Here is a 72,089-nt window from a genome sequence, read left to right on the forward strand (position 1 = left end):
TAAAAACACATGTAGTTTCATGTAGGCCTATATTGTATGAAAATAAAATAATTGGCTGTTTTTTTTTTTTATTTAAAATATGTAATTTATATGTAAAGTTCTACAGATAGCTAGGGTGAGTGAGGAAAATCCAAGGACACAAACTCTGCAGAGCCCCGTGCGGTGAAAGCAGGAACTGCAGCTCTGAGAGGGGGCGGTCGTCTTATTTGGCGCTAGATATAATATCCTCCGGGTCCTTCATGAAGATCATCCACAACGTACATTATTTAGCATACTTCTCTTTTAATATTTGGCTGAGAACTGCAATGAATAAAAGGCATAAACATAGGCGGGTGGTGTGTTTATCCTCTGTGCACTTGAAACAATAATGATGAGGTAAGTACTTCCGGTCGCCATCTTGTCTTTTAGCCGTATGTATGTGTGTGTGTGTGTGTGACAGAGAGCAGCGGCTGCGTTGGAATAACCGACAAACTCTTTCCTCTTTTACCTTATTAATCTTTATATTACAAGATGTCAAAACGGCATCGGTTGGATTTAGGCGATGATTATTCGTCGAGCAAGAAGAGATCTTCTGACGGGTATGTTGAGCTTGAGGAGGGTTTTATCTGTCCGCTGAGGAGGGAAAGAGCTGCTAGGTTGCACTAGCATGCTCACACTTGTGCTGGTGTGGCTTTATAATAGCAAGTTCTCTGACATCGCTGCTAATAAATAATATACATAAAATGCACAGCTGATATCCACAGAGGTTATTGTAACACTCAGGAATGCGGGTTGTTTGCGCAGTTGCGCGCGAGTCTTTGTGACTAGTGCCGATAGCACGTGTGCTCACTACTGCATGGGTCTGCCCGCGCGTGCACAACAAGCAGGTTGACGTACAACACACACTATTTACGTTTCACCGGCTTTCTTGATTTGTTACTTTCTAGTTCTGGCTCGGTGTGTAAAGAAGCAGACATGAAACCTGTGTGGAGATATACACAAAGATGTGTTTTGAAGAAGGCCGCTTAACGAACACTAGACTAGTGTAATATGTTGTGTAATCCTGACTTTGCCGGTGTCGGAATGTAGCTCACTTAGCTCTGAAAGTATCCGCAAAGAAACTAAAACTGACCACAAAAAGTAAATTGGAAATAAATAGTGGGGGTGTGAGAGTGTACATTCTAGGGTTTATGTTAGTAAGCCTGATTTGTAGTTGCCCACGGTTAAAAGCGCGGCCTTCTATTTCACTTTGGATCATTTGTAGTTGTAGTGGCATTTTTGTGTTTTTAATGATATTCTTATTAAATATAAATATTTAATATTTAATATTAAGTGATTGCTCGTAGTAATACGTGAGTAGCGTTGTCCGAATCTTAAACGAATCGTTCTTATGTGTCGGAATAGTAAATCTGTTAGGTCGTCAACTTGTTGAACCGATGAGTGAAGTGAACAGAGTGAATCGATGATTTTATTCTTGATTGTAAAATACATTTCTTAATTTCTAATTTGATTGTCATTCGCAATGTTTTTTTTGGGGGGGAGATTTTAGTCCTTGTCCTCATTAAATGCACTAATATGGATGTGTATACAATTATCGGTTCTTTTTGTTATTTTAAAAAAGAAATAAAATAGAAACAAATTAAGAGCACAATTAACATTATTTTATATTCTGAAATGTAAAATAAACATGTTTAGCAAAAGAAACATCAGTGTTTAAACACAACTAATATAAAACATATAATCTGTAAATGCACCAGTGTGCAGGCAATTTTTGTGTTTTATGTACATACGATACAATAAGAACAAAGTACCAACTAATGCTCAAATAAATAGGCCTACAATAATAAAACAAATATAAATTAAATAAACAGTTATTTAATTACAGGAAGGTCTGTATAACATTACTGTTCAGATGAGTAATATGACCTACAAAAAAAAAATATTTCTAAAGGAATCAAATGTAAAATAGCACTACATAGTTTTCACTGTATAAATTGATAGATTAATGATTATTAAAGTTATTCATTCAAGAGTAGTGCTGGGCGGTATGACCAAAAAAAATGATATCACGGTATTTTTCCAAATTAAACCGGTTTCACGGTAGCCTATTATGATGGTATTTTTTTTCATGTAGGGCTGGGCGATATGGCCCCAAAAAAAAAAGTATCATAATTTTTATATCAGTTGGTATTGATAAATGTCAAATCTTTATTTCTTTCAAGTTTAAAGGCAGACTTTTGCTCCTAAGTGAAAGTTGTAGAAACCAGAGCATTAATTGTGGTTTTAAACTACTTTTTATTGTCAGAACATATCATGACAAACACTTGCCAAACAGGTGAACATTTCACAAATCTGAGGTAGAACATTTAAACATTTGTCATTTTTCCTTAACAAAATAAATTTTTATTGGAAAATGAATTTCTTAGTTTCTGCATGTGCTTATGGGGGATATTGCTTCAAGTCTTGAAACAGGTTTGTGTTGCCTGACTTTGATGGCACGTACCTTCAGCACAGTTTGCAGTGCAGGCTGCAATATTAAAGCTGCCGTCGGCAAGTCTGGCAGATTGGGTCGATTAGCCAAAATTTTGAATGTTTACAACTCTCATGCCCCTCCCCACTACCAGCGAGCACCCTCCCATCGAGGTCGTGCTCGTCAGTGCGTCACTGTGCGTGTGTGTACCTGATTTTCTGTGAACGCGTCCGTCTCTTCAGCATCTATCAACACCATGGACTCGGAGGTAGGCTGCCCTGGCTAATCTATCCATAAATAGCAATAACCGAGGAATTGGGAGCTTGTTAGTAGATTTTCTCTCCGCCATCACGCTTCATGCAATCTCCAGGAGGGGGATCTGTGGCGTGTGCACGACCTGTGATTGACAGTCAGATCTCACACCCCCCTGCGCTGATTGGACCATATGAAGCGGGAGCGCTGGATTTTTGCAAAACAAATAACACGCTCCAGGTGGAGTTAGAAGCTCGGGTTTTTTTCTAAAACCACCTTATTTATGTTGTTCTGTCGGATTATAGTGTCGATTACACTGAATATGATCAAAAAAATGTTGCAGACGGCAGCTTTAATATTACATGTTTTGTCTCGAAACGCATATTTGACAGTCAGTTGACAGTAGTATTAGCTTGAGTTAGGATGCAGATTTACTATGTTAAATTTATGTTCATTAAAGCTCCAGTCCGTAACTTTTTTGGGTTAAAAATTATCCAAAATAAATTTGAGCAAGTACATAACCAGCCAGAGTTCAAAACTATCTGCTTGCTTTAGCTCGATTCAAAATGGTAAGCTTGTAATAATGTTTTTAATTCCAGTGGTACTGGTGGATTTCTGCGGGAAATTCGAGCATGTCTTTGCGTCGTTACGTCACATCTGTCCACATAAAGGAGTCTCGGCTAGTCGGCTATATTGCGTGTGAGGATGTTGGAGGTGGAGATTTATAGCATTTTCTCACAGCACTTGATATAATTAAACTTATTAATTTGATGGCGGATCCAGAAAGGTTCAAACGACAATCACCAGTGACGAGATTCACCCGTTGTAAAATGCAAAAGACTTCGTTCGGACTTCGGAGAAAAAAAAGAGACTGCAACCGACTTGTTCAGATGACATTTTCCGGTGAAAACTCTTATGTTGGTCATACTTCCAAAAAGTATAATCTGTGATTCTGAATGACAGTATCCACACCGGCGTGGTGATGGACAGCCACACATTCTCCTCAAAACATTGGATTCATCCGCGCTGTGCCGTGTTGAGGCACAACCCACGTAAAATTGATAATTCCGCGAATGACTGCAATTGCAGATTTCAAACAAAGATGGCGACAAAGAGGAAAATCTACGGACTGCAGCTTTAACAAAAACAGTAACATCTGTTAAAAAACGTTTTTATTTGGTAAAATGTAATATTCTGACTGTTTGAGTTTTATTAAAATTAACCATTGGTCATCCAGTATCATGTAGGCCTATTTAGATCATAACCACAGAATAAACCAGGCATAGCCTATAGCACCTCACTCAGGGCTCTAGAGTGCGACCAATTTGGTCGCACATGCGACCAAATTTTGTAAGGGTGCGACAAAAAATTTTCCTAGGTCGCACCGGTGCACCTAACGTCCTCGCATCCGCTGCCTCTCCACGAACTTTGTTTGTTTGTTTGTTCTCCTTTGACGGAACTCACACTCTTCTCTCACGCTTAATGAGTGATGACGGAGGACAGAATTAAACATTCAAACGTAGCCTGGTTACACTTAAGGTCTGTGATATTAGTCTGATTTTATTTTAGATTTCGGCTTCCAAAGATTATAAAAAATAATATATTGAGGTAAAACCATTAAAAACTATAGCCGCATTCTATCTAGCGCAACTTCTTCCCTTCGCAGCATTACACTGTCATTTCTCCCTAAAACTCAAACCTAACGACAGAATCAGCACGATCGGTGATTGTTGTAAAATGCAGTCTAGCTACTGTTGCTAACTTGCGAGACGCGTTAAATAATTAAAAGAGCTATTAAAAGCACAAAATCTGCGCAAGAGATGTTGTTCGCAAGGCGGCACGCGCTCCGAAACCGAAACCAAGACAAGCAAATTATAGCCTACTTTGGGTTTAATGTGCGTGTCTAAACGATCAAATGTACACAAAAGTATGTCAAAATGACCGGCTTGGAGATTCACTAAAAACAGTTTATGTCTTAAATGGACGTAGTTATGGAAATAGTTGGGAGAATATGGTGCATCAGATCAATAGCAGATCTGCACTCGGTCTTAAAGGGGCCGCAGTCTAGTAAACATGCGGACGATTGCGCCATTACTGCGAATCAAACAACAAGAGAAAAATCACTACAAAGCTCTTGAAAGAATAACTTCAGCTTTATTAAGCATTAATCTATTTATGAAAAATTATGCAGTGTTATTTTACATTTGATTACTTTATTAGATTTCTTTTTAGACTAATATATATGTATATATATATATATATATATATATAAAAACAAAAAGAACCGATAAGAATACAGTTAAAGTACCGGATCGATAAGCAGTATCGGTAAGAGTAGGAATACCGTTAAAACCCTTTACTCCCCGGTCAATGCTCCGACAACAGCCCAGACATGAAGCTACTTCAGCCACCATTCTCCCCAGTCCCTGGTAAGATGCCAAGCCCTGGTCCTTCGTCGGAGATGGCATCCGACTCAGAGACGGAGGTAGAGCCTATACCGCGCCTGAGCAAATAGTTAGTTTGGCAGCTCAGTGAAGCACTTTAAAATTATTATTTTTTTATTTTTTTTTATTTACCTACACCTTATTCTTGTTTAAAATCATTTACATAATATGAATGTATATAGAGCGTGATAAAAAGGTGACCTTGAAATTGTGGCGTTAAAGGTGACGCGAGCCGAGAACAATTTTCAGTGCACCCAAATTTTGTGCTGGTGCACCTAAATAAAAAAGTTAGGCGCACCAGTGCAACCAAGGCAAAAAGTTAGTCTGGAGCCCTGTCACTATCATTGCAAAATGTAACTTTATGGTTTCTATGGTATTTGTATGAAAAACAATTAATACTTAAAAAAAAAAACTTTTTTTTAAGTGTCCGGGTTTTACACTGGATAAATTAATAAAGCAGTAGTGATGAGTCACGATTTTCGATTAGTTGATTTAATTACAGAATATCAAAAAGGTTGTGCTGTGTGATTATTGTAAAAAAAAAATCCCCATTTTTTCGGTGCTGATGCGATGGTGACGCGTTAATGTAACCAGAGGGTGACGCTGCCAATAACACACCTAAAAGCTGTCACAAAGAACTGGCAAAAGTAATGATTATGAATGTTTCAAGTATAGCAAGGAGAGGAGACATTTTAATTGTTTATTAATAAACTAGTGTTTTCTGTGTCAGTGTCGGCTGCAATAGTGACCGCAGCAGTGAACGTGCCTATAGAGAGAAATGCACATTTAATACGTATTACATAAGCAAAGAGTAGCCTAGTCGGTTTCTTTTTCGTTTTGAATTGTTTTGTTTAAAATTAGACATTTCAAGCTTTCTATATTTCTCGTGTCTGTGAGGCAGCTTATATGCTGAGTTTCGGTTCATTTATGAAATAAGCTCCAGTTCATGTGCAATGCAATCGCGCTGGCGCCTCAATGTCTTGATTACATTGTCTGCTATATCTGCTTATTTATTGACTGCAGGCAATTTGTTGATGAAACAATGATTAAAATTAAATTATAAAATGAATAAAAATAACTATAAAAATAAGAGGATGTGAATAAGCCCATTAATGGCATGTTTGAGTCATGCTTTTAACGAACTGTTTTATTTCCTTTTTCCATATTGTGAATAATAAATGTACATTTTAGGGATGGGACGATTACCGGTTTCACTATAAACCACGATAAAATGTACTGACGGTTAGTATTATCGTTCAAATTTTTATTATCATTAAAACCGTGTTTGATTATCGCGATTTTAATAACTCACTGTAAATCCTGTCCAGCCAGCAACAGTCTGACGCAGGCGCAGCGCGCAATGTTGTTTTTTCTATTCGAGAAGGAATGGCGAAAGGCAGTGACCGTGCTCAGGAGATTTTTCAGCGTTTTAAGAGGACCAAATCTGAGGTGTGGTCATATTTTGGCTTTTACAAAAGTGTTGAGTGAAACTTAATCGAGGATGGTCACTACAATAGGGGGGAAACACTTCAAATCTGCCGAGTCCTCTTGTGTGACCATCACCCACTGTTTATAGCGAACGCAAGGCAACTTACCAAAAACTACGTCTGGGAAATAATTGGGCACAAATGTTGTTTTGAGTTGAAATATTTTAGCTCACTCACTTGAAATAAACGTGAAGCTTCCGCAAAGAAAAGTTCGCAGCAAGTGGCTTTGAGGCAAAAACGAACAAGTTCAAACAAGACTATCATTGTACACTTATTACACCGATTTTTATTATATATTTTTTTTACCACACAATTACAGGGACATATTGAATTGAGATTAATGTTTTAAATCTTACCTGTTTATAAATCAATTTTGTACAGCGTACAAAACAATCGCCCAAGAATTGAGACGCAAGACGGCAAGTTGTATTTGAATGAAACGAGAGAGCGCGTGCGCGTCCGTTGCGATACATGGATGTGCGCTGTGTTATGATGCGTTGATATTGACGACGGTCATTATAAGGAAGGAAATGCCTTTAAATATGCTTTTAAGCATATCTTGCTTAAAAAAGTGCATAGAGCTGCTTGTTTTATTTGTTGTTTGTTGATTTTCAACTATTAAACTGTTTTTAGTGTGAGCATCAGTTCTTTTTGAACACTTTAATCTCGTTTTAACAAAACCGTGATAATATTGATAATCACGATAATTTTGGTCACTATAATCGTGATATGAAATTTTCATACCGTCCCATCCCTAGTACATTTTAATTTGCTTGTTACACTATGGAGCCTATCTTATTGTAATTATTTGACGTAGTCTACTTTTACACTTAGAATTATTCCTTTGGATCCTCATGTAGGCTACTAAATTGCATTTTATTTTTATTGTTTGCGTGCTGGAGGTAGGCTATTACGTCGAGTGATATTAACATTTAAGCTAGCTGGTGAGAGAAAATGGTAAAGAGTCTGGAGAGTTGTAGGGCAGGCAAAATTGCTCAAAAATGACGTTCGAATATTCCCTCTAAAAAACACACATATATTCGAACTATCCGAACATCTGGTTGCACATTTTGTCAATGACGCGCAATACGTCAATAACAGGACAGATTAATACAAAGAGACATAACTACTTGTATAGGTAGTTATTTAAGTTTAAACATATTTGACAACGTATTACCTACACAAAAACAAGTAAATCAACTAATGGCCAAGACCGCAGCGAAAATAGGGCATACAAAGAAGAATGGAAAGACAACCGTTCATCCTACCTAGTTCTGTAAATGCAAAGCCGGTGTGTCTTATCTGCAATGAAGTTGCCGCCGTTTGCAAAGAATATAAGATTAGAAATTTCATGATGGCTATTTTAGAGGAGTGTCTAGCGATCCACAAACTCTTTTGAATGTCTTTCAGAACTTTTCAAATGAAAAGCTCTCAATTCATCTCAAAATAAAACATTGCTGCAAAAACGTTCTCGTACTTTTATTTTGAAGGCAAAATCACTAAAGACGAACTAAGGAACAGTTAGCCTACTCGCAATCACTTCTTCAGACGAAGTGATTGTGAGTAACTGTTGCTGTCATGACAGATTTATTTCAGAACCAGCCGCTATCAAAATAATCTGGCCGCCTGTTGCCGACCCCTGCTCTACAGAATTTTTTTTTGTTGTACTGGTTGAAAGTCTCCTCACATCCTGATAGCAATCACTGTTAAACGGTCTAAATTTATTTGTGCACCCTGTTCGCACAGACATTACGTCATCAGCGCGTACAGACAGAGGAGCACCGCAAACAGCAGCCACCATTTACAGTTCCTCCAAAACAACAAGCTTATGCGTTCACGCCATAACTATCATAATTAAGAGATGTAAACCTGTGACAGTCTAACCGGAGCTGTTCACGTCCTCAGACTCGGAATTATGCTTTTCACTGTCAACCGTATCAACACCGCAATGAATCGGCAGCATTTAGGTACAGGCTCTCTAAGTTGTTTGTTCATTATTATTGTAATGTTATGTTCTTTTGAGACATGAGGTAGTTTAACGCAGTCTCTTCTGATGCTTTGCAGAGAGCAGGTGTGTGTGTGCCTTCATGTGTTTTTGCAGGAGGCGTGGCTTTGGATGGCGATTTGCTGGGAGGGTGGGAACTTATGCTTTCAATGCTAGCAGGCTAATATTAGCATTTCCCAGATCACCTACTGCACTTAACTTTTGGTTTGCCAGAAAACTAAAACCAGGGCATTAAATCAAAATCTCTGCTTACGTGTTGCTATTGCTTGTCTTCCCATCAGTAAGGACCGGGACAGAGATCGGGACGACCGGTCGAAGGATCGCGATCGTGACCGCGACAGAGACCGAGATCGTGATCGGGACCGAGAGAGGGACAGCAAGGGATCAAGCGTGCCCCTCAGCGTACCTGCCGTTGGGATACTTCCTCTGAAGCAGACAGCCATGAATCAGCAGATCAACCCCTTTACCAACCTGCCTCACACACCGCGTTATTACGAGATCCTCAAGAAAAGGCTGCAGTTGCCTGTTTGGGAGTACAAAGAACGATTTAATGACATCCTCAACCGTCATCAGAGCTTTGTGCTCGTTGGAGAGACAGGCTCTGGAAAGACCACACAGGTCAGACAGCACAACATTTTCCTTATGCCTTACAGCTTTTCACAAGCTTGTCAAATTTCTGTATTTATAAGTATTTCTAGATTTGATATTCTATAATATATTCTTTTATATTCTATAATTGTGTAAATCCAAAAAAAAAAAAAAAAAATTGGTGCGTTTTCAAATTAGGGATGCACCGATCCACATTTTTTCACTTCCGATCCCGATACCTGAATTTGGATATCGGCCGATACCGATACTATTCCGATACCAGAGCTGTGTTTGCTTTAATATTATTATTATCATTATTGTTTATTTTATATGATGCTGAAATAAACTCCTCTCAACAGGCAAGTATGATATGTAGGCCTACATATTTATGCATGTATGGTAAGTATAAGGTCAGAAAAGGAAGTCAGAAAAACAGTAAATCCTGTTAACAGGAAAAATCCCATTCTGAAAACAAATATGCAACTGTAGGTCATGTCAATATTTATTACATTCCCAAAATGTCAAATACTTTGAGTCTTGAAATATAAGAAAAGTGCAAGTGTAAACATCTTACACACACACACACACACTATCTAAAGGGTGATCCTCGCTCCGATGCTGTAACTCTCTCGATGAATGCTCGATCAACATCAGCCATGTGCAAACAGACAAGCGGATTTCGCCTCAGACGCGCGTCAATTTCGCTTCAAACTTTTGCTTTTTACGAGCGTCAATTTCGCTCTGGGCGCGCGAATGGATTCAAAATATTCAAGCGTCCAACTAGACGCGGCAGACGCGAATTTGACGCGCTATTCGCGTTTGGTGTGAACGCACAGTAACGTGGTGCTTTTTTAAATGTTTGATTGCATTCGTTGTGTTGTACGACGCGAGGGAGCTTCAACGAGCTCTGAATTACGGCTTTGCAAACATTGCATTTTGCTGTCTTGCTCTGCGGTGTTTCCAGTGTGAAGAATTTCCACACAGCGGCCGCAAACTGCGGAATGGATTTCCTGAGCGGTGGCGTGTCTCATAACTCTGTGTCTCATTGAGCCGCGCCTCCGTTCAGGAAATCCATTCCGCAGTTTGCAGCCAGCTAGCAGACTAGCCGGCGGGAATCACTTTTGGAGTCATTTCAGCAGACAACGTTAAAGCGCAGACATGACTCAAGGATATCGGATATCTCCGCAGGTTGGATCGGGAAAATCCGATACGTGAATTACGCTGGTATCGGTCCCGATACCGATACTGGATCGGATCGGCCCCATCCCTATTTCAAATGTTTATGAACAAATTTCATGCATGGATTGCATGAGCTAGCATCTCACAGAGTGTCCAAAAGGAACACTTGCCAAGCACCACATATGAGTAAAAATCTGTGTATTTTTACACCGAGTATACTTTATAAAGCAGTGCTACGCACCAACTGGTCAGCAATTTTTCTTATGAATTTTAACAATGCAAGGCGATGAGAATGTAATATGGCTTAGTGCAATTATCAAATCACAAATTCTTTGATTTTAATTATATTGCTCCACTACAAGCGCTCTGGTCAATTATACCTTTCATTTAAAAACTCAACCAACCATCGCTGAGCTTGACACTTACTTTTGTTTTTTAGGAGTGCATTAAAAAACTTTAATTTAAAATTGATCAAATAATGTGTTTTACCTTAATAAAGAGAGAAAAGGGACTTTTACAGGCAAAATTATATATATTAGATATATCACAATAATTGCTAAAGCTTTTATCATAGTATATGGTATTATCACAGTATTGAATTGTTACAAAAAAGTGTTGTCCTAACAGGTTTAATAACTTTTTCGTTTAAAAACAAAACAAAACATGAAGTACTCGCTCATTAGGGCCTATATAAATTTTCCAAATTTAAAAGCAAAAAAGTGAGTGCACAAGTTTGAAAATAAATATCTATTAAGTCTTTAAGTATTAAGTATTTGGATTTATACATGCATCTGAATGGCTGTTTGAAACATTTAAATACTGTTGAGAAACAAAGTAGCGCAGCTGATTTGTTTACAGAGTCACCAGTGTAACGGCTGCATTTCTGCTGTCAGAGAATGAATGTGCATTTTCATTAATCGCATTCTGCCATTCTTCTCATCCATTATTTTTGAAGCTGAAGTTTATATTTTAAGTTTAATAATCGCATTAGGCTCTATCGCTGTTTTCCATTTCACAAATTGAAGACCTCTTAAAGTGACAATTAAGACGTTTGTTATACCATTTAAGATATTGATAAATAAGGGATAAGAAAATGACAAATGGGTCACCCTCCGGTCTCATGGACTTAACGGGCACGCGCACGCGGAAGCCATTATAAGTCCACAAGACCGAAAGTGTAAATGAAATGTGCTTCATTTGGTAAAGGGATTTTAGTCGCACTCTTTCCCCTAAATACATTTTACAGTTTGCACACATTACATCCAAATTTCTTTGCTATCAAACATTAAACCATTGAGTTTGAAAGGGATATTTGAAAGTGAGAAAAGTGAAGGGAAACCTAAAAGCTTATCTTTTGTTGACAACCGATTTATAAATGATTCTCATTACAAATTTGGGAAGATGTAGGGCTCGACAGTGCGAGTGTTTCACTGTGAGTGAGTGTGAAAAGTGAGTGAAACACTCGCACTGTCGAGCCCTGCATCTTCCCAAATTTGTAATGAGAATCATTTATAAATCGGTTGTCAACAAAAGATAAGCTTTTAGGTTTCCCTTCACTTTACTCACTTTCAAATATCACTTTCAAACTCAATGGTTTAATGTTTTATTGCAAAGAAATTTGGATGACCATAAATATTAGCATTGCAATCTTACTGTTGTTCTGTAAAATCTAATATTTATTATAAAACTATATTACAATAATTATTATATTATGTATATTATGATTATGATTATTTTAGTAGTAGTAATTAGGGTTTTTAATTTACCATACGCTAGTACTATATTTCTTTATTGATTTGTTTAAATTTTTATAATTGGTAGTGGTAATTATTTTAGTTATAATTTATATTTTACAGTACAATATTTCATTATTGATTTGTTAGTTTCTGCTATTTAAATAAAATATTTTAAATAATAGTAATTATAATTAGTAATTATTATATTTCTATTTTCTTTCAGATTTTATTTTACAGTGCAATAGTAATATTTCTTTATTGATTTAGGCTACTGTTTTAACTTAATATTTTGAATAACAGTAATAAAAATTATTGTTGTTTTTAGTGTAGTCATATTAGTGATACTACCAAAGCTGCGGTACCCTTTTTCACAACCTTGCCAAGAGGGAATCTGAGACTGGGACCAAATGTACTCTTTCATTTGGTTTAAAGAACTGAGAAACCCAGTAGAGAATACTAATGATTTGGTCACGTCCTCTTTTTCAGATCCCTCAGTGGTGTGTGGACATGGTGAGGTCCCTCCCTGGCCCGAAGCGTGGGGTGGCTTGTACGCAGCCACGTAGGGTGGCAGCCATGAGTGTGGCTCAGAGAGTGGCAGATGAAATGGACGTCATGCTGGGGCAGGAGGTTGGGTACTCAATCAGATTTGAGGACTGTAGCTCGGCAAAGACCATACTGAAGTAAGTTATAGAAAACAAAAATTTAGACATCAAATAATGTGTACATGATTTTTAAAGATAGTGGAAGTTTATAGTAGTTGGGTACATTTTGAAAAAAAGACATTTGGTCTTTTTTGGTGACACCTGAGATAATGAAGAGAGGTTAAAAACATGTCTTCTGTCTACAGATATATGACTGATGGTATGTTACTCCGTGAGGCTATGAACGACCCCTTATTGGAGCGATACGGTGTCATTATTCTCGATGAGGCTCACGAGCGCACATTAGCCACAGATATTCTGATGGGCGTCCTTAAAGAAGTGGTGCGTCAGAGGTCCGACCTTAAGGTATGTGATGCTGCTGATCATGTATTTGCACCACCTTGTGGTTGTTTTTTAATTACATATAAAGTGGGGGACGTGTAGGGAAGAATATCAAAGTTGACATGAAATAGAAATTCATCCCGTCTATTTTCTAAATGCATCTTAATGATCGATTACCCTTTACACTTCAAGGTGCTCTTGTTACACTGTTGTTGTAAATACAAATGAGTATTGAGTAATATTAAAGGGATAGTTCACCCAAAAATTTTAATTACCCCATGATTTACTCGCCCTCAAGCCATCGTATGTGTATATGACTTTCTTCTTTGAGACGAATACAATCTGATATATATATATATATATATATATATATATATATATATATATATATATATATATATATATAAATAAATAGAAATCCTGGCTCTTCCAAGCTTTATAATGGCAGTGAATGGAGGACAAGATTTTAAAGCCCAAAAAAGTGCGTCCATCCATCATAAAAGTGTCATACAAGTAATCTTGCATGATACTATTGTTAAAAAATACAAGACTCCAGTGGGTTAATAAAGGCTGTTTGCCGGAAGCTAGTTATTTTAGTTTTTAAAGTTTTAAATATGGATATTTTTCTTACACAAACATACTTAGATTGGCTTCAGAAGGCCTTTATTAACCCCCTGGAGCCTTATGGATTACTTGTATGATACTTTTATGATGGATGGATGCTTTTTTTCTTGGACTTCAAAATCAGGACCGCCAGTCACCACCATTATAAAGATTGGAAGAGCAATGATATTTTTTTACGTAACTCCGATTGTTCGTCAGAAAGAACATAGTCATATACACCTGGTTTGAGTGTGAGTAAATGATGGGATCATTTTCATTTAATAATCTGTTATAAAAACATGCATTCAGTGTCATGGAGAGAAAAGCTTCATTTTTGAAGCGGAATCAAGCTGAGCCAGGAGAAATCGTCCTCTTAACAAATCAAATCATTCTGTGAACGTCTGTCTCTGTATATTCTTCATCGGACTGTTGCCGATGATGCTGTTCACACACCTGACAGCTGTGTGGCCGTTTGTTTGAAGACAAACGTGGCCATTCCACTCAGAAATGCACAGCCAGTCGCTTTAGTGGAGGTAAAGCGACTGCTGCTGGGTCAGCCCATTTGAAAGCCATCAGCCCAAGGAGAGCAGAAGCGCAGCGAGTTTTATGGCTGAAATGTGCTGGACCGATTCTCATAAAGCAGATGGGTAATGACTACTTGTTGTCAGGAACAAATCAAAGGTTATACATGTGTTCAGAGACTGTTAAATAAGGTCTAGGTGACTCCAAGTGATCCCTTGGCCCAGTGTCCCCATCCAGCTTTAAAGTTTAATATGCTTTAAGAGCAATTATAACGCGTCATGATGTGGAAAGGTGCCGGGTGGACCTCAAAATGGCTCTGTGTTTTTTCCTCCATTAGAATCATAATGTCCCCAGAGAGAACGAAATGTGCTCGCTGTAGACATGGGCGAAGAGGAGCTTATTTTACCAAGTGCTGTGTGAAATGGTGTCCTTTCAAAAGCCAATTGAGTCCATTTTCTCCTCCCCAGGTCATCGTAATGAGCGCCACTCTGGACGCTGGAAAGTTCCAGGTTTATTTTGACAACTGCCCCTTGCTCACCATTCCCGGCCGGACGCATCCCGTGGAGATCTTTTACACACCCGAGCCAGAGAGAGACTACTTGGAAGCGGCCATTCGCACTGTCATCCAGATACACATGTGTGAGGAAGATGAGGGAGATGTACTGCTCTTCCTTACTGGACAGGAGGTAATGTTACTGATGTCCTGGTGCATTTGTTTAAATGGTTCGTGCAGAGTGGAAAACGCTTGATTTTAAGCGTTATGTTGTCAAGGTTTGAAATGTGCCTGAATTTTGAGTGTCATCCATGAAAAGGCTTGATATTTTTTCCTTAGTTTATTATAAATGCCTTCTCTGCACTTGAAAAGCACCGACTGTACTTGGAAAGTGCTGGAAAAGTTCTTCAATTTCACTAATGAACTCTGTCTAAAATCCAGGCATTTTACATATAATATAATATAATATTATATTATAATTTTATCCTAGTATAGTGATGCTTTATTTTTTGAGGGGGGAAATCAACTTAGCTGCCATTGTTAACAGTGTTACAGTTAAGTAAAAATATAAAACATATATTTGATCAATTAATGTAAAGCTGAAATGAAAAAAAAAAAAAAACTAATGAAATTATACAATTAAAATGCATTATTAGAGGAAAATTTTGAAAATTAGAAAGGTTGCCTTGGGAACTAACTGAAATAAGTTTGTGTTCAAGTACTAAAATTACAAAAACTGAAATAGATTTGAATCAAAGCTAAACAGATGAATTAAAATAAACAACAAAAAATACTCTAACACTTTATTTTAAGGTGACGTAGTTACACGTTACTACATGTACTTACTATTGTAATTACAGTAAATTATGCATAATTACAAGTAACTAACACTAACCGTAACTCTATAGTAAGTGCATGTAGTTAATCAATATTACTCAGTACTTATGAGTAAGTACAATGTAACTACATCACCTTAAAGCAACACTGAAGATTCTTTTTTACCTTAAAATAATGTTTCCAAAATCGTTTCAATGGTTCAAGTCGTAACAGGGTGAAAGGCACTTCTGCATTCGCTTTGCGGCCCTATATCTGCTATAACCGCACTATGCAAGTTTGCCAGATCGGGTCGTGTTTCTGTAGTTCAAATGAGACATAAGAAACTACAGATTTGACTTGCTTTACGGCAAGCGTTACAATAGTCATTTATTTATTTTTTCTTCGTTTCTGATGTCACAATACATCATACTTTCATAAAATCATGCAACATACTTTACCTTGTCTGTGGACATCGTTCATTCCAAAGCCGGTGCTGGATAAACAGCGAGTGTGTGTGGGACGGTAGGCTGAATTATTTACGACAGTGGTAATGGACAATTCCGCTTCCAACCTGTAGGGTGACCGAAGAGGAAAAGTTCTCTAGTGTTGCTTTAAAGGACAAGTTCTGTATTTTACACTTAAAGCCCTGTTTACAGATCGTATCTGATGAAATAGAACGGTTAAGATTAAAATTTGGACACATGCTGCTGTCCCGAGAATTTTAGGTTTATTTCGCTTCCCCCCCCACCACCCCCACAATGGTTGTCTATATGCACTGGAAGATTCCGTCCTAAAAACACATTAAACTTTCGTTTACAAAGACGTGAAACTCACCGAGTGGTCAGGGAGTGTTCACTGATATGTTCCATCAAAAATCGCTGAAAAAGATGCATTCCAACAGGTTTTATCGTAGTTTTTGTCCAGCTCCATTGACTTAATAGGACGTGCTGTGAGACCGCAGCACCTTTACGATATTACTCCGCCGCTTCTTCTTCTGCTGCTTCTGTGTATTCAATGAAATGCCCGTGGTTTGCTTGCAATTGGCAAAGGTGCATTATCGCCACCAACTGGGCTGGAGTGTCTATTATTCAAGCTCTCAACGGAAGAATCACGGGTGTGACGCGTTTGGCAAAATAGGTCCACAAAAGCGAAATAAACCTAAAATTCTCGGGACAGGAGCATGTGTCCAAATTTTAATCTTAACCGTTCTATTTCATCAGATACGATCTGTAAACAGGGCTTTAAGTGTAAAATACCGAACTTGTCCTTTAAAATAAAGTGTATCCAAATACTCAAACTAAAATTACAATTCAAGTATATAAAAATTAAGGTTTAATCAAAATATTGAATACTTAGTATACTAGTATACTTAGATATAATACTTAAGTAATTATATCTAAATAATAGCGTACTAAAATAATACTGCTACTAGTAACTGATTTTGAACAACGATGAAGCATACAGCTTTCAGATAGGGATACATAGTGCCAAAATTTTAATTGTTGCTTGCAAATAAAATTATTTAATTATATTTGTTGGTCTGCTGCGATTGATATCACAGCTCTGGATTGTTTGGGTTTGTAGTGCTATCAGCCAATCAGCGTTGTCATAAAGTAACTATCTGCTGCTCCAAAGTGATTTAGTCACATGGAATTTATGCAGCATTAAAATAAAATACAAATATCATAGAAGAAAACAATAAAACCTAACTGCAGGTGCTTCCTGTTGTTTTCGCTGTGTGTGGCTTTGACTTCACATTCAAGATGCTCATTATGAGCCACATTTGTCATTTGTGACATTTTTCAAGCTGCCTCGCACAGAACAGTTAAATAGTGCAGAAGAGATCAATGCTTAGATTGATAATGGCCATGAACACAGCTGGCCTTGGCGCAAAGGCAAAGGCCTGTGAGAGATGGCAGAGAATGACCTAGATTCAGCCCTGAAATTAAGCCATTTATTATTTTACGTCTCCTGCAACCAGTGCTCACCTGAGCGCAGTGGAGGGTCAGGGACCCACCCAAATGATAAATACGGTCACAGATGGAGAATCACCAGCATTCCCTGCATATTTGTTCTCTTTTGCAAGGCTCAAAGACAAATTAACTTAATGTTCTTAGATGCTTTACATAAAGATAATGAGAAGACCAATAAATTATGCAATTAGAGTAGTCCAATAATTCAGTAGATTTAAAACTGCATTTGCAAAACATGCCAGGCAAATGAACACCTTTTATGCCACATTGAGTCTGACTTGTCAAATAACTGCACATTGTACTTCCTTCATTTATGTCCCTCACTTCCCTTTTCAAAGAGAAGTCACTTCTTCGCACCATCCAGCTAATCAGATAATTTGACACCCTATTTATTAACGGCAGACTCCCGTCATTAGTTTCTCCAGTGGGTCTGGTCGTGTACATCCGTTTTCATTTGCAGGTGTGAGATTGATCGCTGGCTCGTTGCAGAATGAATGAAGTAAGTTGCAGTTGGAGTGTCTCCATCACCATTGGATGATAATTGAGTGGAGATTTATTGATGCACAGGATTGTTCTCTTTGCAGTGAACTAATCATTATCAAGTCCAGAATGTCAGCGGACACAAGGAGCTCATCTTTATCATGAACGGATCAATTCTGCGTTTGCATATGTGACGTTTAAGAGTGTGTTTTCTGCATTGTTAGTGGTTTCAATTGTAATAAAAAAAAAAATCCAAACACTTGCCAATCTACGATTGTCCTGTCAAACACAGTCGTGTCCCAAACTCACGCTATTGTTCCAGTTAAAAACATGAACACACTGGAGAACTGTTGTAGAGTAGAAGTTTAAGTTGTAATTCTAATTGAAAGAGACACTGACACTGTTTTTCATGTTTAAGACCGTAAAGCTGCTTGCTTTAAAGCAATCTATTATAAAGTGCTATACAAAGAAACGTGATGTGACTTACTAGACACATTGCTATAATCAGATGCTTTCTTATTCTTAAAGTCGGCATGAAACGGAAGTTGAGATTGTCATTTTTTTCCTTGTTGTGACGTATATCCGAGTGAAACGGCTTCTGAAATTAGAGAAAAATGTTGGGCGGGGCTTGATTTCGTTCTTCGGGAATTGATTGGATCGTTGGAGGTGGGGCGTTGCAAACAAAATGGAGGCAGATTTGAATGCCAGTTTACATTCAGTTGTGGAGGATTTCTCTCCACCGGACTCCCCACCGTTACCCTCCCATGAAGTATTTTTTATTGAGGAGCCCGGCGACGAGAACGAGGACGAGCAGCTAAATTTTCAGGCAGGAATCAACCCATATTTATATGAGCCTCCCGCGAACCAAGATGAATCAAGTCAAGTTATCAGTCAAGTTCACCATCGAGAGCATCTCGACGTGTCCGATAAGTAAATAACTATATTTAGATAAGAAAGATAGCCTACCATTCGGACACTTCGAGATGCTCTCGAGGGTGAACTTGACTGATAACTTGACTTGACTCAAAACGAGACAGACACCGATAGCCGCACCCTCATCGGCTCTGGCCGCACCCTTTCGCCATGGCACGTGACCGAAAGAGAAGAGAGGTCGTTTCGAGGGGGGAGGGAAGGGTAATGTATTTGATGAAAGATTATAAGGGTAAATGAATTAAAAAAAAATAATGAAGTGCACAGATAAATCATTTATAATAAACACTACAATATTACATATAAAAAGAAGATTTGTCAAATTTGATTTCATGCCGACTTTAACTGCTGTTTTCTTATTGCCTTTTTGTTGACTGTTTTTGTTATTGAGAGTAAAGCATGCAGCACATATTAACACCTTCATCTAAATACCTCTCCTAGCATGTGGGTGGTGTCAGGATGTTTGCTAACAACAAAGGTATTTCAAACTTCTTTTTACCCCTAAGCGAAGAACCGAAAAGAATTTCAGATCTAGCGTTGCAGGTATTCGCTTTGGTGGCTTGTTAATGTGTTTTTAATTAGGTTAACGGACTTCAAATGGACTAGGGCAGTTGAAAGGGTGCTGTGCTTAAGCATTTCCCATCTTAAGCATGTGATGAGACTAATGATCACAGTAGTGGAGTTGGCTATTATATTTCACCCATTTAAAAAATGATTGAGTATGCTCAAATTTAGGCCAAGAATGTGTTATTTTAGGCTGGTCACAAAGTAGCTCAGTTTGCTCCTTTAGATCAATTAAAGGGAGAGTTAATCCAAAAATGAAAATTATCCCATGATTTACTCACCCTCAAGCCATCCTAAGTGTATATGACATTCTTCTTTCTGACGAACACAATCGGAGTTACATAAAAAAATATCATTGGTCTTCCAAGCTTTATAATGGTTGTGAATGGCAGTCCAAAAAAAGTGCATCCATCCATCCATCATAAAAGTAATCCATATGAGGGGGTTAATAAAGGCCTTCTGGAGCAAAGCAATGGGTTTGTTTAAGAAAATTATCCATATTTAAAACTATATAAACTAAATTAACTAGCTTCTGGCAGACGGCCTACACAAGTACTCCAAAAGAGTAACCCCTGACGCGATGTATGATGCAGGATGTAGTAGTGTAAGCTTTGACGCCTCTCGCGGTTCAAACAAATAGGGCTGGGCAACAAATTCAATCTCCTCCAACATTTTTCTTTAAAATTTGTCGTTATAGACTTCTAATTCATGACTGGTGTTTTGTTTTGCTCTATCCTCTGCGCTTACACGTTCGTCAATACGTTATGGGTCAAAGGTCACTTTCACCGTAAATCGATGCGTACATCTGTCTGTCGGGAGCTAGTTATTTTTGTTTTATAAAGTTATAAATATGGATATATTTCTTAAACGCATAGATTCGCTTCAGAAGGCCTTTATTAACCCCCTGGAGCCGTATGGATTACTTTTATGATGGATGGATGCACTTTTTTTGGACTTCAAAATCAGGACCTCCATTCACTACCAGAGCAATGATATTTTTTTATGTAACTTTGACTGTGTTCTTCTGAAAGAAGAAAGTCATGTACAATTAGGATGGCTTAAGGATGAGTAAATCATGGGATGAACTATCCCTTTAAGGCGCCTCATTTTAGTTGAGCAATTTGCACTGTTTGTCCACTCCGTTTTAGGGGATGAAAAGGTTCTTTATCTTTCCCGTTAATGCAATGAGACTCTGCAGAAGAAACAAATGACTTAACTCTCTAGGCTTTTCGCAAACTTGCAAATAGCAATTAGTTTTAAACCACACAATTTCTCAAAAAGAGAAAAAAACAGTTGCAGTTATTTGTTCAACTTTGCTCGATCAAATCAGGTCTAAATTACCACTGATTAAGATTAGTTTTCTCCTTTAGATCTGTGCCAGCTAATTTGCATCTGCAGCATGTAGATTAAAGGGTCCATTTAAAATATTTTCCTCCAGTATTGTATCATGCCCGCTGTGAGAAGCGAGGGATCTGGATTTGGCGCCTTGCTCCAGGTGCAGGCTCTTCTGCATTGGCACAGCCGCGTGTCCCTCTCTCCCCGGCGCCTTGGCAGCACGGATAGCAGTCCTCCTGACAGCTGCCGCTTCCCAAGGGCTGATGGACTATTAATACTTTGGCTAATTTGATCAATCCATTCAGATTTGCCTTGTCCTGCACCGTTGTGGCAGAGCTTTGATTAAGATGCACATGGCCACCGGCGCCATTTTCTGCGCATATTGTACCCCAGGGAGCAATGCAGAGCGTGCGTGGACTACCATGCCTGGGATATCAGCGCGCTTACGAGCTTTAATGCTTTTATGGACAAATGATCGGCTATGGCTGCTTAGATACGCAATGAAAGAGTTTCAAGTAAAATGTCTCTGAGATGTTAAGGGCCTTTTGATGTCACAGTGCATGTCTTGATATCGATAAATGCTTTATTATAACAGCCTGAAGTTTTTGTAGAGATCATTGCTTGACTGTTTATCGTTGATCTCGTTCCTGTTTAAGTCGCAATACTCACTTTGACCTGAGGATGGCAGTACTGCATAAGCTGTGACTTTGAAATCAGTAGGTCCGTTCCACTTGTGATGAGCTTAATGTGCTCACTGCTCATGCATGAAGACAAAGCTTTGTAGTAAATGCTGAGCATCCTTCATTTGTGAATATAGTGAATATTTTCTCTGACTCGTGAGAGAAGGCATTTAGTAATAGTGGTCTAGATTAACTTTGACACATTCTTGTAAAATGTGTAGCTTTTTAATGGTTTGTGCGATGTACTTTTTTTTTTTTTTTTTACAGATTTGAGCTGGTTGGATCAGTGCTATCTCTAATTTGCTGTGACGACTGTCATGTATTTCTAGATCGCAAGCCCACAAGTTTTGTGACGTTCAGCATCACTTAACTGATCTGTTGTGATTTGCTCCTGGTTATGCATCATTGCAGCTTTCTAATCTCACATTAGCCCTACTACATTGCCATCTGGAATAATAAAGCTTGCGTGTGAGTGTACACACACCCTTGTGACTGCCGCTGTTGATAGCACAGCCATAGGAATCTTACCCAAGCGCTATGCACTCCAGCTTTCGTTTTCTCACTCGGTCGACAGAACTGGCATGTCAAGTGTACCGCAACTAAACCACCCAAGCCTTAGTGATTCTGGTGTTTTCCAGCTTTGGGGAATTGATTCAGCAGTTAATGATGTTTGTAAAATAAGCTACGGTGGAGATTAGTGGGTAGCTGTGATCCAGAATCAGTTGATATGAGTTGAAGTTGGACATAGAGGGCAGACTACACAAATCATTACTGTTTGTCAAAATACCCTATTCTGCATGTTTTTTAAAGGACAGTTCACTAAAAATGACCATTTTCACCATTTACTCATTCATAGTCATGCCAAACGTGTATGACTGACTTTTTTTGTGTGTAACATAAGCTATTTTCTATACAACGGAAGTCAGTGGAGTCCAAAACAACAATGAACTCCAGTGACATTTGCTGTATGGACAAAAATACTTGAAACATCCTTCAAAATGGTGGTCTAATCCCAGGGAAACTGAACCAGTCACAAAATCCTAAGGGAACATTGTGGTTTTGTTTACAATGTTTTTGTTTTGTGGCTTTTGGGTCCAATTGAAGAAAAAATAAATAAAAACTAGCCATTTTCTGGATGGAAAGATACAAGCCATCCTAGACTAACCTCTCATAATAAAATCACCCAGGCTCATTGGAGAAAAAAAAACGTGCCTGTTAAATAATCTGCAAAATATTACGTTGCTTCTTAATTGCATGTTTCATGCCACTTTCAAAGTGTCCAGTGAGTCAAAATGTATTAGTTTACACGTTAATCACCTTTTGAGGTCATAACGTAGTATTGTGCAAGGAACTATGCTAGAATAAGTCTTTTATTAATTCATATTCTGCACCTATAATCATAATTTGTGTGAAAAGGAATAAATTGTTGGTGTTTTCCTTCCACTGTATTGTTTATTTCAGCTGGAAACTGCAGTATATTGTATGCATTTGGAGTTTTGCACGCAAACAAATAACTTTACTTTTTTTTTTTCTTTCTGCTTCTACAATTTATTTCATCAAATGTTACCTGCATTTTCTTTGCAAGTATTTGTTAGCAATTTACTAACAATTTCCAAGAGAAAAATATCTTTGGAACCCCCCCCCCCCCCCCCCAAAAATTTCCAATGTAGAGGCAAATTTTTTTTCCTAATGTGTAATATTTCTATTTAATTGACTTATCAAAAATGTCTGTCTTTTGGCACTTAGTGTTAATTTTGCACCTGATTGTCAGTCTGTGGCCTTTAACGTCAGTCTGTTTACATTTCTAGGAAATCGATGAAGCCTGCAAACGGATCAAACGAGAGATTGACGATCTCGGGCCTGAGGTTGGTGACATCAAAATCATCCCGCTCTACTCCACGCTGCCACCACAGCAGCAGCAGAGGATCTTTGAGCCACCTCCACCACGCAAACCAAGCGGCGCCATCGGCAGGAAGGTAAACATCACCGCCACGCTTCTCGATACATACATGGAACTAGATTTTGAACTGCTGCAAACACAGTATTTTCATGAAAGGTATTGCATTTAGTCCCTCTGTGGTTTCCTTTGAGATATTGCATCAAAAATCAAAATTTCTCAAAGACAAACGTGAAAGCGATTAGTTTACCTAAAAATGAAAAACGACTTAAAAATGACTCCAGTCTTTCATTCATCCTTGAAACACAATGAAGATATTTTCAAGATTCTCAGAATTTTTTCCCATGCATTGAATGTCTATTTTATTCAAATCTTCCATGCATTAAAAAGTACAAGAAGAAATCATAAAAGTAGTGAACAAAATTCGAATGGATTTGGAACAACGTAAGGAGGGTAATTGATATAAATTTTTGGGTCAACTATCCCTTTAACTTTTGTCAGTGGAATATTGTATCAAACAATAAAAATATTGATATTCGTATTGGCACACTAGCCTTTTTAATACATTTTTAAAAAAAGAAGAGGATGAGAGAATGACTCAAGTTTGTCTGTGGAGGGAAGAATGAAGAGCAAGGAATGGTGGAAATTAGGTTTTTCTTTTTTCTCCCTTTCCATCTTTAGCTTCGGTGAAGCAATGACTCATAACATATGCTGCTTTTTTCAGCATATGACTTTTTTTCCCCTCAAATTTTGGAAAGGAAATTTACTCATCCTTCTATCATTTGAAAATTGTTAGAGCAGTAATCTTATTTTTTTTCTATAGTCTGTTTTGGACCGTTTACTTTCACTCCCTGTTTTGCTTCCCGTCTGTCGCCTGACTTGCCATTTTTCCATTTTTGGCATGTTGTCTTTGAAAGAATGAGATTCACTGTAGATGTTTTATCAGAGCTCATCCACTGTAAAGAGTTTCATCATCCGTCATCCTTTACTCTTAGCAGGAGCTTGTGCAGATGCAATCGTCCTTTTGTTTTCTCTATTCCCATTTCACTTCTCTCAAACAACCCTGACGATTACAGTATGAAAAGCACCTGGACGTCTGCGTGACTGGCCAAATATCTGACAGAATATCATAACTGATCATCAGCTATGAGTTTGCAAACATTTAGCTGAACATCTGATGAGGAGTTGATTAATGAGTCATCGCCCCGGCTTCCCCTACAGAAACCGATCCGCTTGTCATTATTGCTGGCAAAGATTACTGATGTCCTAATGAGCGAACGCAAACGTTCACTGATCCGCAAATTTCCTCATTCTTGTTCCTTCAACTTGATGGCTGTATTTGTAGCCTTAACGAAGTCTTCGCTACATGCCTGGTTTGTGTTTTGATGTACCAAACAGCATCAGTATCCGCCTGCTTCAGATATCAAGTATCTGCCTCGTCCATTCCTCTTCACTAGGGCATTGTGTCATTTCATCTCTCCCCTGACCACTTCCATGTTTAAACAGGCTCTGGGTTTCTCTGAGGTTTGATTACTCGTAAGCCAGGGCATAAGCTGCTTCAGAAGTTCAAAGAACCGCCGCTGTTTGCCTGCACTGTTCAGAAGAAAATGAAAGTGAACATGGATTCACAGGGGCTGATGTGAATATGCAGCAACCCTTGTGATGCAAAATATTGTTGGGGACAGAGAACGGCTTGTTCAGAAACTCTTCTATTTTAAAAAAACAACAACAACAAAAATGTATTCATGACATTTTTATTTGATTTGTTGCTGTTTATCGGAATTATTTAAAAATATATATATACATGTCATATTTTTTGTCAAAAGCTCAGACTAACAAATAAAAGTAACAAAAAAATTTTTCCCCTCCAGCTACTTTCCATGAACTCAAAAGAATAGTTTTATGAACTTTAAACATTGTGGTTTTGTTAGTGTTCTTGTTTGGTGGCTTTTGGGTCAAAAAAAAAAAAAAAAAAAATTTTCTGGATGGAAAAGATATGTAATGTAATATTTTTTGTGAAAATTTCATACTAACGAATAAAAGTTACTAAAAATGTCTCTCCTCAAAACATAGTTTAAATTAAGAACCTTCCCATGCAATTACTTTAGGTCCATACACGTTTATTTCAATGCAATGTTTTTTTAAACAACTAGTGTTTCAGTATTAAAGAGAGAAATATTATAGTTTTTTTTATTAATATTTTGAAATATTTATCTTTTCTGTTTTAGTTATAGTAATTTTGTTTTTCCTTTTAGGGTTGTCTATTTACATAAATTCCCATAATCTGTCATTTTTTTAATTAACGATCAATTAATCCATTCATCCGTTAACCTTAACCACTTTAATCCAAAGCGTGGGGGCTAAGTTATCACGTTACTTAACAACCACTTAGCTATTACTAACCAAAAATAGCTGTTGTTTTACAATAAATATAGGGAATATGTGCTTTTAAATTTGCTGACACTAGATGTGCTCTATTTTCATAGTGTTCAAAAAAAAGTTTTACATGAAAATGCGATCTGTAAAATCATTGTACATAAATTATATATCATTGAAAAGGTCTCAACTTGCAGAATACAAGCACATTTGTTTGTTGTGCCAAGTATTTGTTTGAAAAAGCGCCGCTGACGCACCTGTAAACATTATACACGATACTTTTGCCCCCCATTTTTATTTGTAACTTGTTTGAACATTATTAATATTAGGGCTGGGTATTGACACAAATTTCACAATTCGATTCGATTTCAATTCGCAAGCTTGCAATTCGATTTGATTTCGATTACGATTCGATTCAATATTGATTATTTTGGATATCAGGTACAATACATTTCAAATTTTCTCAAGGAAAACAAATCTCTTAAAGGTCCCATGACATGCTACTTTTTGTAGGCTTTAATATAGGCCTTAGTGGTCCCTAGTACTGTATCTGAAATCTCTTTCCAAAAATTCAGCCTTGGTGCAGAATTATAGCCACTACAAGCCAGTCCCAGAATGAGCTTCCTTCAGACAGGCCGTTTCGGTGTCTGTAGCTTTAAATACTGTGGAGGAGGAGAAAGGCGGCGCAAGGTGGAGGGTGGGTGTGGCCTTGACCATCTTGCGCAACGGTACCGTGGCGTGCATGTTTACGTTGGATATAGCAATGGCACGATGACACGCAGTCGTTCAAGCATTTCAGTTTGACCCAGAATCTGATCCAGATGGAGAAGCAACGGATGAAGAAGTTGCAACTCAGCGGCTCCAGCAGGACGTTTCCGAATGGTTCGTTTAAAATATTATGTCTGGATACGGTACTTTATTCGGATGGTTTACAGTTATTATCTTGTAGCTAACGCTAACCTACTGTTGCCTTTTCATGAGAGATCTGTAACGTCTGTATTTATCTTATTACAATTACATCAAGCTCTGCAATCTTGAAATGCGGATATCGCGCGCGCCATATAACCAACAGGAAAACGGTTATCCAAATAACAAAGTGTACAACACTCGCGTTACAGTGTGTGTATTCACACACATAAACTGCATAGCTGCATAGCTAATGTTACAGCCACATTCTACGTGTAAAATCTAGGTAACCATAAACAGTAAAGCAACACACTTATATATCATTAGTTGACTTACTTGTCCGAGGTGTGTAGCTGAGCCAAAGAGAGTGATCCAGACTTTAGTTTCAGACGTTCAGCAAGCCCGGCTCTGTATTGACCCTTCGGTGTTCATTTGTACATCCAATTATTGAGCAATTGTTATGCTTCGCTCGCTCAAAAGCCATGATATCTCTCGTGGACAAACTAAAATCGCGCGCGCGCGTTCCTACTTCCTAGCGCATTTTCTCATGGGCGGAAAATATTCTCTGGGCGGGCAAAGCAGAGACAGGGGAGGTAACATTTCCTCCTTATGACGTCATAATGAGGAGATTCAAGATCAGCGCGTATGAGCCTCCATTTTCTCAAAGGCAGAGAAAGATAGCAAAAGCTCGATTTACACCGATTGAAATTTTTAGAAACTTGGGGACCATATACAGGCTAGGGGAACTCATATTAATGTTAAAAAACCTCAGAAAGTGAAAATTTCATGTCATGGGACCTTTAACTATTATAGTAAACTATGGGAGTCAGTTGTAGCCTATAGGCTTCATTAGCCAACTATAATACTGAAGGTAAAAATTAACTGATTTGTATACAAACATTTAAAATACACTTATTTATTTTTATAATAAAGTTATATGAAATTATATAAAAGTTTAAATGGTGGCTGTCATAAAAAACTTTACAGATTTATTCAAACATGCATTAAATATTGAAGAACATTAAAAATTATAATGAATATGTAATATGGTGTATATATTTAACAAAATGCTCCTCTCTAGAGTAAATTTTTCTCGCTGACTAACGAGTTTATGGTCACTGGATATGTTTTTTCTGAGGTAAATGTGACGTTACATGACATTGTTTACTAACGTCTTTCCACGGTTGAAACACTGATTGAGCGATTCCATGTGACATGATACGGACTTCGATAAGTTGTACTCTATCTTTTAACACACTTTCAGATGCTCATTCATGTTTATTTCACGCTGTAACTGGTATTAAGGCGAAAGAGAAGGTCATGTGCGCTCATACTGTCTATGTGTGCGCTCCGCGCTGCTGCTTCTCTTGAGCTGAGCTGCGCCAGAGCGATCTCACGCCACAGCGCCAAAACGCCACAGCGCCACAGCGCCAATTGTTTTTGAATTTCGTAAGAAAATGGACGTAATTTGAAATCTGAGACTGTTTCATATCAATAATAACAAAGCACAAAGATTATTGCGATTTATTGGATGGGATGCGCGCAACAATGTTCCATTCATTCATCAACTGAAAACAGGATGACTAATCGATTCTTGGGATTTAAGAATCGATATCGTTTCGTAAAAATGAGAATCGATTAAAATTGAGAAATCGATATTTTTTTACCCAGCCCTAATTAATATGTTAGTAAACCATAGTAGTTGGTCTCGAATGAGCCCAAACACAACATAAGACGATGCGTAGATCACCGAGTGACGTCACATGCTGCTTGGCTAAAGCAATAGGACGATCACGCAGTGTTTTCCAACTTTATTTGAAAGTTCAACCAATGGAAAAAGGATCTCTGGTGTGGCGGGTGGGTATAGTGGGTAGGGTCAATGTGTAGAGACCAATTGAACACCATTTTACCACTGGGGCACTCTTAGATTGGTTCGATCACTCAAGATTGATAGGTCTTGATTTACTACGCGCCATAAAATAGGAGCGCACAGATCTTATTACTTGTTTATGTACTTTTATTGTGGAGTTAACACAAGTAGTTCTGTTCAGTAAAATCACTTGTTTGGAAGGTTTTTTGGACCCTTGGATAATTGTTTCGAAATAAATGGCTAACCTACCTAATCCATTGCATGACTTGAAGACATGGTACATTTAGAATACGCAACTATGGCGAGCTCGATTCACTTTTCCTCATGTCTGCTGCACGTGTTTTGTGCATGAGTCGCACGCACCTCGAAACTATGCACTCTAACGATGAGCTTACTTAATCGACCATCGATGCGTTTAATCTATGAAGTTATCGACAATTAATCGATCGTCAATTAAACATTAGCATCCCTAGTTCCTATTGTCATTTGTTTATTTTAGTACATCGTTAAACTGAATTACAATGAGATGTTGTTTACCTATTACCTGGAACTTAATAAATTTAAGTTCCTGTGTTGGTTAACTTACTTGCTAAAGGTAATCATTTATTATTATTTGTAGATTATTATGGTCTCAATACTTATTGCTCTTTGAGTGAAGCAACATAAAACATCATGGTTGTCATGCAGCCCTTTACAGGTGACATTGTGTGTCAATATACATTGTGATAGAATGTTAAAGGTTTGTTGCATCACGTCATTTTAACAAAGTAATTTGAACAAGCAGCATTTTTTGAGTGTGCAGTATCTGTACAGTGTCTCTATTTATTTTTCTGGCACCTTGTTTTTCTGTCCTTCTGTGGCAGCAGTACATAAGGATAGGCTCAGATTACCTTGTAAAAATGTCAACTCTTCACACCCTCTGGCATATATTAAACACAATGCATATAAGCCACCTTTAGCAGATACGGGGTGCGTGTGTGGATTTTGAGATCTGCACCTGTGCAGTCACATCCTCCTTGAGGACAAATCCAACAGCCCTATTCCACTGCTGATGTGCATGGATTTATTAGATGGGATTTAACTTCATGTGACACTCAGCAGTCACATGTATGGGAATTGAGGACTGTGGCAAATTTCCGAAGCAACATTCTTGTTGATTCTTGATTTAAATGGGATGTGGTAAGATCTCCCTTGTGCTGTCTGCAGGAATGGAGGCTTACGGGAGAATTTAGGAGACTGTAAGTGTGCCGTGTGTGCGTTAACCACCCAAACCAGTCTTTAATGAATATCTGCTTTAGGTGGCAAATTTTGCTTGTTAATAACCGGTTCTGGATAGAAAGTGGTCTTCCTCCAGATGGTGCAGAACGCAAGGTATTTAGACCCTTCTAGCCTGATAGAGACCATGTTCAGGCATACCTTTGCTTGTAGTCAAAACATTTGATATGCCACTCTTCACTCTAAGGATTGTCATATAACATGTTTCTTTTAAAAGTTGTCGATACAGCCCAGTAATGATGATTTTTGGATATTCTTCCCTTCATGCAGCTTAAAAACCCTGAGGCACAATGGAATTGCACTATTGCTGACAAAATGTCTGTTTAGTTCAGTACAGAAACAGACAGACGAGAATAGTCTCGGTCTATTTGCAATTGCCATGGTTTCCATAGTCACTTTTAATTCAGTGTGATTGAAGGCAGGGTTTCCCTTATCTTTTTGAATATAAAATACGAGCGACTCTGTCTGATCAACTGCTGTCTTGGCAGAGTAAGTTAAAAAAAATTCTCAAGGTAAAACTGTCGACATGTTTATAGCTAATTACCTGGATAGCAGTACATCCAATTTAATGGCACAAACATTTGAAGGTAAGGCTCTATCACCCACCAGAGACTTAGTACCACTGCGGTAATGCAAAATGCACTTGCAAAAGCATTTGTCACTGTTTGCAAACTTACACTACCAGTCAAAGGTTTCGGATAGTTGCGATTTCTTTAATGCGTTTGAAATAAGTCTGTTCCACAATATGTTCACCAAGGCTGCATTTATTTAATCAAAAATGCAGTAAAAACAGTAATACTGACAAATATTATTACATTTCAATTAACTGTTTTTATTTTAATAAATGATTATTTAAAGTAATTAATTAATGTGATTTGCATTACTTCGAAGATACAGTCTTCAGTGTCGTGTGATCAAGAATAGGGCTGGGACAACGCGTCGAAGTCATCGATGACGTCGACGCAAAAAATACGTCGACGCAAAATATGCCTGTCGACCTGTTTTCATTTCTCTAAAAAACGTGTGCAAATTACTTCACAGTGTGTACCTTAAGTGTGCTGATACGCGATGGCCATCATTCTATCCATCCAGGGTTTTTCCTGCATTGAATTTTTTGGGGGGCGGCCGCCAAAGCCTTATTTGATCGGTGAGTGATGTAGAATAGAATGACTGACTGCGCTTGACAGGGCGCATATAAGTACGAGAGAGAGAGCCCCGGCCGCGCGCGCGCGCACTCACCGTCTTCAAACAACACGAGCGCTGTCTTCTCTCTCTCTCTCCCTCGTGCATATTAATCAAAATCATTAGACACGATAGAAAAAGGGCGGAAGACCAAAGTTTCACGTGGAGCATTCGGAGATTTTTTTCTCTTGAATTACCGCGGAGTGTGAATTGTGGTAAAAAATAAACTGCCGGGATAATCACACAACGCTTGCCGTAGGCTACACGTCCAATTCGCGAACTAATGACTAATTTGAACCGATTCACTTTAATGAATGGTTAAAACAACTGATCTGTCCAACACTGAACTCACGAGGCGTCTGAATTGGTGTATAACAAATCGGTAACACTTTACAATAATGTTCCATTTATTAAATTCTAGTTAAGCACTTTTTTTTATTAGTATTTTTTATTTTTTTTGTAGAAAAAGGTGAGTGGCAGAGTGTATTACTTTACGTTGTTGTTATTTTTATGTGAATGAAGAATTAAAATATGCACTTTTTTCAGTAAGCTAGGACTATGTGTTTTCAACATAAATGTTCAATTCTGTTGGTTCAGGAAGGATGCCATGACAGGCTGCTGGCTCCCACTGTTAATTTTTATTTATTTTTTGTTGGAAAAGCACTCTCTGTATTAGCTTAAAGCCCCCAAGTTTACATTGGTTACTGTTTTCTTTCAATTGCTCTAAACAAGTATTTTGGGTGACCTTTTTATTTTTTCATTGAATGCTAGACATCAAGTTGTTGTTATTTTCATCTGAAAGAAGAACTTTTTTTTCAGTAAGCTTGGCCCTATGTGTTCAGTAAGCTTGTTTCAGTTATGTGTTTTCAAGGCTTTAAGGTTTTATTGAATGCTACCTCTCACTTGTATAGTCTTTTATTTTGGAATTTTAAGAGCAATAAACATATATTGCAATGTTAAGGAATTCATGTTTTTTTCATTCAGATATGTAAATTAACATGTATAAATTGCTATTAGTCAATTAATGGGGATTGGGGAGATAATCGAATCGAATCGAAATCGAATCGGACTGGAAAAATGAATCGTTAGATTAATCGATGCATCGAAAAAAATAATCGCTAGATTAATCGTTTAAAAAATAATCGTTTATCCCAGCCCTAATCAAGAAACATTTCTTATCAATGATGAAAGCTGCTTAATATTTTTGTGGAAACTGTGATACAGTACCATTTTAAAAGGTTAAGTAAAAAAAAAAAAAAAAAAAAAAAAAACCTTTTATTCAGAAAGGACCAGGAGTGTAACGATACCCACGTCACGATATGATGCATATCACGATACTGAACTCACGATACAATATTATTGTGAATGGATTAAATGAATAGGCTTGGACTTGGTGCTGGACAATGTTGACACCAGACTAAAAACATTCATGATTCTGAAGATGAAAATACAGAATTATTTTAGACAAATATGCTTGCACTCTGTCATTGCCTATATTTAAAGTAATGTATAGGCCACTTTTTCCTGGTAACATGAGACATTTGGCATTATCAGAACCCACAAATATTTACTTTATATTCAACATTATATATAGTATTTTATTGTAGTACTGACACAAACACTGTAATTTAAATTTTTTCGGTGAACTATACACAATACATATTGTCACTATCCACGATACATATATATATTTATTATTATTATTATTATTATTATTATATTTCTTGAGTGGAGTAATGATGCTGAAAATTCAGCTTAGTCACCACAGGATTTACATTTTGAAATATATTAAAATTGAAAATGGTTGTTTTAAATTAATACTTCACAATATTACTATTTTACTGTGATTTTAATCAAATAGTAAGTGAACCATTGGTGTCCATAAGAGACTTAATTATTCCTATCTTATGACCAGTAGGGTATGTCTCGTCTAGGGATGGGTACCGAAACCCGGTATTAAACGGGCCCCGGTGCTGAATTTTGAAAGACCGCTGGATCGTTAAGCTCGGACGTTATCGGTTCTGCTGTCGGTACTGGAGAAATTATGAAAGTAGCCTACACGTGCTATTTATTATTGCTATTAAGAAATTATTATCTTGCGAATATATATTGAACCATTTGTCTGTGATGCATTTTTGCTAAAGAGAGAGAGAGAGAGAGAGTGTGTGTGTGTGTGTGTGTGTGTGTGTGAGAGAGAGAGAGAGCGAGAGCGAGCGATCTTTCACGCAAAGCCACGGCGCGCGCAACACAACAGCCCTGCTTAATGAGTGACGATGAGGACAGAACATTCAAAAGGTTACACTTTAGATCTTTGATATTAAACTAATTTTATTTTAGATTTAGGTTTTGGCTTCCAATGATTATAAAAAAGAAGATATTTGAGGTGTAACCATTAAAAACTAATAACTAAGCCACATTCTCTCCAGCGCAACTTCCTTCCCTTCACAGAGCGATGCGCTGTCATTTCTCCCTAAAACCCAAAAGGACCGTCAGAATCTGCACGATCGGTGATTGTTGTAAAATGTAGTCTATACTTTTGCTAAACTGCGGGACACGTTTGATAATAAAAGGCTATTAAAAGTACCAAAATTGACGCAATAGACGCTGTTCCAAAATGCGGCGCACGCTCCGAAACACACCGCAACGAGACAAGCAACGTATATTTTGGGCTTCGTGTGCGCATCTAAACGATCAAATACACAAATATGTCAAAATGGCCGTCTTGGAGATTCACTTAAACAGTTTATTCACTTAAATACAGTTTATGTCTTAAATCGGCGTAAATAGTTGGGAGAAAATATGAGGCTTAATAATGATTAGATCTGCATTTGGTCTTAAAGAGGCAGCAGTCTAATAATCCTGCTGACGATTGCTCCATTAATGTGAATCAAACAACAAAAGGCAAAGAGAAAATCAGTCACAGCTCTTGAATGATATAAGCTTTAATCTATCTATGATAAACTATGCAGTGTTATTTTACATCTGACTTAGATGTCTTTTTAACCCATATTACTCCTGAACAGTAATGTCAGTAGACATTACTGAAATTAAAGCACTGGGTATATAATTTGTATATTTGTTTTATTGTATACTTTTTTTTTTTTTTTTTACCATGTGTTTGTACTTTGTTTTTGGCGTCCTGTCTGTCTATATAAAACACAAAAGCCTGCACCCTTCTGCATAACATGCATGTTTTATTTGTTTTGTTAAAGCATTGCTTTTTCTTTTGCTATAGATATTTATTTTACATTTCAAAATATAAAGCAATATTAGTTATGTTCTAAATTATTTTTCCCCCTTTTTTTAATATAACAAAAAGAACCGATAAGAATACCGTTAAAGTACCGGATCGATAAGGAGTATCGGTAAGAGTAGTAATACCGTTAAAACCTTAACGATACCCATCCCTAGTCTCGTCCTTTAGGTATTTTACCAAAAATGAACATTGAATGAGAGGCTCATTCGAGAGAATTGAAATTGCACTTATTCATGTGAAATGTTGCTGGTATTAGCCTTGTTCAGTCAGCCCGACAACTTTTTTCCAGACCACTTGCTTATGGATCATTGCTTCCTAAAAGATGCAATTTCTCAACACCTCATGGTTCAATGAGTATGTCTAAGTACTTGTAATGCATTTAGTGTTTTTGCTGTGAAATTCATTCCAATGGTGCTCACCTTTCGATAATTTCCATGGCTACCACTCTGGAATATATTTCATCTCAAAGGTCTTTCCCAGGTGGCCCTATTTTCTGAAAGGATGCAGACTGGTTAGGAACCCTCATTTCTTTTCATCACATGTCTTGAGCGCTCCGGACCCCGCTGTCATTCAGTGGTCTGTTAGGAGCACGCTCTGTGGTCATTGGGTCGTGGCCCCCAGTCTCCAGACTCCAGATGGCCTTTTTTCAGCAAATTCTCCCGGCCTTTCTATGAATATATAGGTAGATGATTCTTTTCAGCAGCTGAATTACATCAGGTCAAAGGCTCCATGAATAGAGTAAAAAATAAATAAATAAACTCTGAAGCCAATCATTTTGTGGCTAGAGTGAAATCCACTTATAAAAGTAAGACTTAAGTGCCTGGAAGGCATTTTGAGGAGGCTGAATTACATGAAATATATAAGCTTTCTCTCTATTATTTGCTTTCTGTTAGTAATAGAGGCCAGAAATTATGAAACTCAATTTGCATTTAGCAAATATACATAGCAAAACATGGCAAAACCTTTTTTTTAGTGGAGCTTGCTAAAGGAAACACTTAATACTTTTGCTCCCACTTAAGGTTAGGATTTTAAATAAATCCCTAACCTAATGAATTAAACTTCAGTGCTTGTTTTTTGCTGTAGGCATTATTTATAACTCAAACTATGTGCGTATTGCTGCAAGGCATCTGAATTCTTTTTGATAAAAAGGTGCAAAAATCCCATTGATTTTAATCGAAAGAGGGAACCTGAGCCATATTTAGGAACCAGAATATCATAGAGACTCAGTTGGCAAGAAATGGAAATTCACCCTATTCATTTATTAATCATATTATGAATGATGCATCCATGCATGTTTCATTTTCTTAAATGTATTTTTTCAAGATTTATTTTTGATCTTTTCAATTTTAATAAAATGGTAAATGGTTATAACCTGATCTTCTGGTGACAAGACAGACACCAGACTTCTCCAGTCATTTAATCCATGACTTGCATGCGAGAAACATTCAAAACTATTGTTCTCTATGAATGTACACCACCTTTTGTCATTGACGACATTAGTGTTGCACGGTGTACCGATACTTCAAAAGTATCGCGATACTCGGAAATTAAAAACGTCACGATACCTACATTTATCAGTATCGATACTTAAAAAAAAAAAAAAAAAAAAATCGCCTCCCTATGGACGTCTGTGTTTTTTTCCTGACGCACGCAGCAAAGAACCTGCCGCTGTCAGTGTCATGTGACAAAACACTACAGCGAGATGGCTGCATGTGCGAGCACAAGTGGTCCACGACTCGTAGAAAAAGATGACGCGAGGAGTGACATATGGAAGTACGTTGCCTACCTTGCTCTGTTGCACGGTGCACCGATACTTCAAAAGTAAATCGGAAATGAAAAACGTCACGATTCCTTAATTTATTAGTATCGATACTTCTAAGAATGACTGCGTTCCAGATTTGTAAGGCCGGCGAGTCGACACACTGGCTGCGTGTCGTGTCCGTTTTTATTTCGGCTCCCATGTTAACTGCCTGCGTGACACACGCGTCTGGGCGCAGCTCGAGACGCGCGGAAAACGCGTGTATGCTACAAATAGAACCGACGCCTATTTTTCACGCGACACGCAAGCGTGTTGGAAGCGTTTCCAGGCAAAATAGAATAGGAAAAGATGTTTCTATGTCATTTTGACACGAATACATATTAATAAATGACATTTTGATGTTTGAAAGTTTTGACATAAATACAATATCAATGTAATTAAAAAAAATATTATCGATTTTCAAATATTGCACCTCTCAATACAGAACGAATTATTCTGTAGCCTATTTTGCCGTCAATACTGCCGACGTTGTCTTTGCTGCTATATATTTATGTTTAACATGAAGTATAGGCCTTCCACAACTCTCTCCCCACATGTCAAATATATCACCAATGAGGCTTATCATATGTTACCAATATTAAACATTGTTTAATATAATCGCTGTTCATATTGTTATTCAAAGTTCAGAATCAAGATAAAGCTCTTATGTTTCTTATGATAAATGAGATAATGCTGCTAAATTTATAAAAAAATTTACCTTGAATGTCAGTGCTCTAATTTACTTTTTATATTTTTATATTTCATATTTCGTTCAAATGTTTAATATATCTGCTGTTCATATGTTCATTTATTAGTGTGTTATATGATTAGTATGTTGTCCCGGTTTTAAAATAAAGCACAGCAATGATATTTGAGAGTGTTTCTCCCTTTTCAGGAAAAGTATCGAAAAAGTATCGAAATCGCAATACTTGACTTGGTATCGGTATCGAAACAATAATTTTGGTATCGTGACAACACTAGACGACATCCTTCCACAGCTCTGGGGGCTCATCTCAGATCATCTCAGCGCATCAAAGACAGTCCACAGTCTCTAGCTCAAAGATGATTCAATATGTCACTATACCACACATGATGAAGGCCACCTGTACTGTAAAGGGACAGAGAGAGCGAAGAAGCGAGACGTGGCATTAATAATACAGTTTCTTAGATGTGTGCTTCTCCAGGGAGGGGAAGATGGCTACGTGCTGTGCAGAGACATGTATCTTGCCGCCAAAAAGAGCAATAGTAATGTGTCTGGACGGGCTGCTCGGCGGAAAGCAGTCCGGCTCAGCCAGCACACTCCCAATTTGACTTGATTGCAGCAACTGTTGCCTTACTTCCCTGTTGGGTTGTATTAGTCTTCCAGCTTGCGACAGCTCACTGAAGTGTCTTTAAGGATTTAATTCCCACTGATTTTTTTTTTGTGTGCCTTTTTTTCACCCTCTTTCCAGTTACAACAGAACTTTATTTCTTTTAATTTTATTTATTTATTTATTGCCGCCCAGATCAGTGCAGAAGAGTCTAATCACCAATGAAATGTACTAAAAAAAGCAACCCTGCTGGTGTAGAGAGTGGTTAGAGATTTTAATAAATACTTAACGCCAAGTATTCAACTTGGCCACATAACTTGTCCCACACACTTGTGCAATTAACATGAATAATTTCTCAAATTTTGTAGCTTAAGTGAAGTGATATTTAGGGCTGTCACTAATGATTATTTTGGTAATCGAGTAAGCGGATGTTTTTTGTTGTAATAAAAATAGACCCAAGCAAACAATAACCTTTAAAAAGACTTAAAATACATAAATAATAACGAGGCAATAATCTTTGATTCAAATAAAATATCAAAAGCAAGCAATCATGGTTTTATAGAACAAGTGTTAAAATGCATCAGATCAAATCCTTGTTTAATATTGGCAAAATGACATTAAAAAATGTCTTTAATATTTGGCCTCTTCTTTACAATAGAAATGCTACAGCCACTGCAATATCTTGAACAAGATTATGTGGACATCAAAACATGTAAACTCAGAGTGAGGGTTTAAACTTTTATTTTGACACATTTTTGTGTGAACGGTGCCGATCTGAGACTCACGTAACATACAGGCGTAAAAATTATTAATATTAAACTAATAATAATTAATATTAATATTAAAATGTTTATATTAAACCTGCAGGGCATATATTTAATTGAATTGCAGCCTTTGTGAATTTACAATAGCACTCTGCTATAGTATTTAAAAAAAAAATTGTTTATACAGCGTGAAGCCTTAAATTATCTAACATTTAATGGATTCTTGTCCGCGGAATGCATCACTTCGGGTATTTTGCTGGGTACTCAACACGGGTAAATTGCTGTAGAGGATTTTAAAAAATCGAGTACTGAATTTGATCGTGGAATTGTGGCAGCCCTTGTGATATTACTCTAAAGACATTTTAAAGTGTGATGGGGAAAAAGGACCATAACAGATTTATTGGACCGATTTAAGGGTTGGCTCTCTTGTTCCTTTTGGTCATTCCTTCATAGCAGCGTTCTAAAAATCAATTGGATATTCTTTGCTTTTTTTATAGCAACATACTTAATATACCAGTCAGTACACCATAGCAACCGCAAAGCAACGTTCTGAAAACATTCAGAACACCAGAGCAACATGGCAACTTTCTAAGTAGCTCTTATAACATTTTTGCTTTATAGCGATGTACTTAAACGCTCAGAACACAATAGCAACCACACAGCATTGTTCGAAAACCCATTTAGAACATATTTGCATTTGTATTGAATAGGGATGCACCGAATATTCGGCCACCGAAACAATACGGCCGAAATGTTGTGATGACGCAAACAGCAGATGATACCGCGACTTGCACGTGCTTGTCTGAAGCAACATATCTGCGGTGTGGACGTATTTCAATATATCTGAGAGTGACCCACGGACAGCGATTTTCAAAACACAGACATCCCAAGTCTTCCGGAAGTTCCGGGAGTCTCCTGCGTATTGATAGCGGCTCCCTGATGCCCGCAAATTAGTTTAAATCTCCCGGAATCGCGAGCGAGCATGAGCGCGCATACGTAGCGTGCGCGCGGCAGAGAGAGGGAGCGAGAGACCTTGCGTGTGTGTGCAGAGCAGCCGTCATTTCTCAGAGGTGTGTGTGTTTACCTTAGCTGTTTATGGTTTTTGCAACTCACGTCCATGAGCATATAGCTGCAGATATTATTATGGGCTATGGCAGTATTGACCTAAATGCACTTTGTTTTTATGAGAGAACACTTCATTTTTAAACCTTTCTGCAGGCCAGTAGGCTTTTACATTATTATTTAATGTACACATGAGTGGGGTCAAGTTAAACATTTAATTTTATACTTTGCAATGTGCTAAATAAATATTTGCATACAATTTTAATTGATTTATTCTATGAAACTTTAATATTAAGTTATGCAATGCCTTGATTATAGTAAAGTTAGTACACAGTCATAGTCATAAATGCAATGGTACTAATAATTGGCATAATTTATTTCGGTGTTTCGGTTTTCGGCCTTAGTTTCCTCTTTTTCGGTTTCGGCCAAGAATTTTCATTTCGGTGCATCCCTAGTATTGAAACATACTTAAACCACTCAGAACACCAACCTATCTGCATAGCAACACCTTGTCAACCACCCAAGTTCCATTGTGGCAGTGAGTTTAGCTCACCTTTCTGCAGAAATGTCAAAATACTTGCTGCTTTTAAATGTTATGCATAGTCATCCAGGTCATTTTAGAGTGTCTTGTACAACTTGTTCAAAAAGTAGATGGACTTCGATTTTTGCTTTTATTTATTTTTTGGTCAATAGCTGTTGGATCAGTCTTGACCGTAATGTTTCGCCTCTCATAGGTTGTGGTTTCTACAAACATCGCTGAGACGTCCCTGACCATCGATGGCGTGGTGTTTGTAATTGATCCTGGCTTTGCCAAGCAAAAGGTTAGTCTTCTCTTCTCTGCCTCACTTGTCTAATCTCACCCCATCATCTGTTTCTCTTGCTTCTGAAATCCCCAGATAAACCCAGTGGCGGGGCTCTGACAGCGACTCGAGATGGAAAAGCTAGTTATTTATTCTGCTGACATTTCCCTAGCCCAGCTGCTGCTGTCATACATGTAGTCCAGTCAGAGATGAAGGATGGCTTCGCTTTGGCATATTGCTGTGGTGCAATGGTGTGCATTTATTATTCACACAGCTCTTTCCTTCTCGTCGCACAGGTGTATAACCCTCGCATTCGAGTCGAGTCGCTGCTCGTAACGGCTATTAGTAAGGCTTCAGCCCAGCAGAGAGCCGGCCGTGCTGGACGTACGCGCCCGGGAAAGTGCTTCCGGCTCTACACCGAGAAGGCCTACAAGACTGAGATGCAGGTTTGTGTAACGGATCATTACTGCTGTAGGCATCTGGGAAGCGATTTGATTATATGCCAGCGATGTTGGTTGGGTCATTTGTTGATCAAACAACAGATGGACTCAGTGGTCAAGCCAGACACCGGTTCCTTCACAAGTCTTTAGTACTTCTGGTCACTTCTAGCCTTTTTTTTTTTTTACATGCATACAAATGGAAAATGTCCATATCAACTAAATGAGTTTGAATATTTCCTCAGGAGCTGCAACTTGAGAGTATTAATAGAAAACATCACCTAATTTGTTGTCCTTTTTCTTTGTTTTTCCTCATTTCTCCTGTCAGGATAACACATACCCTGAGATTCTCAGGTCGAATTTGGGCTCTGTGGTGCTACAGCTCAAGAAGCTTGGTATCGATGACCTAGTGCACTTTGACTTCATGGACCCACCAGGTATAAAATAAAGTTTTGAGTTTGTTCCTCAGTGTCTGATACTATAAAATGGTTCTGTGTTATGGGGCAGCACACTTCCTCACATAAACGGACTGATATTTCTGAGTCTTTGCTTTGATCGTGTAATTGCTTTTATGCTATATGAAGACTGATGTGGAAATTCATTAAAACTGCATGATGACCAGACTTGTAGTCGCTGAATAGTAACGACTGGAACATTTCCTTGTGATTGGCTCATCATCTTTTCTGAACGGTTCGTGACCTTAAAGATCTCTAAAGTCACCCTAAAAATACTGTCTTATTAAAGCTTTCTACTTCTTGAAATACTGATACATTTGACTACTTAAAAACACTTAACTAAATGTATGGTTGGGTAATATAAAAGACAACATTCAGTATCGTTTAGGGCTGCCTACAAATAAGATTTTTCTTGTCGACTAGTAGTAATTCATGAGTATAATTAATAATTCACTAGTAGTAAATCTATATGTATTTGTTTACCTGTATTCAGTAAGCATGGGATTAGATTCACTCAATCTGGCACACAAGAGGCCAAACGAAAACAGCAGGAATTTGTAGCACTGGATGAGGCTGATGGAAGCCTGGTGACATTTGCCAAATACTCGCTTAAACTTTCCTTACTTTAATGTACCTTTTAGCTTTCCTTCTCATTGATTTGCCTTCAGTTAACACATCGGCACGTTCCCCTGTTATAGTTCATTTCTGATGTGGTGTCCGCAGTGTAAATTACTTTTCCAGGCGGGCTCACTGCGTGGCATCTATACTTAATTATTTCCCAAAACGGATTACTTGCGTTACTAGCATTGCACGAGTAAATGCTACATCCTTTAAAAAAAAAATGTATTCCTGATATACGAGATCAATACTTATTTATAATAACAAACTGACCGTTGCACTTTAAATGAAGTTTTCCTGACTCATTGATAAAGACAGCCACAGTCTTTCATCCTATTCAGCAAACTTCTCCAAACCTTAGGCAATGCTAATTTTCAGTTAACATGCAACTGGTCATTAGAGCCAAACTCTCTAGAGCCAAAGGTCAGTAATTGAATTTGTTGGTGTGTGACCAGTGTTGATGCATTAAGTAGAGCTTCCTCCCTATAATTGAATTAGTGGCGCTGCTGTTTGGAACTACTTGCATGTCAGATGAAAAATTAGCCCCCTTTGTCTTGAATTAAAAGTTAGTTGTTGTCCAGGGGACCACAGCCACAATGTTTTTACTGCAAACCGATGGCTTTCATTTGCCTCTTATGTTGCTTTTTTATATACCTCCAATGTAGCTAATGCAAGTATCCCATATTACTTTTGCTCATGCTTTGGTTTAGAATGAGTGTTATGTATCAACTATGATAATATTGTAATTGTTGTTTTAACAACGTGCCTAGTTTTCATAATTTCAAAAATTAAAGATGGTCCTACCTAGGGGTGGGCATTATAGCCTCAATTATATCATGAAATTTCAAGAATATTTGTGATAATGATATTTATGATGATATAGGATTTTTTTAAAACTTTTTTTAATTACATTGATCTCACATAAATGTTTGCTCACTCATTGCGTTTTTACAATGGGGTAAGTTTAAGACTTTACACAACACAAGGAAGCTTGATTTCAATCTTTGAATTAAATTGAAAAAAGTAGCAAAAATGCATACAAATAATAGATACAAATAAAGAGGAGTTTTTGGTTAGGTCTAACACTAGTATAGGCCTTTTTCACGGAAGTTAGAACGCACATCCGGTTTAGCGTTTGTTGTGTAAAGCGACTTCCGGTCGAAACAGCAATGGCTGAAGCAACATCGAGGTGTCACTGTAGCGTCCCTCATTGCACAAATAATAATCAGTGACAACCATATTTGAGTTTTAATGCTTTTCCAAGCGATGACTGTCTGACAAAGAAGTGGATGCTATTTGACACGTAGAGGTCCCGACGTTTAAGATCGCTAGAAGTAGCACGTTTGTTTGTAGCCGATGCTAATTACACTGCCGCTACTGGCAGTAGCCTAAGTTTTTTTTATATATATATATATATATATATATATATATATAATAGGCTATCTTCATTACCTAGAGATATAATTAAAGTATTAAACAAGTTAAATTAAACAACTAGCCTAGTCAAAACACATCTAACAGAACAATGTTTATTTTTTACATTGTGTTTTTTTTTTTTTTTTTTACGAAATGTCAATTTTCGTCTTTATAACAGAAGATACAATGCAAAAAATCTTAAAGATAGCCTACAATCTTCAAATGTATAACGGATTGTCACCTTATAAACAGTCCTTTGTGTGGTGAAATAGTTAGTGAGCATTATTTGGAGAAATAAAGTATGGTGATATCTTCCTGGAACAGTAATTTAATTTGTGTCAACATTAACTAAAATTATATTATGACATGAAAGTGAAAGGACATAAATGTAAAGGCTTCAATAATAGATTTAATAAAATATGACGGGAAAGTAGCTTCATAATTTGTTTTCAGAAATGCATAAACATACCTGGAAGAGGAGTGACTGCATAGTCATGATCTGCTCCAGCGCTGTTACCTCACTAACTATTTCGTCGTCAGAGTAAGCTACGGTGCCACATTGCTGCCACATTATTTCCTTATTATTTTCCACTTATTATTATTTTGTACATTATTTTATGTACAAAATATGCCTTTATCCACATAAAATTGATATAGCCTAATCCTATCATGTCTATCATACATCCATCTATGTTCAAAAAGCTGATATAGCAGCCCCCAATGGACATGTTAAAAGATCAAATTCTGTACACACCTTATTAATAAACCATACTACAGAAAAGCAGATGAGTCCAGAATATGAACGCAACGCATTTAATTACACGTTAAGCGTTTTCCTCCCATAGAAACCCTTTATTATAAAGAAAAATCTTAACGTGTCTTTCTATGGGATGATGGCATTGCGGTGCACAACAAATCCTTTAAATGGTAGGCTATTCAATGCAAAACAAAAAAGGAAAAATATAAGTAGCCTATAAAATAAACAAATTATTGTGGCATTAATTAGCCCACAAACAATATTTATTTTAAAGCCTAAACGAATTTATTTAAAGAAAAACACCAGCTTTCTCTAGTGTTGTGTTTCAGCCGCCCAGCGCACACTGGCACAGCGCTTACTCGCCGTAGAAAATTCATGATTTAAATTGTTAAACATGAAGAGGACTTATCCGTCTGGCATGGTCGCTCGCTCTAACGTTAACCTAGATAAATGTTTGCCATTATTAAGCACATATCCAAGTGTTTGTGCGGAGTGTGGAGCGCGCACTGCATGACGAAGCGCCGGTGCCATCACTCGCATTTTTCCTAACAGTGCGGTAACAACTAAAATACTCAATTTCTGGTCATACAGAAAAGAATAATACATCGCAACTACTTTTATTTGTATAAACTCACAACAACAAGAAAACGTTGTGCTTTTGTAAAATAAAAGAAACAGGACGCGCTTTCATGATCTCTGTGAATTGGAGCGCGTCTCAAAAATGAACGGAAAAAACAGCGTATCACTAGCCTCACAGACATGAGAAATATATCTATAAAGCTTAAAAAATGTTCAATAACGAAAAAAAATCCAATTGAAAGCAAATTCGTACGGTAGGCTACTATCTGATGATGTAATCCTGTCCGATGAAAGGTGCATATTTACAGCGGAGATGTATGGAGATGTTTTCAGTCGACACTGATTTAGAAAACAACAGTTTAATAAACAATTAAAATGCTTCGTTATTTTTTCAGACAAATTTATTATCATTAGCCTACATATTCTGGACTCATCTGCTTTTCTGTAGTATGGTTTATTAATAAGGTGTGTACAGAATTTGATCTTTTAACATGTCCATTGGGGGCTGCTATATCAGCTTTTTGAACGTAGATGGATGTATGATAGACATGATAGGATTAGGCTATATCAATTTTATGTGGATAAAGGCATATTTTGTACATAAAATAATGTACAAAATAATAATAAGTGGAAAATAATAAGGAAATAATGTGGCAGCAATGTGGCACCGTAGCTTACTCTGACGACGAAATAGTTAGTGAGGTAACAGCGCTGGAGCAGATCATGACTATGCAGTCACTCCTCTTCCAGGTATGTTTATGCATTTCTGAAAACAAATTATGAAGCTACTTTCCCGTCATATTTTATTAAATCTATTATTGAAGCCTTTACATTTATGTCCTTTCACTTTCAAGTCATAATATAATTTTAGTTAATGTTGACACAAATTAAATTACTGTTCCAGGAAGATATCACCATACTTTATTTCTCCAAATAATGCTCACTAACTATTTCACCACACAAAGGACTGTTTATAAGGTGACAATCCGTTATACATTTGAAGATTGTAGGCTATCTTTAATATTTTTGCATTGTATCTTCTGTTATAAAGACGAAAATTGACATTTCGTAAAAAAAAAAAAAAAAAACACAATGTAAAAAATAAACATTGTTCTGTTAGATGTGTTTTGACTAGGCTAGTTGTTTAATTTAACTTGTTTAATACTTTGTTTAATTATATCTCTAGGTAATGAAGATAGCCTATTAACAAAAAATAAATCTTATAGTATATTATATATATATATAAAAACTTAGGCTACTGCCAGTAGCGGCAGTGTAATTAGCATCGGCTACAAACAAACGTGCTACTTCTAGCGATCTTAAACGTCGGGACCTCTACGTGTCAAATAGCATCCACTTCTTTGTCAGACAGTCATCGCTTGGAAAAGCATTAAAACTCAAATATGGTTGTCACTGATTATTATTTGTGCAATGAGGGATGCTACAGTGACACCTCGATGTTGCTTCAGCCATTGCTGTTTCGACCGGAAGTCGCTTTACACAACAAACGCTAAACCGGATGTGCGTTCTAACTTCCGTGAAAAAGGCCTATTCAGAAATACTACAGAAACTGAATGTAATAAAATGTAAAAAATAGTCTTTTAGTCCTGAGTCCTGACTAAATTAAATACATAGGCTATTAATTCTGATTCCTTACAATTAAAGCTATCTTTTGTTGTTTTGACGACAGCATTAATAACACACACATTATGGCTGCTGTCACTTTTAGAGCTAGTGCACGGATCCATTACTGTTCTCATTATACTCTGTCACACGCGTTTTATGATTATTTAAGACATAACCGACTGTGTTTACGAGTATACTAACCAAGACCGGAATTTCGAAACAATTTTGCGTGTTTTTTTTTTCTCGTTAAAGCGATATAATCCGCGAAAAATAACTTTTGTTACTCGCAAGCTGTTTGTGAGGCGAAAATTATAGACTTTAGTTACGATGCACTGCTGGCCCGATTGTGCAAGTCACAGTTCCGTCATGTCCCGACTCCTAAACGCGAGAGTGTAGTATCGACACTTGCAACGCTTGGAGGGAGAGAGATAGAGCACCGCTGAACACTCACACGGTTTGTGAAATTGTGTCTCGGAGAAAGTTTTAAAATGATTGATTTGATTTGTATAATCTGTGTGGATTCATTTATGTTACTCATACAATCTACATGCTAAAGTGCAAATACGTCATTGATATCGTCATCAATTGATGACCTATATCATTGATATACGCGATATGACCCTTTTTTTTTTTTCATATAAAAATGTATACTGGTGTTATCGTGCTACCCTAACTAAGGGCCAATTGACAAAATATTGTCCAATTATTGTTCAACAAAAATATAATTTTTGTCATTCTTACACACCTACTCATAACACCTCCAACAACCTGGCAACTACCCATGGCATTTTCCAGTGGCATAGTTTAATTTACAAAAATTTCACAGTTTATTATTGTATTGTAATATAATATTTTTCTGGCAGCTCCTGAGACCCTGATGCGAGCCCTGGAGCTGTTGAACTATCTTGCAGCACTGAATGACGATGGTGACCTGACGGAGCTGGGCTCCATGATGGCTGAGTTCCCTCTCGACCCCCAGCTGGCCAAGATGGTCATCGCCAGCTGCGAGTTCAACTGCTCCAATGAGATCCTGTCCATCACCGCAATGCTATCAGGTAGTATGTGCTCATGTACACACATGACCCCTGCATATGAATTATTAGACAAAGAATGGCTATGAAATCTAACGGACTATAAAATATTAATGCTTTGTAGCTCACTCATTATCAATTACAAGTGTGTCTGAATATGCTCAGGACAAAATAACAAAAATATGTTAGTCTCCTGTTTTATTGTCTACATATCCACAATTTTAAGTTGCCAACCAAGTTAATCATAATGGTTGCATAAACAGTCTGCTTATGCTTTTAGCTGCTTGGCTGAAGTCATTATATAGAACGACTCTCAAAGGAAGGACTCGCAAACAGTCAAGTCTCTTAATGTGTCGCACTGTAAGACTGCCAAATCAGAATGGTGCTTGAGCTATTAAATGTCTGTGATGCAGAGGGGTGGGGGAGAGTAGGACTTAAAGATGTAAAGTACAATCGCTTAAGACAGGGGTGTCCAAACTAGTGTTGTGATATTTCGATACGTGTCGATACTGAAATATCTGAAACGGTTCCAATACTCTTTTTCTGCAGTATTGATACATCAATCCCAGCTGCACGTTCTCGCTCTCTTCCCTTCGACAGTGAATTGACACACACAACCCTCCTCTCACTCACTCGTCTCGTTCGCCCCTGTTGAATAGTGCTTGTATTGCGCATAATTTTAGTAATTCCCACAGGATTCATGCTCGCATCAAAAGCGCGCGCACCACTGATCTATATTAGTGCTGTTCACATTAAGCCGCCTCTTAAACAGTTCGCGAGTACCAAAGTGACTTATTTTCCGTGGCTTGTTGCACTTAAACGGTCAAATACATTTACATTTTTTTTCAAAATGCCCATTTTGCCGAGTATTCAGGTGAATACAGTCAGTCTTCCCCAATGGTATTGAAAATGCCATCAAATATTTATATTTTTCAAGGTATCGTAAGTTGGAAATTTCAGTATCGTGACAACACTAGTCCAAACTTTGTTTCAGCCAGATTCAATGTCGTGGATTGAAAAAGCCTTCTAAATGGATCGTTGTGGCACAATCTTTATCCTATTTTTCGCATCAGTGATGGAGAATGTCAGCATTATTTCATCTGGCTTTAAACTTGTTTAAATCACCAAGACATTTGTGCTTGTATCAGAGAACTCTGCACCGAACTGGAACGCTTCTCACTGGATCTCACTGTGCTGTTTTTCGGTAGCGTGATCCAGAGCGGTGTTGTGTCCAGCGAGTAAACTCATTTGCTCTAATCTAGCACTGCGCTGTCTTTTGGTCAAACTTAATAAATGGTCTATGTGGTGCGGTTCAAACAAGTAGTGCCGATCCACTTTTGGCGCGTTTAAGGTTCCTCACACAACGGAAATGGCAGCACTTAATTAGTTATCAAATTGTATTCACTCACGGTTTACCGCTACACCTGGCCAAAAATGTAGTGCTGTCACCTTGTTGACATTGTGAAACGGCATGATTTGTAAATGATGCGCAGCGGGACATGTAATATATTTTAATAGACAAACTTTGGACACCCCTGGCTTAAGAGCTATCGCTTACTAGCGCTTTAGAGGTTCAAGCTTTGTTTGACAGACCCGAGTAACCCTTCAAACAATTCTGGGTTCCAAATTAGGTCCTATATAACCTAAAATGAAAAAAACATGAACCTCACAGTTTCCTATTTAAAAAATATAAATATATATATTTTAATATTTTAAAATATTTAAAATAATTTTCTTTTTTTTTTGTGACTAAATTTAAGATTTATGCATTTGAATTGCATATCAAATTTTACCCAGTTTTAACAAATTTAATAAACAATGTTTTTATTTAATCTTAATTAAAAACTTAATGTGACTCATATTCGTCAATCATAAATGAAACGGGTAAGCTTTCTGCACTCAAAAAATCATGACATTAACCATACTGTGAATTTTTTTAATTCATATTTTAATAATGAACTCATTACAAAATGTTTAATCGTTCAAAACTGCAATCCAAACAAATGCAATTCAAATAAATAAAGTTAGGCCTATTTATTTTTGTGTAAATGGCAGCATGTATTTTAAATGAACGTCAGTCAGGTTTGACTCTGTCGAGTGACCTCGTCCCCCCAGAAAAATGATCAGGCCACAGGTTTAGCTTAATTTCCACTGCAATAATTTCTCTCTTTCAAAAAGGCAAAACGAAAAGCCGAAAGCAGAAGCTCTCCCCCCACCCCGTCCTACCATTTGGTGTAGTCTACCCTGTGCCGTGCTCTAGCCTCAGAACTAGGCCTTTTGTCCTGTCTGGGTGAACGCTTGACTCATCCCTATGGGCGGCTATGTTGGGGCCCATACCAACCTTGTTTAGTCCCACAGTGCTTTGTGCGTCCCACCGAAGCCAAGAAGGCAGCTGACGAGTCCAAAATGAGGTTTGCCCACATCGACGGGGACCACCTGACCTTGCTCAACGTCTACCACGCTTTTAAACAGAGTACGTATACACACACATACACTTGCATCTTATACTCATGTGAAATGATTCCCTCCCCCTATTTTTAATTAGCCTAATTGCCTAAATCTATTACAACTAATTTCAGGTTGTTTTTGTAGGTGGCTGAAAATCGTAATTTGTTTCATCAAAATCAGTGCCTTCGAGGCACCATGGTACTAAAACTGTTCTGAAAGGCACAGCGAATTATGTGCAGTTCATTTCTCACTTTAACTTCCATATTTTCTCAAACTCTCATGGGGTTTCTTGCATCTCACTCGTTATCTGGTAGCCAGTGCTTATTTGAAACATTCTAAAAATCATGAGAGTATGTTTGTGTTCATGTGATGCTGACAAGTTTCATGTTACGCCATTTTAATTTGTCAGTACAAAAAAGTCCAGTGAATTTGATTGTGTAAATTGTATAAACCCTTTACATTAGAACCAGATTACATCAATTTTGAAATTAGCAGAAACAAGAGTCTACAGTTAACACTTTGGACCAAACCTCTGATATTCATGATACATCTTTTTTTCACTCCTTAAGGAAGCCATTGGTTATTTAAACCATTTTGTTTAGGGGTGGTGGCGCAATGGATAAGACACATGCCTTTGGTGTGAGAGACCCGGGTTCGAATCCACTGTGAGACACCAATGTGCCCCTGAGCAAGACACTTAACCCCTAGTTGCTCCAGAGGCGTGCGACCTCTGACATATATAGCAATTGTAAGTCGCTTTGGATAAAAGCGTCAGCTAAATGAATAAATGTAAATGTTTAGGCATAATTTGCATTGGGGTACAACACGTTGAAAAATTGCAGCGCTGGCCATTTATGGTTTTCACCACTGTTTTTCAATACACAAAGTTCAAGTAAAAAGTTTTGTATTCACAACACAATTCAGCACACAAATGTAATTGAAAAGTAATATTTCAAACAGTAAGTGTACTGTCATAAAACCATGAAATTTCAGTATTTGACATTTTAATGTATTTATATAGAAGTAAAATAAGAAAAATATTAGATGTTAAATACTTTGTAAATAGATAAATTCAGTTAATATGCGGTTTTATTTTTCCTCACAAAAACCGTGGTTGTGGTCAATTCTAGAGTGTCAGCTTCTTGTACGTGTAACCCACTTTTAATGACAATTAGGTATTTAATTGCTTTATACAAATGTTACAGTTCTGCTACTCTGGGTCTCTGAGGGTTGCATTTCTTCCAACTAAACAATATGGGCCAATAGCTGGTATGCTCACAATATTTCTTGCATTTCTTGTAACACTCTACATGTATATATTGTTCTGCCATCGTTAGACGATGATTTTAAATATTTCTGAAGTCAAGCAAGCCATTTGTTGGTTGATTCCCACGAAAGCAAGAAGCATGTGGTTCTGAGACACTGTTTGTTTGAACATCCTGACAACATTGGCTCAACCAATGGCTTGAGTTTGGGGTGGTACTTTGTTTGGCCTGTCAGTAGCAGATATGGAAAAGTGTTTGAAAAAATTTGATCGAAAAGATTTTATTAGCAAATGCATTTTGTGACGAAATAATTAGCGATTTAGAAGTTTATAGATGATTTTGCAGTGCTGGTCTGAGTTCAGGTCTGCTTGTGTGTTGCCCTTAACCTGGTTTTAATGTGTAACCATTCTATTCCAAGACCACGAGTCAGTGCAGTGGTGCTACGATAACTTCGTTAACTACCGCTCACTGATGTCGGCTGATAACGTGCGGCAGCAGCTCTCACGCATCATGGACCGCTTCAACCTGCCACGACGCAGCACAGAGTTCACCAGCCGAGACTACTACATCAACATTCGCCGAGCTCTAGTCACCGGGTTCTTCATGCAGGTGTGTCTGTTTATAAATGTGCCAAAAATGTTCACTTAACCTGTTAACTGTCAGTGTCCTGATAGCGGGATAGTTGGTACGCTTTTTAAATTTATTTTTCATTTGAAAGATTAAACACTCAAAATTCATTACTGAAAACTATTTGAAATTTGAAATTGCGTAATGGAAAACAGTACATTAAAACCTTTTTAGTGGGCTCAATTTTTGTGATCCCAAAAACAATTTGGATCTCAACTTGGTTTGACATATGGCTGTTTTTTTGACATATGGCTATTTTTTATTCCAAATGATTTTGTATGAAATAAAGTTTAGTTGAGTACATGATTTACAGTAAACTTTTTTTCTTTTTTTTTGGAAGTGCTTGCACTTCTGCAATAATTTGCTAAAGGTCTTTAAAAAGAGACCAATATTAGGTCAATATTCAAAAGTTTTCATGAATTACAACCATTTAAGTTCAGATCTATGCTCAAAAAGGGTGACAGTGTGAAAAACCCAACCTAATAAGCTTCTTCAGTCCTGCTAAAGTTTGAGTGTAGAGTGTTTTGAATTGCAATTGCAGACATTGTGCAAAGACACATATTTTTGGGAAATTGTAATGTCCATTGCTATTTTCCTCTTTTTATCCTGGGCAATGTCTTCAGCCTAGAGCAGGCATCCTCAAATAGCAGATCGCACGTTCCAGCTGGACCGCCAGACAAAATGACAACTGTAGCACCATTTTACCGTTACTACATTTTAAAGCGAGCAGCACGTCAAAACAACGGAGCTGTTCACGCCACAAGCGCTCAGGGCTGTTTATGGTTATGGTCATTCTAATGTTTTTATCTAGTGCCAAATGCGCTTCATTCAAGCCCTTTCGGCTCCATGCGCTCTCCCGCTAAAGACGTAAAATGCTACGGGTATTTTAACAACAGTAGCAGAAACATGGTGAGTAGCAAAAAAGAAAAAATTTGCTGAAACGCTTCAGAAAAAGAGAACGCAGCAAATAGTCATACATTCAGTATGTAACTCCGACCATTCAAACCAGGTTTTTTTTATTTATCTATCTACATTTAGAATTTAGGCCTATTAAACAGCATGTTAAGAGCATTTTATAATAAACATTGGTATAAATGAGAAAATTATTTGTAGCTGGTAAAGACAATTAAACTTTTTGAAATATAGAGAATGGACCTGTTACAATAGATCACCCTTTAGCCATGATCATTTATAATAGAACAGCCTTGGATGGTCTTACAACTTAAGGATTTAGTTAAGTCTTTGTCCACTTTAGTTTTTTTAATCCTAAACTAAAGTACAGCTAGTTTTAAAGTAGAGCTTGATTTCTCCTTTTATTCTCTGTCTGAATTAAAAGATACCGTGTCTGTTGGGAATGCTGAATCACTGAGGCTTGCTAATGTAATGCAAGGCTTTCTATCAAAGTGTGACCATTTAATGCATACAAGAAATCAAGGCAATTTTCGTCCCACGTAGCGCAAATAAATGACGTTTTTATCGAGTCGCTCTCCGGGAAGGGGGTACCTGAAACAAGTGACCTGACTAGTTGAATTACTCCATTAATATTGAAATATTTGTCAACATTAACCTTTACTGGTGAGACAAATTTGCACCTTGGTGTACGAATTACCGGGAGTTGCATTCCCGACGTCTCTGTTTGAGTCGGCCGTTTATTGAGACTGATTGCCCGGGTTAATCTCGACATCCTCACACTGCCTGTGTAGGTGCCTGAAGAAACGTCAGTGTGTGCGTATTTGGTTTGCTTGTGGTTGATTTATTTGTTAATTTGCGTGTCTGGTTTTATCAGGTTGCTCACCTGGAGCGCACCGGCCACTATCTCACAGTGAAGGACAACCAGGTGGTCCAGTTGCACCCTTCCACCGTACTGGACCACAAGCCCGAGTGGGTTCTCTACAATGAGTTTGTGCTGACCACCAAGAACTACATCCGCACCTGCACTGATATAAAACCCGAATGGTAAGCTAAAACATGCAAATGCAGAATTTGTTTGTGCATTGTTGGCAAAGAGTAAATGTTTTTGCAACAAAGAAAGGAGAAAGTTAGTAAACATTCTGTGTACCGTCTCTTCCCGTAGGCTGGTGAAAATCGCTCCTCAATACTACGAAATGGGCAACTTCCCTCAGTGCGAGGCTAAGAGGCAACTGGAGCGCATTGTTGCTAAACTTCAAACCAAGGAGTACTCTCAATACTGATCCTAACCGAACGGTATAAGGACTATACATTTTGAATTCAGTATGCGCTGTGCAATGCTTCTGAGGTTGCACATCATCACACATTGTCATTCAACATTAGATTTCTGTCTGTGTTTTGTTTTTTGTTTTGATTTGTCGTCAAGATATAATTATTTTTTTATAACTCTTTGCTCCGAGCTCCGCCGTGCATTTTGGCACTTGATAAAAACAGTTAAATTGGTCGATTTAGGCACTAATGATTGATTGGGAGCAAATGCTTACCAGGGATACCACCATCAACTTTTTTTGCATGAGCATTCATGTGGATGTTGACATTCCTTATTGACATTGAGAACTTCCTGCTATGTTATTGAGTAGAAAAGTCCCTGTTAATTCTGTAAAGGAGCTTTTACTTCAATAATAAAAAAAACCTTGATATCAGTCATGCTCAATCAAGTTCATGCGTACTATTATTTTTGTTGAATAAAAATAAAAGAATCAATTATACAAATACTTACTGCATTAGCTTCTGAGGAGGACCTAAATTGCACAAATGCATTCACAGCTTTGCAGTTGCAATCAAAATAAAGAAGTATTGACCATAATGTTTATTAATGGTTTGATAGAGATTTATTGAATGAGTTCTGTTCAGCTAATATTTCTATAATTAAAAAAAATTAATACAATTATGTACATCAGTGGTCATCTTTGTCAGGGTTAAGATTAGGGCAGTCATGTTAATGTGCTCATTTATGAGGTTAATTGCATGTTTTACAGCATTCATATTTTAATCATATTCAGCCAATTTGGGATTCCAGCAGTTTCCTTCTGATTTCTAAAGACTGGTCGAAGAAATACTTTGGCAACTTAAACTAATAAAACTAACTAAAATAATATATATTGTATATTCTAAAATAATTATAAATAGAAATATAAAAAAATTAAAAGAGCACATAATTTCTTAGACTTGAACTAAAATGAAAAAATAAAAGTCAAAGCTACTTTTAAATATTAATAAATGCATTTCATTTGTGCAGCATCCGAGGGTTTCAATTGATTCGAAAATAAATACTTGATACTCAATACTCAACTTCTGGTGAGTCGGTTTTGTTGCAGAGCCTGAAAGATTTTTTAAATTTTTTTTATTGAAGAGCACAAGGCAGGTGATGGATACAAGTTATTGATTAGCCCTTGCCCTTGGAGTTCATCAATAATTAAGAAATGGAAAGAGTGTGGCTGTCAATGTACCTAGAGAAGGATGTCCTCAACCTGAGTGGCCATGCAAGGACGACACAGAGAGAGGCCACCACGAGGCTGGTGACCAATGAAGGACTTACAAGCTTCAGTGGCTGAGATTGAAGAGACTGGATCCAACAACTGTCATGTGGGTGCTTCACCAGTCACAGCTTTATGGAAGAGTGACAGAGAGAAGCCACTGTTGAAAATGTCATATGACATCTCTGCTGCAGTTCGCCAGAAGGCATGAGGAAGACTCTGAAGCCAGATGGAAGAAGAATCTCTGGTCTGATGAGACCGAAATAGAGCATTTGGCTATCAAGCTAAATGCCATGTTTGGTGTTAGCCAGTCACTGTGCATTATCGAAACACACCATCCCGACCATGAAGCGTGGTGATGCTGCGGGGAACTTCTCTGAAATCAATGCAGCAAAACACTGGTAAATCCTGGAGGAAAACTCGATTCAGTCTGCTTCACATGCAACTCGGGAGAAGATTTGTTTTCCAGGTCAATGACCCAAGCATGAAGCCAAAGTTACAGAGGAAGTCCTGAAGTGGCCAAGATGAAATCTCAAAAAAATGCTGTCCATTCACAACCTTCATAAAACCAGACTGAGCTTAAAGGGATACTTCCCCGATTAGTATTAAGCTTTGTATCAGTAGAAACCCGGTAGTATTTTCGAATGACTGTGCTTCCCTCCCTCATGTCCCCCTGAGACCAGAGATTTCTGTATTGTGTGTCTGGGAAAAAAACTCAGATGACGCAAAAATCGTCATTTTGCGCCATCGGAGGCTTTTTTTGGCCAGAGGCGAGAGACTACAGCCAGTGATACTTCTGATACTGCCCTCTGTAACCGGTAGGCGTGGCTTGGGAGTGGCCTCGTAGGGCAGCGAAGCAAGTGCATTGTGGGAGTTGTTGTCTTTCATCTACATGAGCCAAAAATACATTTTCTGGCTTTTCTCAGTCTAGAAGGCACCAACTTCTAAAATAATTTCACATTTCTACTACATAAATTACCCAATTTAAATTACACATTCATCTTTCCAGCGGTGAAATATCCCTTTAAGCAGTTTTTCAAAGAGGAAGGGAAGCATTGCAGTGGCTGCCTGAGACTCATCCAGACAGACTTAAGGCCTGTGAAACACTTCAAAAGGCACATGAACTAAGTAAAGTTGCTCCATTTAGAACTGAATTGAGAATACCTTTTAAATTCCACACAGTTACTGAATTGGAACTTAAGGCGCAAAAAGAATGCAGAATGCAATTCATATTTGATAGTAAGGAAGTAGAATTAAGATTAATTTAAAAGAAAATCACATGACTAATTTAAAAATAAAAAAATGTGCTAAGTCAATTTAGTAAATTCCTCCAACTTTCAACATTATATGGAGTGTGACTAATTCACTCTGATGAATGGAAAGGAAACCAGTGGCTGGTTGCATAAAGTGCTTGACTAGTCTTACCAGTTAATCATAATTTAATTTTCTTCAAGATTTATCATAAGTCAGTTCAATAAAAATGTATATTGGTCTAATTTGATTCTGAAAAGTAAGACTGATTACACTGGCTAACTACTACTGTTCTTAAGACACAGTAGTGTCTGGATATGCAACTTGCTCTTGTTCTCAAAGTGCCTCTATTATGCTTCTTCTGGATGTTATATAGTTGTTTGTGAATGTAAAAGGTCTGCAAAGATCCAAATGCAGATAAATGGAGTTATCGTCTCCCAAAGGAAAGAACCGATTCTGCCTGAAACGAGTCGTCAGTAATTCCAGCCTTACTTCCTGCACAAACCTGCGTAGGTTTGTAACAGTTTTGCATAATGCCTACCTATGGTGTTTATTTGCTGCCTGCGAACAACATCTATTTGACCTGCCCTCAAACACTGTAGTTGAAGCTGAGGCTTGGAACCAGGGTTTGAAATTAACTTTTTCACTCACCGGCAAATTTGGATACTAAATTAAGTTACCAGCATATAAATTCTTAAGCAAACAATTTAAGAAGTGCATTACATTTTATTTGACCAATTTCTAGATTTATATATATATCTATATATATATCTATATATATCTATATATATATATATATATATATATATATATATATATATATATATCTATCTATATATATCTATATATATATCTATATATATATATCTTTTTAAGTTACTCAATTTAAAAAAAAAACTTTAAATTGGTCAACTTTTTTAGCTGGTCAATGTCAAAAAAGCTCAATTTTCTGTGGTTCCATGTTGTAAAACAATAAAACAGGACAACTTCATACACCTATTTTTAAAAAAAAAATTTATAGGGATTGCAAATAACTTCTCCAACTCTCATTCTGTTGGCTAGTTCTTCAACTGTCAGCTTGCTGAAGCGTGAAACCAACAGAAATTGTACAGCTGAGCTGGGCATCTTAGAAGAGAGGGTCCTTGAAAACAGTGGCTTCCTTTAGGCCCAGGTCAGCTAAGGTCCACTGAACATGCCAGTGGTCAAAGTCTCATTGTTGTTCCTTTGTCATTGCATTTCCATTGTATTTTAGTAGTGCCGTCATAAAATTAAAGCATCAAACACTCCTGACAGAGGAAAGAATGATCCTGTTGATAGGGGAAAAGAGCTCAATACCTAATTTTCAGTGTGTTTTGAAAGAGCACAGGTATTTGTTTCCCTTTTTTTCCCTGAGACATACAGAAGGCAGTGTCTTATTAATCCACGGCAGTGCCTTTCCCCTTGGCCCTGAGACTTTAAAGTTTCATTGTTGTGTTTTGCTGCACTTTTGATAAGAGAACACGGCACCCAGGGGGTCTTTTTGTTCTATTTCCATATTAATCCATTAGTCGTAGATGAAGACCAAATCCATTTTTTCACCTATGGCATTATACACCACGGTTATGTGCGAGGAGAGGGGATGAGCCATTTGCAAGGTGACACGTGAGAGAGATGCGAAAACTTCAAAAGCGACCTTAAGTTAGCATTTGCCCTCAATTGAAGTTTCAAAGGAATATCACCAGAAAGGAGGGGTACTTGTGTGGAGTAGATGAGAAGAGAGGGGGAAAGGAGTTTCACATCAAGGCTACCACGTGTGCAATATGCAAATGCTAGAGATTAGCATGTTTATTTTGATCTTTTCTGACTGTTGGGAAAAAAAATATTGTTCAGCCCCAAGTTTTTAAATAGATGGCTTTCTACTCACAAGCACACATGTAACCGTGAAATTGTGCCAGAGATTACTGTGGTTCGCTGGAGCCAATAGAAAACACATTAGTTTGAGCTGATCTAGAAATTATGTGCCATTGATCTAGAGGGGAAAGGGGTTTTGTCATACTGAGTGTTTCCAATTGATCCTTCCCAGCATAATTACCCAAGAAAATCATTATTTTTCTAAGTAGTCTCTTATTAGACTGGTCAGTGGCATGAGCTGGAAGCAAAACCCACAATTTTGGCTTTCTTGTCTTATTTCAATAAAACGGCTTTGTCGTACAAGGTTTCATTTAACCATTTCTTGAAAGCATTGTATAATATATAAATATGATGATTCTGCCCAAGATCAATTCATAAGCCCGTTGAAGTGCACTAACTACTGCTACTATGGTTTCAGACCCTTTTTTTCCTACAATTTCTTAGATATATAGTCCAAAACCCAGAAACTAGTACTTTTATTAGCACTTCCTGGGGTTCTTTTTATGGGTTTTTGGTTAAAGGCTTGAAATAAGGTCTGTGGTTAACAAGCTCAGGATATTTTCACATTTTATTTTACATCGTAAAATGCACCAGTAAAACCCCCTTGTGGTTATTTTTGAAGTTTTTTTATTTATCTTGAAAAGAGCTTTTTACTTCTGGTCATTGTACACTCTAAATAAATGCTGGGTTGTTTTAACCCAATTTTGGGTCAAATATGGACAAACCCAGCTTTCGGGTTAAATTTATAAATTGCATTTTTAATCTAACATTTGGGTTTGTCCATATTTGACCCAAAATTGGGTCAAAACAACCCAGTTTTTTAGAGTGTATTTAGGCTTCAAATTTCATTAAAGGTGTGTTCATTTGTGAATATTATCATGAACAAAACGTAAGAATCATAACGTTTAATTGATCACAGAGTTTATTTTCTGCAATAATCCAAAAGCCAAATGAAAAAATCCTATAGTGTTTTTCAAGGCAACCAGGGTGATACAAAAATGCATCACTGGTGTATGTATGTATGCATGCATGTGTGTGTATTTAGATATACAAAATAATTATACACAGTACACACACATATATTATGTGTAAAATAATTCAGTGTGAAAACCCTTTTTAGGTTGTATTTGCAAAAAAAAAGAAAAAAAAAAGAAAAGAGATCTATGATAATTAAGATCCTTCCACCAATGACTAAGTTCAGCATGTTCCTGGGTCAACATATTTGTTGATCCTGGAACAACATTCCAAACAAGCAATCAGATTTGAGGCTACAGATTATGTTATTCACCTATAATTTCTCTCTTACTTTAGGCATAAGTTATGGGTAGGGTTAGGTTTTGGGGTATAGGGATATGGTTAGGATGATGTTTTCAGACAGGAGTGTTGTTCATGGATCATCAAAATATGTTGGTCCAGGAACATGTCTTGGCATGGTGACCCTGGTTTTACATAGTCCAGACTATACATGATTTTAAAAAATTATAATTCCAAGACATTGTAGAGCTTTTCAAAGTAGGGTCTGGGAATATATGCATTTTTCCTCACAGTGTAAATGGGTCTTTTGTACATAGAATTATTTATATTATAAAAAGGGTTAATTAAAAAGGGGATCATCATATTTAGGGGTCCTTGAAATAAATAAATAAATAAAAATCTCCTGTTCTAGACAGTTTTGTGGTAACTTTCAAGGTCCATAAAGATATGGTTTACTGATTCTGGAACATTGACTAAAAGAACTATGCACACTATACTGCCATCAGCATGCATTAACTCCATTCAAAATTGTGTGAATAATTCAGACATGAGAGTATTTATTATGAATGGAATTAAAATTTAGGAGTAACAATGTCAGTGTGTAGACATTGTCATGATGCATTGTCTTGCAAACGTAGCCAACTTACAAAGTATGACCAAATATCAAGCTGATGCATATAAGCCTACAGGGCCACCCGCAGCACTCTGAGGATGTTTCCTTCAGCTGGAATTGCGTTTTTGTGGGCAACTCAGCATTTCCCTACCTCCCTTTTCATGTTGTCCTCCACCTGTTGTCCTGAATAAAGCAGAGACAGGTGTCTTATCTTCATCGCACAGTGTTAGCGAAGCCAATCTCGGAGGAAGATGTCGACTGGAATGTGACAAATCAATCTGTCCTGGTTTGAATTTGTATGCTAATTTGAAGTAATGGCCCCTCTGGTGACAGAGCAATGGAACAATTCAATCACGCCATCTCTGACAGGAGCTCAGCAGCCTACCTGTGATAGGTTCCTGCGCGGCGGACGCAAGGTTGCCGTTGATATATTAGTCCTACAGGGAGAGGAGGAGTATCCTGCTTGTTTGAAACAAACTGCAAATGGTGAATCTTTGAGAAATTAATCTCACCTCAGTTAAAAGACAGTTCAGGGTGATTTTCCACCATCTGCAGTGCTGAAAATGGGAGAAATGAGAGCTTTACAAGATTCTGGAACATATGCTATATGACTTCTATTTGCTTTACCAAGTTTCTCAGTGAGACACCAAGGTGTGTTGGGCCTCGAAATATACAAGCTCAGCAAAATAATAAAATAAAATAAACATCCCTTTTTTTCTAAAGATAATTGTGTAAAATCCAAATAAACTTTGCAGATATTTATTGGAAAGGGTTTAAACAATATTTGTCATGCTTGTTCAATGAACTAACAATCATTGCACATGTGGAACAGTCCTTCAGACTTCAGACAGGCAGTAGACAATTAAAGTCACAGTTACAATAACTTAGGGCACTAAAAAGACCTTTCTACTGACTGAAAAGCTTCAGAAAAAAAGATATCCAGGGTCCCTGGGGCCTGTACCATGATGGAAGTTGAACAAACTCAGGGTTACAGGATTAGTAGTTTTGAATTGACAAAACCAAAGAAATCCAATCAGGCTTTGTCGGTACCATGACGCTGATCATCAACTTTCTCTGTCAACTCAGGCTTTCATCCTGAGTTTAGGAGTTTAGGTGTGACATCAGTAGCAAACAGCCAATCGCATGCTGAGAAAGAGTGAAACTGCGATTCATTTATCGCGAGAGAAGCGGCGCGATTCACTTCTCTCTTCTGCAGAATATTACAAGATTGAAAAATATTAAGAATTTAAACAAATTTACACAGCAAGAAGAAAATAGCTGTCTATGAAAGAGGACAACTAAAAGAAAAAGTCTTGCTATATCAGTGCAAGTAAAAGTTGTGAAGTTAATTTATACAGTTGATAAAGGTATAGAGAGAATTAAACATTTTGAGCTCACAGGTAGTCATTTTATAGCTTTATCTATTGATATTATCTAAAGCATGCACGGCTGCACGCGAAAACCTCACAACACCCACCCCCTGTTGGTGATTGGTTGGAACACTATTTATTTTGGTTTTGAGTGGTTGGTGAAACCAATTGTTTTTGTGTGCAGATCTCAGAGCCTAGGTTGCCTACAGAGACGCGTTTTTTTGACGGCCTGCTTATGGGGTGGGCAGCTAGCGGATCGTTAGGAAAGATTAGATTAATGTGATCATTTACGTTTGGGCCTGAAATCGCTGATACAACCTTTAATTTGGAGTAGAAACAGGTGGAGTGACTTTATCCTTTGCTCACAGCTGATTGGTCCAAGTTTGGTTTGCAACCTCTTACCTGGAACATAACCTGCCCCGAACCAGGTTAGCCGTGGACTGCTATGACGATGAACACTGCTAAAAGCCAAACCACTTTCTTGGTGCCTAAAACTTAGGGTTGGTGCAAACTAAACTAAAACATACCTGGCTAGCCACCTAATGGTATAGGCTTCATGGTATAGGCCCCTGATCACCTGCGTGAACATGCATGAGGACTGCAGATGTGGCCAGAGCAATGTCCATCATGTAAGACGCCTAATGCCTGCTACAGACTGTGGTTTTCGGCACTCCTATAAAATCATTACAAATCATGTGCGATGATGACACCGATTGAATCATAGACTATTATCAAGTTAGAATAGAAGAATAAAACATCAGCATGAGCTAGTGGTAAACAAATCGAGCAAGATTAATCGCACTTTGGCAATTGTGGTTTTTATGTACGCTGAAAAAAGAGGAGTAAGCGAAAGAAGAGAATATGATGCTAGGGAAAGATTATTGCAAGGGAAAAGAGGCATGTTAAAGGTGCTCTAAGCGATGTTACGCGTTTTTTAGGCCAAAAATGTTTTTGTCACATACAGCAAACATCTCCTCACCATCCACTAGCTGCCTGTTTCCCTGAACACACTGTAAAAAAACGCGGTCTCTGTAGACACCCCAGGCTCCACAAATGGCAAGAAAAACAAACTGAGCTAACCCGCACCATGAAACATAACAAACTGTTCCAGCCAATAACCGACAAGAAGGATTTGGGGGGTTAGTGCGCGGATGAGGAGGAGGGAGAGTCTAGCTAGCCTCTGTTTTGTTTGACAATACTTTAAACGTCAACAAGAAGAGACATCACCCAACATCACTTAGAGCACCTTTAAGTAGTTTAAGTTTTAGCGCCATGTCGTGTTGATCAATACGCCATTTCATGTTGCAGTTTTATTGGCTAGTCAGTAGATGTAGGTCGTAGTAGCAAACACACTGTGAGATGATCATGCTAAATTTCTGTCAGTGACAACAGCCGTCTTTGAACCTCTCTCGCTGTACAACATAGGACCACCGTTTAGGAGCCACGACTGGTCATCTTTCATCTGGGACAGCCCAAAATCAGACAGTGCTACAGGAAGGACAGTGGATTGTCCTTGCAGTGCCAAACCACATAACCATACCCCCCTTATTTCTGCTGTGACGTTCAGATGATTGGGTCACAATTTGGTATAAGAAACATGAAAGCATGGATCCTTCCTGCCTTGTATCAACGGTTTAGGCTGGTGGTAATGGTGTGAGGGATATTATATTGGCACACTTTGGGCCCTTTAGTACCAATTGATCATCGTTCAAATGCCACAGCCTTAGTATTGTTGCTGACCATGTCCATCCCTTTATAACCAGTGTACTCATCCTCTGATGGCTACTTCCAGCAGCATAACGCACCATGTCACGAAGCTCAAACCATCTCAAAGTGATGTTTTTAACATGACAATGAGTTCATTATACTCAAATGGCCTCCACAGTCTCCAGATCTCAATCCAATAGAGCAGCTTTGGAATGTGGTGGAAGGGGAGATTCACATCATGGATGTGCAGCCGACAAATCTGCAGCAACTACGTGATGCGATCATGTCCATAAGGACCAAAATCTCTGAGGAATGTTTCTAGAAGCTTGTTGAATCAATGCCATGAAGAATTAAGACCTCCAACCTGGTACTAGCACCTAAAGGACAGTAAGTGTGTGTGTGTATATATATATATATATATATATATATATATATATGTATTATAAATGTGCGGTCTTTAACGCTATCTACACTAAAAGGAAATTATCAGATATTGTGAGAGCACAATAAGGATGATGAACGAACCCAATCTACTGCGTTTACTTGCATCACTTCCATTACCAGAGTTAGGTTCAAAAGAGCCTTTTTTGATAATATCTGTTGGCTGTAGATTTATTCAGTTTCAGTATATCTACATTCGTTCACAAAGCAAAAGGAAATATTACATGAAAGGGCTCCTTAAGAATCACTAAAATTAAAGTCAATAGATAACCATCTAAACTTTCAAAAGCACTTACCAAGCACTGTGCCTGTAAGATAAAAAATACATCTGTTGCAACATTTGATCGATGTATCTGTGCTCTTTGATATGTAGAGCAGGCTATGTAGAGGTTTTATCAGGCAGTTCAAAAAGGAAACATCACCACAGAGGATTTTAAATGACTGTAAATAATTAAGAAAACAATGTCAATTTATTATCCTGTTAATTCACAGAATGAATTAATAATTTGCCGTCATTGATGTCAAACCTTGCACAGCAGTTTTTCAGCAACTAATGACTTACATTTCAGCCTGTTCCTCAAATAAAGCTATAATTTGCAATAATATGGCTTTTATGGCGGTGCTTTGACACCTGGCATATTTGGATAGTATCTGGATATTCTTTAGCTGGATTCTATTTAAACCTTGATATTAAAAGAAAATGTGTGTGTTAACAGAACTTTTTCAGTCATTTACCAAAAAAACAAACAAACAAAAAAAATGTACAGACAAAAACTCAGGTATGAGAGAGAGATGCTAATAGGGAGTAGAAATGATGTTAGAAACTACAATATGAAATTTCTTCCAAGGATTTGATGAGTGTAACAATAAGTTCCAAGTAGGCTATAGTCCAGGAGAATAATTAATGAGATCTAGTTCAATAAACTGGGTGACCAGAACATTATGCTTGTTTTACATTGCAAAAACACGTAAAGAAAAAGTCCAAAACACACAATATACACTTATCACTTTGTGTGCTACGGAAGAAAGAAGGTCATTCAGGTACGGAGCGACATGAGGGTGGTGAGTAGCCTACATAACAGAAGTCTCATTTTCTTTGGTGAACTATCTATTTTATACAGACTGTCAACAATCTATAGCCTAGCCTTTTAATGGAAAATATATGTGGACTGTTGCACATTTCCCCTAATAATAATGAAGCTGTTTTGACTGCACCATAAGGAGTGCAAGTGACAATCTTATTCATTTTATGTATCTTATCTTATTCCTTATCATGTAGAGAAATCTGCAAATATTTCCAAGCCAGTTTGCCATCCTGATGCTTGCAACAGTTCAGGCCTCATTAGGTTATTAATTAGCATACCAGTAAACATGAGGCATACCATTATGCAGTTTTACTAGTTTTATTTTATACAGCCTTATCTGAGTCAGGCAGCCCCGTTAGTCAAATATTTGAAAATAAAGATCCAAATAAGAGGATACAAACAGGAATCAAACAACCCTGTTCCAGAGTGGAGAGATCCTGGTTTTTGGAGGCGACGGTGCGCACGTGACGGAGCTGAGCTTCCGCGCCTCACAGTTTCAGTTCGTTAAACCCAAGGACGAGGAGAACCGAACCGGCTGAGACTCGTCGTGGGGAAGAAATAGACGTTTTCGCCTAATAAATATTTGAGCGGGAGCACGGGACAATGGACGCTTATGGGCTTTCGGACGACGAGCTCTTCTCCTCCTGTCTGCTCAACTTCACCTGGGAGAATTCATCTGAGCAGGTAAGAGCGGACACCTCGGGATACCCCCTCTCCTCTGCCCTTGGATTCCTTGTAGAAGCCTTTTATCGCACCGAATTCTCTGTGTGAATTGTACAGTGACTTTCAGGGGAGTTATGTTAGCCTATATGTAGTTAGTATCTTAAAGGGACAGTTCACTCAAAAATGAATATTCTGTCATTAATTACACTCGCATGTTGTTCCAAACACGTAAGACACGTTTATCTTCTGAACACAAATGGAGATCTTTTTGTTGGAATCTGAGGATTTCTGTCCATCCACACCAGCGTTACGCAACTACCACTTTGACATTTCAAAAAGTTCATAAAGAGATCGTAAAACTAATCCATATTAATTGAACGGTTTAGTCACAATTTTCTGAAGAGACATGGTCGCTTTATGAGGAACAGATTGAATTTAGCTTTTTATTCACATAAAAACATTCATCAACTCGCACATCAGTTGTGGTAAACAGAAGCTCAAGCATGTTCGCTTGAGGTGCGAGAACCAATGAGGTTCATTCTTGTGTGTTATGCAGCATGTTGAGCTTCTGAAAGAGTTATAGTTATTGCACGTCAAGCAGGTTAGGTTGAGCTTCTGTTTGTGTTCGCTGATCAATGTTTAAATGTGAATAAAAGCCTAAATTGAATCTGCTCATCATATAAAGCGATCGTGTTTCTTCAGAAAATCCGGACTAAACTGCTCAATTCATATGGATTAGTTTTACGATCAATTTATTAAAGCCACACCGTGGACTTTGTGACCTAAAGAGTTGACGCATACAAGTTATTTTAAATGATTCCTCAGGCCAATATACAGCGTTTGACACTATTAATGCTCCGAGCGGGGCTGCCCTCTTGAAATACCGCCTATGTAAGTTTGGAGAAGACGGACCGTCGTTGGCCAGGTCATGTGACCTGGAGAACGTATCGCTTTACGGCCATCACGTGACCATAGGCTCTGATATACTCATGGAGCAGACTTTTGCGACAGTGCTGCGGCGCTTGTGGCCTCTAGGGGCGCTAGACGTGAAAGTTACAGGTCTAGCGCCCCTAGCGCCCGCAAAAGTTCCGCGGTGTGGCTTTAACTTTTTGAAGCGACATTTTAGTAGTTGCGTAGCTATCAATGGAGGAACAGAAAGCCCTCAGATTACATTAAAGATGAAGAAAAGTCTTACGGGTTTGAAACGACATGAGGGTGAGTAATTAATGACATAATTTTCATTTTTAGGTGAACTATCCCTTTAAGGTGAGTCTTGGGGCTCAGTCAAAACCAGTGTTTTGGCGCCCCTATTCAAGGCTTTTTAAAAAGTTTTTCCCCTATTACATAGGCTACTGTACGTAGTGTGTCATGATCAGGGATATAGCTAAACTATTTTTTTTGTAAGTTTCTGCTTTAATATCCGGGAAGATTACCATGAAGTTGTGGATCTCAAAGTTTTACTCTCCCGTCACCAAATTAGAACAGTCTACACATGGATTAATTTGCACTATTTTGTGTTCATTTCAGGATCAGTCAACAGAATTTGTGGGATAATGTTATCACAGAAAATAATTAAATTCGACTCGAAATGCAGTTACACCAGGCCTAACTCGGTCCTGGAGGGCCACTGTCCTGCAGAGTTTAGCTCCTGCTTGCCTCAACACACCTATTTCAGATTTGTTGTCATGATGTCAAAATGCAGATAAAATAGGCTATCCCTTAATTTCTGCTCAAGAGTTCTTGTAAATTCTTTAACAGAAATTTGACCATAATAATTTAGCAACAAATACTGTCATTTGAGGTTGTATGGGTGTATCCCAGGTTCAATACATTTTCATGGCAATCAATGTTTCAAATTTTTTTTTACATTAATTTAAAACTTGTTTTCAGCTGTTTTTGCAAAAAGGTTGTTTGATGCGTGAAGTTGTAAATGGGATATAACTTCACAGAAAAGCTTAATAAGCTATTTTGAAACGATGTGTAAATCTTATGGCTATATTCTGAAAACAGCATTTTCTTAGAAAAAGTTTTTTTTAGAAAAGGCCAAAATAAGTCAAAATAATTTTTTGTGGTAATCAACATTATGCTACTAGGGCTGTCGATTGAATTGTCCTTTAAAGGTTTAGCTTTTGTGTCATTTACATCAATTACATCAATTACTCACCTGCATGTTGTTCCAATAGGTGTTTGCCAACATAGCCTATAAATAATGATCAGCTCACAAACATAAATAATATAGTATAGGGATGCACAATATATCGCCCACCATATCGTGTCAGCTGGTTATCGGCCCGATAAGAAAATTTGGCCGATATATTAAAGCCGATAAATAATGGATTATTTACTTAAGCTGAGACACTTCAGATGCTCACTGGTTGCCATGATAGTTTCAAATTGCTTAAAATATGATTTAAATCACTTCAAAAATGAAAATACAGGTAAGTGCAACATGTGCACCGCAAGTGTCATATAGGTGTCAATAACTTCAATTATGATAATATTATAATTGTGTGCTTGGGACATGGCTTTTAATGGTGGGACTGTGAAGCTGCAATACTGTGAAGCTGCTTTGATACAATCTGTATTGTGAAAAGCGCTATACAAATAAACTTGACTTGACTTGACTTGACTTGTTTTTGTAACCAGGCTCTCAAAAATTAAATAAAAATTTGTTTAGATTTATCGGCCAATATCGGTTATCGGTATCGACCGAAATTTTTATATTGCATCCCTAATATAATATATGGTAAAAAGAAGCTCAAACATGCTTGCTTGACAAACGAGAACCAATGAGGTTTGTTGTTGCTTGTCAAGCAACCATATTTCAGCTTTGATTTACCATATTTGATGTGCTCTCTGAATTAGTGTCAAAGTTTTGGTGCAAACGACTTTCAATGGAGGGACTGAAATCTCAAAAATTTCATTAAATATATTTTCATTCGTGTTTCTAAGATGTACGAAAGTCTTATGGGTTTGGAACGACATGAGTGTGAGTAATTGATTACTCATTTTTGGTTTTGAACCGAAGTTGTATTTCCTTTTAATATGAGCAAAGGGTGGCCACAGCTGTGTGCTAAACCACCTCTTGTTTTATGAATCTGACTGATTCAGTTCACTTTCAAGCAAACGTCAATTCACAAAACGGATGCCTCGATGAGGTTACCTGGAGATTACCCCCCCTCCCCCCCTCATGTCCTTGATATTAATAATGAACACAATTGACAGAATAGCAAAACCCATTGCAGGAATGACATCTATAAAATAAAAGCAAAGAACTTCACCGTCCTGTTTGGAAGCAAATCAAACCGAAATGTGATTTTGGGACAAATCTACAGAGATGTAAGGTATGGATCTGTGTGTCAGATTCACTTTGACATCAGTGCTCTAGAGGTATTTGAAATGAAATTGTATTTGACGCATATCATTTGAGACATGTGCTGGGCAAAGTTTAAATGATGTATGAGTCTGTTTGTTGGAAAAGGCACCTGACATACAGGAGTATTGGATTGTGCAATTTCATATGGGCCTTACTTAAGACAACCTATACTGGAATTTAGTGGATGGGTGAAGGCATTAATTTGATGTTTGTATATTTATGCACTAGGGAAATAAGCTACTCATCTGAATGTTATGAAGAGCTACAGATTTTTATTATTTTTGCTCTAAAGCTTATTTTTTTGTGATTATTCATAGTCTTCAGTCATTTGACTGTTGCTGTACATTCTAAAACGCTTAACAAAAAACACTCATTGTCAGCATTTCCCACTTCCATAGCATACTTAGGTTTGTAATAAATGTGCATAATGCCTGCCTATGGTCTTCATTGGCTGCCCGCGAACAAAGTTACTTCTTTGACCCGCCCTCAAACACTGTAGTTGAATCTGAGAAGCAACAAGTTGTGTTGACATGTCGAATAGATGCTGTTTTCTGTGCTGTGAATCCACTAGGTATGCACTTCCAAAGGATAAGGACTCGCGCTGGAATTGGTACGGTAAAACCGTTGTTACTGTTCGTATGACTGTTTTTACATGTGCTGAGGAAGCCTCCGGAGCTGAAATTCAGATATAGTATGGACTTTTAATTTTCAACATGTGCTGTAAGCTATAGACCAATCACAATTGTCAATTAGAAGCACTCACTTCCTGATGGCTGAGCGTACTGCGCAGACTCAAACTGAGCTTGATGACATAGATGTGACGTGAGCAACCTGTCTGTCTTCTAGTAGCTGTGACAAGAGAAATCTGAATCATTCCCTTCCGAATCTTGCAGAGACGGAGAGTGTGAGTAGGAGGTGTCCATGAGCTAGGAACAGGAGCAACTTTATGACTCTCTATGGGCTTCTCCCTTGACTTTATCGGACTTTATGCCTCCACGTCCCCCCCGATTGACTGCGAGCTTCTCCTCCTGTCTATACGGTAATTTCCAGAGAGTCGTGTGGTTATGACGCAATCGTTAGCCTATTTTTCAAAAACTGCTTCTACGGGGCCATAACGTAAGATACAAGGTAATGGAGCCTTTTATACATTGTCGTGTTTCTTTAGAAATAAACAATGGACAAATAGAGTCTTTAAACGCCTCAGATGTAAAGTTATTCGCTGTCAAAGTGACGCCAAAATGAATGGGAGTCAATGGATTGCTAACAGCAGGTGATGGCTTGTTAGCCAATGGCGGCCCCCGGGGATGGTACGCTTTCCGGGTGCTGGATTACCCCCCTGTATTGGATGAATATAAACCTATATTATAGGCAACCAGCAACAAAATTAGGAACTTTTAAAATAGCAAAATAGGGGCACTTTAAATTAATGTACTGAGACCATGTTATGAAAAGATCAAATTTGGTTTATACTTGATTGATGATGTAAAATAAATTTGAACGCTGGGTTCATCCACTTGCCTGCACATAGCATGTTTTATTAATAAGGCAATTTTGTCCCCCAATACTTCACATTCTTAATGCATCAAGCTATATTAAGCATTTTTTTTATGATGGTTTTATATGGGAAACACTTAACATGCAATTTAGCGCAGTGCATTCATATTTTGGTCTCTTCTGCGTGACTATATTTTTGAGTTTGACCTTTTAATATCACTGTCTTAATACATTAAGCCTTGTTTAGTATTTTCTTTATAATGGTTTTCTATGGGAAAATGCTTAACGTGCAATTTAGCGTGTTGCGCTCATAGCCTTGGCACATCTGCTTACCTGTATAGTGTGGTTCATCAATGAGGTGTATGTTACATTAGTAATTAGTACAAACCTGTTAAAAAATAACTTGTGGGCAATGGAGAAAATCCTTGTTTTGCCCTCCAGGTGGCTGTTCCAATACAGGTGCCCAATACAATAGTGAGAACTATGAATTAACCACCCTATTTTGTCCTTTCTATTCTGTGAAAATGTAGAAAAGTTGTACATTTGTGGATAAAAATGATGTATTTTACTCTCAAACTCTTGATTTTTCCCTTTTGCTAGCGATGTAGACAAAAGATTGCGTTTATGAAAATGAATTTTGAACTACTAATAGGCAGTGCTAGTGTGCAAATAATAAAAAAGTAGAATTTTAACATGCCATATGATTGTACCATTGATAACCCCCAAAGGATTCATCGTTTAATTGGTGTTCAGCCCTAAATTTAGCAAGGTAATTAAAAGCCAGAGATGCTCCTCATTTCCAGAACTTCTGCTGCCTTTTCCCTCCTGTCTCGAATGGACTAAAGAAATAAATAAATAAAAATAAGTGCAGTGTTGACACACTGTGTCCTTGTGGCCAGATTATCCACTCATGCCTGAGCAGTGGGTAAAGCCTTTACATTATTCAGTCAGCTGTACGTGGCATGCTGGGCCTGGGCTGGGAGAGAGAGATGTGGAGAAATGCTGGGAATTTCTCTCAGAGAGAGGTTCACTAGATTTAAGTTGGACTTTTAAGCTTCCTGTGCTTGCAGCGTGCACATCCGCCTCGCAGTCCGTAGGAAGGATGACAGGTTCATTTATGAAGTGTGCTGTATTCTCTGGGGTAGCTCAAGTTTTGTTAGTGAGTTAAGCATCGAGAAGCATTTTCAAGGCTAGTGCTGCTGGTACGCCTCTTGCGGGAGCTGTCCAAGGTGCTGACATTTTAATTCTACATTTCACGTGTGCCTAAGAAATTCCAGACGCAAACAGTTGTCAGGCTTTCTGTGCTCTTAAAAACAACGAGTTCGGTTGATCTCCACTGATCAAACAAGTGTCCTTTTGTACAAAATGACCTGAAATTGCAGACCCTGGTGTCAATGAATATTTTTAGATCTTTGCTTAGTGAGCTGGTAAAGGAAGAACCAATTTGTAAATGTGTTTAATTGGTTTGATGATATGTTTTTAATGTTATGGTGAATCTTTCTTTCTTTATTCCTTTCTTTTTTATTTTTTTATAATGTTGTGCTGCTCATCTTGGCCAGGTCACTTCTGAAAAAGAGATTTTAATCTCAGAAAGTTTTATCTGGTTAAATAAAGGGCAAATAAATAAAAAATAATACAAATAACTTTATGATTCATCAAGCTTGCAGAGATGAAAAGAGCCTTCTTTTCGAGTATGGAAGTATGGAATATTTTTAATCATAGCCTTTTTTTCTTCTTTTTTTTTTTTTACAGCAAATGGCATAAAAAACATAACATAATAAAAGTATCCCTACTTAAAGGTACTCTATGTAACTTTTTTGTTCAAAATGTAAATAACGAAAGAGTTAATAAATCATCAATCATTTATCCAAAACATGTTTTTGTCTTAACCTGAAAACCCCACAGCTTTTATTGGAAAAAAGCTCAGAAAAACACTTGTTTCGAATTTTGTCTCATTATTACCTCATAGTGTGACGAAATACCGCCTCTGCAGAAGAAGATCAATGCCTACTTCTACATGATTCCTTCTTTAGCCCCGCCTGACGATTCATGTAGTAAATACAAGAAAGGGCAAACAAAGGATTATTCCAGCAACAAAACAATAGAGATGCCTCTGAGGATTACAATATATTTTGTTAAGTCTTTAAGTCTGAAAATACAGTCTTTGCATTGCTGTCCATGATACTAACATTAAGAAAGCGTGGATGAACTTTATTTTTTTAACG

The 72,089-nt window shown here is 37.6% G+C and overlaps 1 protein-coding gene across 2 annotated transcripts; it reads left to right on the forward strand.

The window, feature by feature from the left end:
* Positions 1 to 216: 216 nt before the first annotated feature.
* Positions 217 to 53,897, forward strand: dhx15 (DEAH (Asp-Glu-Ala-His) box helicase 15). 2 transcript variants are annotated; one of them, XM_082161721.1, is made up of 14 exons: positions 217 to 375; positions 8,919 to 9,255; positions 12,627 to 12,820; positions 12,988 to 13,147; positions 14,716 to 14,934; positions 23,328 to 23,495; positions 39,950 to 40,036; positions 40,312 to 40,461; positions 40,781 to 40,889; positions 46,767 to 46,958; positions 49,285 to 49,407; positions 51,066 to 51,256; positions 53,061 to 53,230; positions 53,349 to 53,897. In XM_082161721.1, exons 1-14 carry the CDS (start codon positions 368 to 370, stop codon positions 53,464 to 53,466), a joined length of 2,226 nt encoding a protein of 741 aa, XP_082017847.1. In that variant the 5' UTR covers positions 217 to 367; the 3' UTR covers positions 53,467 to 53,897. The 2 variants fall into 2 exon arrangements, with proteins under 2 accessions (XP_082017847.1, XP_082017846.1); XM_082161720.1 differs by lacking the exon at positions 217 to 375 and adding an exon at positions 405 to 578.
* Positions 53,898 to 72,089: the final 18,192 nt, after the last annotated feature.

The sequence above is a fragment of the Leuciscus leuciscus genome (genome assembly GCF_965113295.1).
Source record: "Leuciscus leuciscus genome assembly, chromosome: 2".
In the NCBI taxonomy this organism is placed as follows: domain Eukaryota; kingdom Metazoa; phylum Chordata; class Actinopteri; order Cypriniformes; family Leuciscidae; genus Leuciscus; species Leuciscus leuciscus.

Bases quoted from the DNA above. Each gene is read 5' to 3' on its own strand.
- dhx15 (XM_082161720.1), top strand. From the start codon at position 511: ATGTCAAAACGGCATCGGTTGGATTTAGGCGATGATTATTCGTCGAGC. The intron at 40,462-40,780 runs GTTTGTGTAACG...TTCTCCTGTCAG, and splicing joins CCTACAAGACTGAGATGCAG to GATAACACATACCCTGAGAT. The intron at 51,257-53,060 runs GTGTGTCTGTTT...TGGTTTTATCAG, and splicing joins TCACCGGGTTCTTCATGCAG to GTTGCTCACCTGGAGCGCAC.